General features: G+C 40.5%; 1 protein-coding gene and 1 long non-coding RNA gene across 2 annotated transcripts; both read left to right on the forward strand.

Moving 5' to 3' along the window:
* Positions 1 to 8,047: 8,047 nt before the first annotated feature.
* LOC120488644 (uncharacterized) lies at positions 8,048 to 10,816 on the forward strand. The gene is made up of 2 exons (XR_016146369.1): positions 8,048 to 8,548; positions 10,356 to 10,816. It is a non-coding gene; the product is annotated as an uncharacterized LOC120488644 (long non-coding RNA).
* An 18,397-nt stretch (positions 10,817 to 29,213) lies between these two features.
* On the forward strand, positions 29,214 to 32,530 carry LOC148997680 (uncharacterized). The gene has a single exon (XM_089119066.1). The coding sequence runs from the start codon at positions 29,343 to 29,345 to the stop codon at positions 30,714 to 30,716; it is 1,374 nt and encodes a 457-aa protein (XP_088975192.1). The 5' UTR covers positions 29,214 to 29,342; the 3' UTR covers positions 30,717 to 32,530.
* Positions 32,531 to 72,089: the final 39,559 nt, after the last annotated feature.

Below are 72,089 nucleotides of genomic sequence, written 5' to 3' on the forward strand. Positions count from 1 at the left end.
TTCAAATGTTTCATGCATAATCATTACTTTAGCCGTTCTTTATGGCAAGCTTTATTTCAGGTGTTGTGTGATATCTCTACGCCTATGAAGCAGTGCTTCACCTGTGCTTTACCCCAATATAGTCCCAAATCAATCTCTGCCCAGGAAATTGCCTAGTGTTAACCTGCATTGCTATTTCTACTCGTTGTGAAGAAGCAGGCCAAAAGAAGTATTTTTAATCACTTTTACTCACAACATGCTACCTGAAAACATAGGATTCCATTCATTTTGCTAAGCTAAGCTAGCAGCGGCGCTGCCAAACTAAGACAATGCATGCACTGAGACAAAAATGCATTTGCCCACCTATCTAAATGGAGGGGAGACGGTGAATAACCCCAGAAAGAAAGAAAACGGTAGAGTGTTCCTTTAAAAGGATGGAGTAATGTTTAGATGCCAGCACAGGCCTTGGTTGGGAGCTGAAGTATGGAATCAATAGGCTATGGAATAGCAATAGTATGGAGTACATAATAGCAGTAATATATGGGAGAAGTGCTTTTCTTGTAATTGAGGTAAATGTTTATATAATTAAAGAGGAATACATGAAAGTAATCAGTCCCCTGTCTAACTTTGATGTCAAGGATTTTCACTGTTAATACACTGTATTTTCAGCATCAGTATGTCACTCAGACTTAATGGTTACAATTTTTTTAGATGGCAGTTTTTGTTTTACTTATTTTTGTTTACTTTTGTTTTACTTGTTTTACTAAATTACTTAATATTTTAGCTCCTTTTTCTTTCCATGTGAAAAAATGGACAAGCAAGTTAAGAAAAATAGAAATAATTTTTAGAGTTTAGAGAGAATTTAGAGTTGTAGCTTCTGCTAAGAAATGAGTTTTCACTTATCTCTTAGATTTAAGATAGCCAAAATGTCTCAAATCAAAATTACAGATTGACAGCTTGGTAATTGGAGAAATAGATGATGCCACTATGTCTGCTTACATTCCAGCATATGGTGATAGGATTGCTGCAAGACGTTTCTGTATGGAAAAACAGAGAAAAGGTGGTGATGATCTAAGAAGACTGTCCTTATTTGAAAAACTTAGAAAAAAGATGGGCACATTGACAAGCAGTAAAGACAAAGAACATGATCATGATTTTGAGCAGGAGCATTCTATGCAGTCAACAAAGATGCATCTGAGAAATAACAAAAGGGCCGTGAAGATGACAAGGAGAATAGAACTAGGATGGATACACGACAAGAAACAAGTGAGAAAACGCAATGGTGGAGGAACCAGAGTTCTTGATATTTCCAAGAAAGCCACAAAAAAAGACATTTTATCACAAGCTAAAAAGCTATTTTTCCCCAATGAGAAGTCGAGAAAGGGAAAGTGGGAAAAAGTACACTCACAACATTGTTGGATTTTAAGATTTTACTTGTTCACAGAGCACCTTACAAATGGAGATGAAGTGTTCACAGATGAAGAGATGACAGAAGGAACTGATGAACAGACAGATGCAGCGAGGCTAAAAACACAACAGAAGATAATGAGCAGCTGACACAAAAATCACATGACGGTGAACAGCAGACACACACTGTGGAAGCTTTTGTCTCTACTGCTGTAGAGACTGTCGATCTCACATCTTTGTGTGATACATCAGAGATCATTTTTGGCCCTTTGCAAGGTGGACCATTTTTAGAAGATCTTGATGACACAATCTTCCATGAGCCTATAGAAGAGGCACAGGTAAACGTCAATTCCCACAGCTCAACTCCTGTCCATTTTGACACAGTGCCTGCAGGCCCATTAAGTCCTACTAATGAACTTTTGCATGTGACAGTGAAACTGCACAGAGTCAATCTCTTGGAGGAACTGATTACCCAATTCAAGGATGAAGCGATGATGTCCTACACTGTGAAATACAGCTTCATTCATGAAATGGGGGCAGATGCGGCTGGCGTGTCCAGGGATGTATATGCTGCCTTCTGGACAGTGTTTTTAGACTGTGCAGCAGAGGGTGCAGATGTGAGGGTGCCATCCCTATCCCCAAAATGGCAAGAGGAAGAATGGAAATCTGTTGGTAGGATAATGGTCAAGGGATTAAAGGACCATGGATATTTTCCTTCTCGGCTGGCTCAAGCTTTTACAGCTGCAATCACATTTGGTGAACACACTGTCTCTCCCGATTTACTGTTTGACTCTCTAATGTTGTATCTTAGTAAGTCTGAGCGTGATCTCTTGTCCACTGCTTTGCAAGACGCCCTTGATGGTGATGATGAAGATGAGCTTCTTGATCTTATGGTTCGCATGGGAGTAAGAACAGTACCAACACAAGAGAACTTGAAAGCTGTGCTTCTCCAAGTGGCCCACAAGCAAATAATCCAGCAGCCGAAATATGCACTGGATAACATTGCAGCAGTCGCACAATCAACTCTCAGGGAGTTCTTCCCCAGTGTGCTGGATATACAGAAGTTGTATGAGGATCTTAAACCATCAACACGAAAAGTAATAAAATTAATCACAGCCTCTCCAGCTACTTCAGCAGAGAACCAAAGTTTGAGATTTTTACATCAGTACATCAGGGGATTGGATGAGATAGGCCTCCGGAAGATGTTGAGATTTGTGACAGGGTCTGATGTCATCTGCGTTAAAGACATTCAAGTCATATTCACCCCTTTGGAAGGGTTATCAAGGCGGCCTATTGCACATACGTGTGGCCCAACTTTAGAGCTGCCATCAACTTACAACAGCTATCCTGACCTCCGAGCTGAAATGGAGGCTATACTGTCCAGCAACTTCTATGCAATGGACATTGCATAGAAGTGTCTCACTCACTCACATGTACTCTTCCCTCTTGCCCAGTTATATCCTTATCAGTGCCAGCTGTTTACCTTTAGATAGTGTGTGAATGTGAGACAGAGCACATAGGGGAAGTAATTCACTTAGTTGCTGCATTATGAGCGCAGGTTGATTAATTTTATTTTATTTTATGTTTTTCATTTTCAGTTTTATCCAGAATGTCATTACCGTACTGTGGAAACATGTTTACTGGCTGATGAACATTTTGTTGATGCACTCTGATTATATCCAGCCCATAGAAACATTTACACATGATAACAAGATACAATAATCCGTTTATTTTTTTGCTAATGATACGGCACCATTCAAATGCCATTTAGTTTGCCCTGTTTGTTGTGGGCCCAAAGTGTGTCAAAGCACATTTGGACGTGCTGAATAGTTCCACCAAAAAGTTCCATTTTGACAATGGCCAAATGTTTTGCAAAGTTCCATATGCAGTTGCTGTTATTACCAGACTTAAACTGCCTGTAGAAACATATTGAGTGGCTGAACATTTTGTTAATATACTTTAAGGTGCACTTAACCACAAAACAATTGTAAGTCTTTTACACAAAGTTATAAGTGCATGTGAATACATTTAAATTTTTAAGTGATTTATTAGAAACATGTACCAATGTTTTAAATGTACTTTTATGTAAGCCATCATTTCTGTTAGCAGTTTAGGAGCATACTTTTTCTGACAATTTAAAAGAAATGTTCTTGTAAAGTTGCATTTTCATTGAGAAATTATAATTAACTTGGACCCTGAGGTAATGTCAGGTCATGTTAAATCTTAATATTATTGGCAGTGACTGGAAATCTGTTCTAACATGCAGTACTGTACATTAGAAGGTGTTCTGCTTTTTACAAATAAAAAGCACAGGTTTCTCTCTGGTTTTGTACAGATTTTTTCAAACAAATCAGTCTTTACTGCTGTTAAAGGGTTAGTTCGCCCAAAAATGAAAATTCTGTCAGTATTTACTCACCCTCAAGTTGTTCCAAACCTCTATGTGTTTATTTGTTCTGCTGAACACAAAGGAAGATATTTGGAAGAATGTTTCAAAACAACTTGAGGGTGAGTAAATACTGACAGAATTTTCATTTTTGGGTGAACTAAACCTTTAACACACATGGATCTTGTCTCACACAGTAGAATTACTGAGTTTTGACAAATGCACTGCAGTTCCTGCATTCACCGGCACTCTTTAGTCAACATATTTAAACCGTCATACATTACCAAGTTAACCAAATAGGCCTATTTCCTACATACACAGTAAATCACACTGGGGAGAAAAAATGTTGTACTGCACTGATTTACCATTTATTTATATGATGCCAAATAATTGTGTAAAAGCACATACACACGATAACAACATACAATAATAAGTTTGATTTAAAGGCCATTCAAACATCATGGTTGCCCTGATTACAATGAGCCCAAAGTGTGTCTGACCACTTCTGGTGATACAAAATAGTTCCTTCATAAGGACATATGTGCCAATTTTGACAACATTTGATACCTTTCATTTGCAGTTACAGGATTGTTCCCAGTTGTGTGGATTAGATGTATTTTTTACATAATGATGAATAAAAAGAGATGAAATGGAGCTCATTTGGAAAATGTCAATTATGAAAGAGTTGTCTATTATTGATTGCTTAAACACAGTCTTTCTGTCCAAACTGAAATTCTGTTGTTGTTTTTGGCTATGAGTGGGTGCTCACATTCAGTCATTTGATCCAGTATAACAACTTATGATTATTAAATTTGGGTACGTATGTAAGCACGTAAGAACAAAAAAAGATCAATGGCTTCCTCTGGAGAGGTTGGTGGGTGAAGACTGTTTTCTGCCATTGCAAGACAACAAATGTCAAACACTGTATTATCACAGGGATATGGTCCTCTCTCACGACATTCCTCCCTACAAGCCTGTATCTTCTGTTGGGATGCCTCTTTAAGGTACTCCCTAGCACCAAAAAGTTGGGGTAGAGTGTACATCATCAATGGACGTCCATGTGGAGACACAGCATTTCTGGATGGGCGAATTCTGTGAGTGTTCCAGAGGTGAACAACATCCTGTAGTTCTCTCTAAATGTAAAGAAAAAGAGTGGAAAAGTAAAAAATAATTAGTCCACACTGTTGCAATACCACCTGCAGGCAAAAATAAATGTAGTTTTTCAAACAGTTTCATGCATGTTAAATTCTATATTTGAAATCAATACATCTCTGCATGTTAAGATTTGTGTTATATAATCAGGGTCAGATAGTAAGTCATCCCTCTCTCACATACTGTATCCCACTAATGCAGAGAAACTATTTTCTTTCACCAAAATGTACATAAAAGTACTAGAATGTAATGAATAAAAGTAGGGTACCGGTACTCATAGTGTGGTAAATTTTCCTAGTCAGTGTTTTACTATTATGATGTTTTGGGTTAATATTAATAGCAGTTTCATCAATATAACAGGATTAATTTTACAGCTGTATTAATGTTTGTGTTGCATTTTATTGTTAAAGATGTAGGCTGCTGCTAATTGACTTTATGCACAGCTGCACTACTTCCTGAACTTAAGCCAGCTCCTTGTTTCCTGTCTGCCATTATCAAACTTGACTAATTCAGGTGTGACTGACCTCAGTACTCACGGCAACAATAATCAGACACACCTGAATTAATCAAGTTTGGCCAATAATAGCAGACAGGAAACAAGTAACTTCTTGTGTTTTAAATATTATAATATATTTTAAGCTCTAATAAAACTTTCAAATTTGTGATATTTAATTCATAGTAAAATCTAATTAATTATTAGTAGGCTGTCAGTTTTCATGTCAATTCGATAAATAAATTAAGTTGTAATCACCAACTATAAGCTTTCATAAAACCAATTATTAAATATCTTGCACTGAGAAATTAAAACGATGTTAAATAATGAAATGAGAGTTTTTATATTTAATATTTAGCCTAACCAAGGAATTTGCACATTGCAAAGACATTTTTTTATATTAAACCTAACCGTGAGTAGATGAGGTCAAGTCGAGTAAGTATTAGTTGATCCTCTTGATTTGTAACTTTTTGTTGGTGAAAAACAACAAAAACAGTCAATAGTGTGTCATGTAGCAGCTAAGTAGCTAAGTGACCTATTATATATTAACACGTATTTGAAAAATTGCGTCCCCCGCATGAATATGTATTTTGCCTGATTATGCATTGAATTATGCAATCGCATAATCGTGTTTTTCTCGAGGGACTGATTTATATGATTTTATGTGTGGTATTCAGCTTTTTTACATTTAATCAAGTCGTTATCAGCTGTCACCAACTTGTAACTTTCAATAGAATGTTCTGTCTTTATTAATAATGAATAATTACTTTAATAATAGCGTGGAAGTTACAGTAATGGTTCATTAAATATGTTTTACCATTTAAACAAAATACAAATTATATATGAAGAACACAAACTAGTGTTTGTTCTGCCCTGACTTTGTATAACATGCGACTTTATTTTTTCTTGTAGAGCTTCCAGGGATATTAGAATCTCTCAAAGAGGCCCTGGAGTCCATGAAACGAGGTTCATTCAGCTCAAGCCCAAGATCATCTGAGCTGTGTCTTCCTGAAACCTCAGAAATGGTTAGAAAATTCTTTATGATAAAGAAAAATCCTATTTGTTATAATAATTATATCTGACTTTTTGTGCATTAATACTTCAGTAAGTGTTCTGAATTAAGTAACAAAGTGACAGCTTTTTAGAATTATAAATGAACAAGTTTATACTAATGCTTGTTTTTTTTTATTCTTTCCAGATTTCCCTCGGTGGTTCTGATGTCCCCAAAAGAGTCTATGGCAGACTGAACAAGTCACGAACTTCTCTTTTTACTCACGACTTGGCCACTTTACTTTTTGCTATTGTATTTCACTTTGTTTGACTTAAAGGATTAGTTCACTTAAAAAAAAAAAAAAACTTTTGCTGATAACTTACCCACCCCCATGCCAAGATATCCATGTCATCCTTTCTTCAGTTGAAAAGAAATTAAGGTTTTTGATGAAAACATTTCAGGATTTTCTCCACATGGACTTCATTGGGAACCAAACGGTTCAAGGTCCAAAAGACAGTTTCTGTGCAAACTGTTCAAAGGGCTTTAAACGATTCCAGACGATGAATAAGGGTCTTATCAAGCGAAACGATCGGTCATTTAAAAAAAAAAAAACAACGTTTAAGTTTTATAAGCTCAAATGGTCGCCTTGCTCTGTTCTGTTATGCATGTTCATAGCTCTCCTATTCAAACTCGTTCATCAAAATTAACAAATCTTTTTCCGAGTCATTAGGTTCATTCAACGAACGAAATGAATGAATTGACTTGAAAAAAGATTTGTCAGGGCTGCCAACTCTCAAGCATTCAGCACAAGACTCTCGCAATTGAGCAATTCTCATGCTTTCACGACAAATTGACTGTTAGCCATTGGACCTTGAACCGTTTTGTTCCCATTGAAGTCCATTATAGGGAGAAAAATCCTGGAATGTTTTCATCAAACCTTAATTCCTTTTTGACTGAAGAAAGAAAGACATGGACATCTTGGAAGACATGGGGGTGAGTAAATTATCAGCAAAAGTTTTTTTTTAAAAGTGAACTACTCCTTTCAGTTAGTTTATTTATTTATTTATTGTTCTGTTTAATACCTCTGCAAATCAATGCATTTTATGTTAATGTATTTTGTTTAGTTTTCATAATGCTTTACTGATGTAGAGCATTAAAGTTTATCTTTCAAGGAGTGTTTGTGTGTTTTGTAGAAATTTTTTTTTTAAATGGGTTTTGTTGAATTAAAATGTTTAACTGTATTTTTAATACATTAAAATATATTATTTTTATATTAAATGGTTTTTGGAAAAAATATATTTTTAATATGTTAATAGTGGGTCCTATAGTGTTCTACAAATACATTATTAATAAGCTGAAATTATATTTAAAATATACTTAGAACGCATTAATGTGAAGCTAAAATATACTAATGCTGTATTTCTAAAGTCGATTTAAAGTGTATTAAAATACACTTTAAATAAGTGCTATTATATTACATTAAATGTACTTAAAATGGTTCCATTTTAGCACAATTTAGTATAATAAAATATATTACTATTACCTTAAAATTGAACTTAAATACATATTAAAGTACACTTAATATACTTGAAGTTGTTTCAATTTAGCACATTTAATACATATTTAATACGGTGCACTTAAAATACATTAAGTATATAAAAATAAGTACAATTTAAATACATTTCCTTTTCACCTGGGTACCCAAAGGATGTGCAGTTGTAATGTGTGTGTGTGTGTGATGGGTGGCACTAACACTGATATTGCAAACCCCTCAACAAATGTGCAGCTGTGCCCATGACACACTCATACATATACTTCTCTCTCTCTCTCTCTCTCTCTCTCTCTCACACACACACACACACATGAATATGAAATGTATATTTCATATTGACAGCATTATGTTATTTATAGTTTAAGTGTTGTGTTTATCTCTGGATATAGGCTTAATGTGTGTCATTGTTCTCTACAGGTTGTATAAGTGTGGAGTCACAGATGAAGGTTGTGTTGCTCTGGCTTCAGCTCTGAGATCAAACCCCTCACACCTGAGAGATCTGCATCTGTCATTTAATAAACTAGGAGACTCAGGAGTGAAGCAGCTGGAGGATCTGAGGGATGATCCACATTATAAGCTGGAGAAACTGTGGTAAGAATAGTTCTTAATGATTTTCATCATCATATTTTCATTTAAAGTTCAAATGGCTGTTTTACTTGTTTTACTCGCTAGAAATAATAATAAAGGTTCAAGTTCAGTAACAAACTAGTGTGTGTGTGTGTGTGTGTGTGTGCGTGTGGAGATTGTGTCTGAGATCATCAGATAATGAGTCTTAAATTCAGCTTGAGTTTCTGTCGGTCTCTGAACTTTAAACTGTTTAATATGAGTGTAATTCTGCTCATACTGTTGTTACTGATTGTGAGAATAATATGAATGTTATTTTCCTCTTTTCCCCTTGAACTGTCTCTATAGGCATCTTTACACAGCCGAGTTAAGGCTGCTCTAAAGCGGCTCTGTGTCTGCTCAAAGTTCTGTGTAAAGACACAATGCCGCATAAAAGCAAACTGAGAATATGCCGGCCTGACCCGCCTCAGCCGCTAGTGTCAAAGATGACTCTGATATTGTTTTGCTTCAGTGTAAATGAGCGCCAACTTGTGCCGCTCTAAACTACGCCATTGTCATGACAACCAAACGCGCGGCGCGAGAGTCAAGAAGCGGAAGACAACACATATAGGCCGAGCTCCATATTGTTTTAGCCAAATTAAAACATGTCAGCCAACAAGAGACAATACAGTAAAAGCATCCTGGGTAACACTTTATTTGAAGGGGTGTGCATAAGACTGACATGACACTGTCATAAACATGACATAACACCTGTCGTGAACATGAAGGAGTCTTTATGAATGTTTATGACTGTTGTCATTAAGTGTCATTCGGTAAATTATGACACTTTAAATGCAAAGTTGACATTGTTTAAAATGTCTTTGTTATGACAACTTGACATAGCCAAGAAATCATAACCTGTTAACCTGTAATGTGTTAACATTACATTACCCTGTCATATGTTATGGTTGGTTTTAACTTTGGTTGTCATGACACCATTATAACTGTGACATGAATATTTTACTTGTCCTCAAGTAAAGTGGAACACATTGTACTAGTTATAAACATGTCATTAAGGGTTATTACACTGTCAAATGCTTTAACAACAGTGTCATTAATATTTCCCCTTACCTCAAGTAAAGTGGAACACGTTGGACTAGTTATGATTTCTTGGCTATGTCAAGTTGTCGTAATCAAGACATTTTAAACAATGTCAACTTTGCATTAAAAGTGTCATAATTTACAGAATAACACTTAATGATAACAGTCATAAACATTCATAAAGACTCCTTCATGTTCATGACAGGTGTTATGTCATGTTTATGACAGTGTCATGTCAGTCTTATGCATACCCCTTCAAATAAAGTGTTACCCACACGCACACACACACACACGCGACCTGCCTGACACGTTAATAAAACTGACGCCTGTGGTTTCTGTGTCGCGTTTTCTGTGTAAATGCATTTATGCCGCGCCAGAGAAGCAATAAACATTCTGTGTAAATGCACATTTAGTGATTTTATGGCGCTTCAGATTTGGTTTCTGTGCCGCTTTTTCTGTGTAAAGACGCCTTATGTGTGTGATAATCTGATATTTGGGTTGTTATTAACTGATATTAAATCTGTAGTGAGTGTAATGATGATTTCTTCTGGTTCTGGATCAGCTGTCCGTTGTGTGAAAGTGACCTTTCATGTGCTTTTGATTTTGTAAAGTGACTTTGAGCATCAGATAGAAGCTATATTATCATGTTGGAGAAGGAATTAATATATATTATCTAGTTAGTTTTCTGATGTAAAGATGTGACAGATGTAAAATCTCATACTGCATATGTGACTGTGTGTGTGTTTTATTTTAGGTTATAGATGACAGTGTGATGTTCTGCTGATCATCTGATGGTGAATAAGGATCCACTACAGAGACTCACAGTCAACAGAATCAACAGAGACTGAAGATACAGTGACTTCACTGTTAGAAATTAAGACTTCATTTAGATTTCAACCATCCTCTGACAGACCTGATGAGGCGGCAGTGAAACACCTTTTATTTCACAGCAAATTACACTTTCTCATTCATAGATTAACCTTTTCATTTGTATAAACACAGTATAAACTCAAAAATGTAAATCTAGATCCTGAATGTGTTTGTGTTGAACCAGCAGAGGGAGACAAACACTAATAAAAGATTCATTTTCATGATTATCAGAAGAAAACACAGTTCAAGCTCATTTTTGGAAAACAATGGAAGCTTGAGTGTATAATCATGTTTTTAATAATAGCTGCATTACACTTGTATTAATGTATTAAAGGGGTCATATGATGTGTTTTCATGTTTTCTTTTTCTTTAGTGTGTTATGAAGCTGTTCATCTCCCCATTCTGGCCGCTTGCACTGGTCCCAGTTGTTTTTAGGATTCAGTTCAGAGTTGTATTGTCTGTTTTTAAGGCACTTAATGGGCCGGCCCGACCTGTATCACGGCCTTGTACAGTTGAAAGGTCACTGAGATCCTCAAACATAGGGCTCCTGCTTGTGCCGCTCACGGCTCAGAGGGGTGATGGAGTAAATGTGTAAATGTGCTTTATAATATATGCTCAATAAAAACGTTACAAAATAAATGAAATGTTCTTCTTGCATGTCTAAGATCTGCAAACTTCCAAAGCTCAAAGTCTCTGAAAGACTGTCACTCGCGCCTCATAGATCATCTCTAGTCAGGGATGAAAAGCTGGAATAATGGAGGGATCTTGAATGCTTTTGTCCTGTGAAGTATTTAGTCTTTTAAAACACACACTGCATCTCCACGTAGTTGTGTGTTTGGTGGCCGCGTGTTAGCAAGTCTCTCCTATAGCTGAGAGCCAAACTCTCACGTGGATCGTAGAGAACCCGTAGATCGCTCAGGAACTTCTTGTATCTGTAGCGAGTTCAGACAAATAATGAATTCACAACAATAAATCCCTCAAAACAGGCTTCAGAAGTGCTAATAAAGTGTGTGTGCGACCTCTAGCGGTCTACTATTGTCTCCAGCTGTTGGTCAAAGGGTTGTCCAGGGCTTCTGGTTCAGCAACTCAACTGTACTGGTCTCGCTGGCGTAAAGCATGTCTTCTACTGGGCTGAACAGTGTCCGCCGCTCCTTCATCTCAGTGTTGTGCTCTCTCCACAAGCGCCTCCACACAGCTCCATCTAGGAACGTTTTCTCTTTTTAAACGGTTCTTTTTTTAAACGTTTTGTACTAACCCTTCCACAAGTTTTAAAGAGCGTTAGTGAATGTTCTGGGAACGTTCCCTGTTAGCTGGGAGGAAGGAGACGGACACATTTGAGCTCCGCTGTTGGACTATGATCACCAGAAAACTGTGGGATTCTCTGAAATATATGACAAATATGACTCCAGCCAGAAGATCTATCAATGTGAGAGATGAGGGGGCAAAGGCGAATGAGTTGAGCGATGTTTATTGTAGGTTTGCCGTCAGAGACTTCTCACAGGAGCAGAAACTGCACTGGATGCCTCGTCTGAACTGGATTCTCCTAAAACACTCATTGACCCGCATATGGTGGAGAGACTGTGTCCACATGTGTGTCCTAACAAGGCCAGACGCGTCTCTGGGCGGACACTGAAATCTTGCAGTAGAAGAGCTTTACCATTGATCAGACATCTATAGACACACACACACACAGTTCCTCAATGTGGAAGAGCTCCACTATTATCCCGGTCCCAAACAAGCTTTGCTGTGAGGAGAACAATGATGATCCTCCAGTAGCGCTCACTCAACAGTAATGAAGTGTTTGGAGAAAATGATGATTCATTTAGTAAAAACAGAGGTCAGTGCTCTATCAGACCCATTTCAGTGTGCACACAGGAGCAATAGAAGCACAGATGATGCGGTTATAGCTAGAACACACTGTAGAAATAGGCATTTAGAGGATCCGAGCTCGTACGCACGTCTTATATTTCAGACTGATCTCATGAAGTAGCGTGTGTATGACACGCCAATTCGTATTTCCATTTTTGGCGTGCTATCAACACGCATAATCGCTTTTCAGCGTGTTTATGAACACCGTTGACTTAACGTTATTACTGTATATATAAATATATGACTTACCTCAACCCCGTCCCTAAACCTACCCGTCACTGGGGTTAATGGCATTTAGGACTGTTCCCTCACCATCCTAGGAAAGAAAAAGATCGCTCCCCAAATGTAGATCTACATTTAGCTTTTGTTGGGGAAACTTTAATCTCACATGTATTACATATGATTATTGGGCCTATTGTGCAGATCCGGTTTTCACATCTGGGCCGGCACTGGCCCAGCTCCAGAACGGATGAGAATTATTTTAGTTATTTGGCTCAAAGGTGGGCCAGATCTGGACCAGTTCCATACTGGTTTCGGGCCAGATCTGGACAGGCACTGGGCCAGCTCCATTTATTAGTTCTGGCCCGGATTCACTCCACCTCTGGCATCTGTCATAACCTTGATCTATATAATAACAGAGGAATGGCTTATGGTTTTGCTATCCGTGAAGGAGGTAATTTGTCTTTCCTTTATAATAAACTTCTCTTTCTTTATTAATTTGACTCTGAGTGTCTCTTACACGGTGATGTCTTTTCATTGAATTTTTGCCTTAACAGTTACTTTTGATATGAAATATAGTCTGGTGTTTCAAATTCTGTAAACTTTCTGACAAAATTAAAACAATAAACCGATCACCTCCTTCTCTTTTCTACTAGTTCTAGCACCAAATAAACATGAATGGACATCTGAAGTTATGTTGAAAGAGACAGAACAACTTAGTAAAATGAGTATCTCTCACTAAACTAGTTTCATGTTTCATGGAATCGCACAATCTGTGTTTTAACTGCGGAAAGATGTCAATAAAACAGCTTGTGAACGTGTCATGTCACATTTTATTTACCTCAGAAAAATGATTCAATGTCCACCATTTTTTAGTTGGCTAGAAAAAAATAACAAGCGAGCAGAGGAGCATTTTATATGCACTATTGCATATATTTTTACTTCACCTGTTGTCTTTTTTTAAAGTATGTCTGGAAAAATATGTCAATTTTCTTTTCTTATTGCAATGGTTTAATGTTTACATTTCAACTATGTATCGGAGTACAAGTTAAAGGGACTCTGTGTAGGAAATACCCCCATCTAGTAGTTAAATAGTATTTTGCATTCAAACGAATTTTGCTCTCCAGCGCCTCGCTTTTTCAAGTGCGTATTGCATCTACGGTCGCCGTTATGTACCAAAAATGCTATGACAGGATGTCTTGTAGTAACACTTCATCGAGTTTTTCTCCGGGTGAACAAGTTTGTAACTTAAAAAAACCCAGCAACTTATGTGTTAACTTATGTGTACAATTTATGTGTCTAGCTGTATAAATTAATTTTAATTCTCTGTACAATCTTATCCACATAGCAAAATCACAATTTTAGCTAATTGATCATTTATATATAAAAAGAAAGCTATAGAAAATCTTACAGAGAGCAATATTTTCTTCAATATTTTCTTACAATCATTATCTCTATATTCTTACTGAATTTATAGGTTATAAAGAATTAACTTACAAACCTTGTTTTTAGCACCTTCCTTCACAATAGCTGCGAGTAAAGTAGTCAATAGCTGCTATTCATCAAAGACCTTGTTTAACTTTTTTACCTATAAATGTTATACTGTCTATATAATAAAGTAGGCTACACAACCAAGCAATGACAAAAAAATTAAGTCAGACTGTAACATTGACTAACCTGTCGAGGAGAAAGCAGGCAACTTCAGCGTCTCTTCTGAAATCTTTCTGCTGCATTAGCTATTTCCACGGTTGAAAACGCTATCAAGATATTTAAGGCCATTGCACACTGAGTACGAAATTTTCGTATGCGTATTTTCCTGTACGTCAGCCTAAAAATTCGTCTTGCATAGAAACCTTGCACACCGAGTCCGTTGCGTGTTTATTAAACCTTTGCGGGGAAAAAACGCAAAAATACCAAATGGATTCGTCAAGCAGTGAGGATGATTTTTGCCCTCTCTCTGTCACGGTTCATGAATCCACTGTCTCATTCTGATGTTTGTGTGTGTGTGTATGTGTGGGCGTGGTTACTAATTCCATTGATTGTCAGCACCAGCTGCGATTCATCACCGCTTCCTATATAATGTCAGTAATTTCAGTCTCATGTTGTCAGATCGTTGTGGCTTCCCCGGTGTTGTGTCCTGTTCCTGTGTGGCTTCAGTCTTCTCCTCGTGTGGATTTCCTGCCTCCGTGATCGTCGTCGTCTTTACGTCTTCACGGTTGGATTGTTTATTGTTCCTGGTTCCTGTCACTGAGCACGCCGATCATCATCACATCTCTCCGGGTTGCCCATCAACGTCCCTGTGTCTTACCTCCACCTGAGTGTTTGTTCCCCGATCTGTGTGTCACCTGACCAACTTTAATAAACAGTTTTACTTGCTATTGTTTCCTACTGTTTCATAACAGAACGATCTGACCAATCATGGAAGCAGCAGGTTCGAAGCTGAATGATTTCATCGCACACAGCATCTCTAGAATGGATCATCAAGGAGAAGAGATTGCGAACACAGGTCGTGCGGTTCAGGCACTCGTGACACAGGTGTCCGAGCTCACCCAGCAGCTTCAACTTCTACGCGGTCCCACTGCGCCGCCCACACCGCCCGTTCAACCCCCACCGGTACCGCATGAGAGTCAACCGGAGCCCCGTCTTCCCACGCCTGAGGGCTATTCTGGTGAGCCTGAATATTGCAGAGCTTTTCTCACGAGATGTTCCATGCACTTTGCTTTGCAGCCACGGACATTTCATAATGAACAGTCTAAAGTAGCGTTTGTGTTGACTCTCCTATCGGGGAAGGCGGCACTCTGGGGAACGGCGGTGTGGGAGAACCAGGACAGTTGTTGCAACTCGTTCCAGGCACTCTCCGAGGAGATAAAGAGAGTATTCGATCGTGCGGTGGCGGGTAAGGAGGCAGCCAGATTACTCGCGGATCTACGCCAAGGGGATGGCTCGGTGTCGGATTACTCTATTCGTTTTCGCACCCTGGCTGCAGAGTGCAAATGGAACGAGGAGGCGCAGTGGGACATGTTCCTGCATGGGCTGGCTGACCGCGTTCAAAGAGAAATATATATCTTGGACCTTCCTAAGACTTTTAATGGTCTGGTGGAATTGGCGATGAAGGTCGACTCACGCTTAAATCGCGTGAATTCTCGTGCACGCTCTAATCGACCACAACAGTACTTTGAAGAACCACGAGGTGGCGACGGGAGCGCGGTCAGCCCAGTTTTCGACCACGAGCCCATGCAGATTGGAAGAGCTCGGCTTTCCCGGGAGGAGAGAGAAAGGCGGAGGTCCCAGGGACTCTGCCTGTACTGTGGTAAGGCTGGCCATTTCCTCCACTCTTGTCCAGTAAAAGAGCAAGCCCGATAGTAAGTATGAGGCTACTATCGGGTGGGATCTCCGTCGAGAAGACCTCATCTACATCATCAACCCTCCTCCCGGTAAGACTGAGATGGGCAACATCCACGCACCACACTCAAGCACTTCTGGATTCGGGAGCAGAGGGTAATTTCATGGACTACAGTCTTGCAGTTAAACTTCAGATTCCCATCACTGCCCTTAAACATGCTATTTCTGTCAACGCACTCAACGGACAGGAACTTCCCAGGATTTCTCACTCTACTGAACACATCACACTCGTCACATCTGGCAATCATACTGAAAGGATTTCGTTTCTACTCATGGACTCACCTCTGACACCGGTGGTTTTAGGGCACCCATGGCTCTCTAAACACAACCCCCGTATCGACTGGCACAACAATTCCATTTCCTCCTGGAGTAACCACTGTCATGAGTCATGTTTGTTGTCTGCCTGTTCGTCTGTGTCCGATTCTTTGTTTCAGAACGAGGCAATGGATTTATCTAACGTGCCCGCAGAGTACCTAGACCTGAAGGAGGTGTTCAGTAAGTCACGAGCTGCTTCTCTTCCTCCGCATCGTCCCTATGACTGTGCTATAGATTTACTGCCAGGTAAGTCTCCGTCTAAGGGCAAACTTTACTCTCTTTCCATTCCTGAGAGGGAGGCTATGGAGAAATATATTTCTGATTCTCTCGCCTCTGGGTTCATTCAACCTTCCTCTTCTCCTGCGGGGGCGGGGTTCTTTTTTGTTGGAAAGAAGGATGGATCTTTGCGACCTTGCATTGATTACCGAGAGCTGAACAACATCACGGTAAAGAATAGGTATCCTTTGCCGTTGATGTCTTCAGCTTTTGAGAGGTTACAGGGAGCATCCATTTTCACAAAATTGGACTTGCGTAACGCTTATCATTTGGTTCGCATTAGGAAGGGGGATGAATGGAAAACTGCTTTTAATACCCCTAGGGGGCACTTTGAATATTTGGTTATGCCATTCGGTCTGTCCAACTCCCCAGCGGTTTTCCAAGCACTCGTTAATGACGTGTTGAGAGACATGGTCGATCAGTTCATATATGTCTACCTGGATGACATATTGATTTTTTCTTCGTCTCTCCAGGAACATGTTCAACATGTCAGACGAGTGCTTCAGAGGTTGTTAGAGAATGGGCTTTTTGTCAAGGCGGAGAAATGCGATTTTCATGCACAGTCTGTTTCCTTCCTAGGGTATATCGTCTCTTCTGAGGGAATGCGCATGGATCCTGACAAGGTTAAGGCAGTGATGGATTGGCCAAGCCCGGATTCCCGTAAGGCCCTACAGCGGTTTCTGGGGTTCGCCAATTTCTATCGGCGTTTCATTCGCAATTACAGCCAACTAGCCGCGCCTCTGACCGCTTTGACCTCCCCCAGAACTGCGTTCAGGTGGTCAGATACTGCCGAGGCGGTATTTGCCAACCTCAAGAGTCGTTTTATTTCGGCTCCGATTCTTGTCACCCCTGATCCTACACGTCAGTTCGTGGTGGAGGTCGATGCGTCAGAGGTGGGGGTAGGTGCAGTTCTTTCCCAACGCACTTCCTCAGACGACAGGATGCACCCATGCGCGTTTTTTTCCCATCGTTTATCACCTGCCGAACGTAACTATGACATTGGTAACAGAGAGTTGTTGGCAGTCAAGTTGGCGCTGGAGGAGTGGCGACATTGGTTAGAGGGTTCAGGGGTTCCCTTTATCGTTTGGACCGATCACAAGAACCTTGAATATATTAGATCTGCCAAAAGACTTAACTCCAGGCAGGCTCGGTGGGCACTTTTTTTCGGACGTTTTGATTTTGTTCTCTCGTACCGCCCGGGTTCTAAAAACATCAAACCCGATGCCTTATCTCGTATTTTTGATCCATCCGAACGCCCGGTGACTCCCGAGTGTATTTTACCGGGGAAGGTAGTTATCTCCGCACTCACATGGGAGGTCGAGTCGAAGGTCAAGACGGCCTTAGAAGGGGTAACGCCTCCGCCCGGTTGCCCACCGAGCCGTTTATTTGTTCCGGAGGGGTTACGGTCCGACGTCATTCAATGGGGTCACTGCTCTAGCGTGGCTTGTCATCCAGGAGTAAGTCGCACCAACGGCTTGGTAAAGCAACGATTCTGGTGGCCATTAATGGCTCGTGATGTTCACGATTTTGTTTTGGCTTGCTCAGTTTGTGCCACTAACAAGACGTCTAACCGACCTCCGGATGGGTTACTTCGACCGCTGTCTGTCCCTTCGAGACCCTGGTCCCACATCGCGCTAGATTTTGTCACCGCCCTCCCGCCGTCTAATGGCATGACGGTTGTTTTAACCGTGGTGGACCGGTTTTCGAAGGCGGCACATTTCATTCCCTTGCCCAAATTACCCTCAGCCAAGGAGACAGCGGTCGCAGTCATTGATCACGTCTTTCGGTTACATGGCCTCCCGAAGGACGTGGTGTCTGACAGGGGTTCCCAATTTGTGTCCAAATTTTGGCGAGAGTTTTGTAAGTTATTGGGGGCTACGGTCAGCCTGTCATCGGGTTATCATCCCCAGAGTAATGGTCAATCTGAGCGAGCCAACCAAGACTTGGAGAGAACGTTACGATGTTTGGTAGCTAAGAATCCTTCATCCTGGAGCCAGCAGCTCTCTATGGTTGAGTACGCTCACAACTCGTTACCAATGTCATCTACGGGCCTCTCGCCATTTGAGTGTAGTGTAGGTTACCAGCCACCTATTTTTCCCAGTCTGGAATCCGAGGTCGCGGTCCCCTCCGCCCACGCATTCGTCCAGAGGTGTCACCGTACTTGGACCAGAGCCCGGGAGACTCTGCTCCAAGCGGGGAGGCGCATGAAGGCCAAGGCCGATCGCCACCGGTCTAAGCCTCCCGTATACGTCGTGGGTCAAAAGGTGTGGCTTTCTACTAAAAACATTCCGCTCCGCTCCGTTTCTAATAAGTTAGCTCCCAAATTCATTGGCCCGTTCCCTGTCACCAAGATTATTAGTCCGGTGACAGTCCGACTCAAACTTCCTCCGGCGTACAGGAGAATTTGTCCCGCCTTTTATGTATCCAAAATCAAACCCGTATTTTATTCTCCCATTAATCCGCCTGTCCCAGTTCCCCCCCCGCCGCGACTCGTAGATGGGGAGCCTACATATTCGGTACATCGTATTCTGGACTCGAGACGGAGGGGACGAGGATTTCAGTACTTGGTGGACTGGGAGGGTTACGGTCCGGAGGAGAGAAGTTGGGTTCCTGCTAGAGACATTCTGGATCACTCCCTTATCGATGATTACAATCAACAGGTAAATGTGGCTGGGAACGCCAGGAGGCGTTCCTAGGGGAGGAGGTACTGTCACGGTTCATGAATCCACTGTCTCATTCTGATGTTTGTGTGTGTGTGTATGTGTGGGCGTGGTTACTAATTCCATTGATTGTCAGCACCAGCTGCGATTCATCACCGCTTCCTATATAATGTCAGTAATTTCAGTCTCATGTTGTCAGATCGTTGTGGCTTCCCCGGTGTTGTGTCCTGTTCCTGTGTGGCTTCAGTCTTCTCCTCGTGTGGATTTCCTGCCTCCGTGATCGTCGTCGTCTTTACGTCTTCACGGTTGGATTGTTTATTGTTCCTGGTTCCTGTCACTGAGCACGCCGATCATCATCACATCTCTCCGGGTTGCCCATCAACGTCCCTGTGTCTTACCTCCACCTGAGTGTTTGTTCCCCGATCTGTGTGTCACCTGACCAACTTTAATAAACAGTTTTACTTGCTATTGTTTCCTACTGTTTCATAACACTCTCATATTGAAAAGAGAAGAAATAGAAAATATCCATCCAATCCTGAAATTGCGCCGAGAGGAAGGAGTTCATTATCAAGAAGTTGCGAATTTATCCTGGGCGATTCAACATTTACCTCAGAATGTCAGCGGGACAGTTTGATGCTTTGCTAGCGATTCTGGAGCCACATATTAAAAACAAGACCACCAATTTCCGTGAACCAATCGATTCTGAACGGAGACTGGCAGTGTGTCTGGTATGGACCAGGTATGGACGCGCGGCCCGGTGGAAGCGCTGGGCAGACAGAACAGCTAGGCTGTTATTGTGTATGTATTGTGTATATTGTGCCCAAATAATACATTAGTTATCGAATAGGCTACTCAATCACGCTTTATTCGATCCTAAATTTCAATCTGATTGAAAGGGGAGGTTTATTATTTCATAATCCAATATAGAGAAGAGAACATAAACACTTGATCGAATTGAAAACCGAAACTGAAAGCACGGCGCATAATGTTCAATGATTTGAGGACGAGCTCCCCCGGCCCTGAATTGTCAAAAGACCTCTCAAAATGCTGGCTCTGGATGCGAAAAACGCAGAAAATCGAACCATATCCGATTAATTTTAAAACGGAAAAATGAATGGCCTTGTTTTTTGCAATCTCCGGTCACGTTTCCTTTTTCGTTCAAGTCTGGCCTTTTTTGCGAGGAGGATGCATTCTCCTGTGACTCGGCATATGGTCCGCAATTACAAATAATAGAGCAAAAGAGCAATCAGCAATCATAGGAGTGCAATGCAGCCGTTTAAACTTGCAGGGAATGCGCCTCTCAATGTGACGTGACGATGGCTCTGAGTCTGAACGAAAACGCGTTGTGGAAACGCGTTTGGCTGGTACTTTTTGACCCTCTCTGCTATTATAGTTTTCAAGATGGCGGAACGGACATGGAAGCCTCCGTGAACCTACCCGTCCCATGTACATAAAGATAATAAATTCTTCATTTACGAGGATAAGTCAGATAATTTGCAGAGGTATTTGTACACCATTGAGGACATATTTATGAATAAAAATATTGATTTCAGATAATAAAATACCTAAAAATCTACACAGAGTCCCTTTAAATTATATAATTAAAATCTTTAAGTGCTATTTAAATAACGCAACTGCTGTTGATTATTAAATAAATGTGATTAATTTCAGGTTTCGGTTTGCGTCTAAATGAAAATGTTAATCACTGCTTTGGTAGAAAATAACTTTGGATGCATCACTAAATATAATGCATAGGAAAGTGTGTTTTATTTCTTTAAATTCCATCATTAATGTTTATAAATTGCAGGTGTGTTGAAGTGTGTGCTGTGTGTGTTTAGGGAATCTTCAAGATTGCAATATGTAATTTTCAAGTGTGTGTGCCTAAACTACTTTTGTAACAAAAGAGATCGAGTTTAATTTATCCAGTGTATCTGTTAGGGATGGAACAATTTTGTATAAAGTATCTACATGCAAATATTTCTTAAATGTATACATGCACGTGTGTATTTATATATACAAAATAACTATACACATGTATTATGTGAACACAAACTTTTATTTTGGATGCGATTAATCGTTTCACAGCCCTAATATTATCTCACGCAATTTACATGTTTACACGCCACCGGAGACGATGGAAAAACATATCGAGAGCATCAGCTTTAGTTTCTGCTCTGATAGACGCAAGATTTCGCCAAACGCCTTTGTGTGTTTGTGGGGAGAGAACATTGTGCTCGATACGGTTTTTGTGTCTCCAGCCGACGAAGGTTAAACCCCGTCTGGCTTGCACTCTTCCTGTAATGTTTACGAGTCAGGTCAGTAGACGGCCTTTTGTGGCTGTTTGAACACCTTCCACCACATGAGCGTTTACACTACGAAAGCAATCCACTGCAAAACGAAGGTGTTTTCAACCATCTCTGAAGTGCTGGAAAGGGGACGAGCTCAAAACATTTCAGACCCCGTTTACACCTGTATTTATCATCGTCCATTTGTGCTCCGATCGTCAAAAACGCTTCGGGGTGGCCGACAGGACCGAAATCGTAGATCGTGATGAGTCATTTTATTTCACCATCACAATCATGCACTATATAATTATTTTTGCTTTAAATAAGGTTTTTATTACTTTAAATTTCATAATTCTTGTCACCATTTTCCATATCATTTAAACTAATACTTTCCTATAAATAAAAAAAACTTTCATGTTTACTAAAAAGTAAACGGTAATAATTACAAGCATACTGGAAAACGATCTACGATAGAACAAATGCACAAGTGAAAAGGGCCTACCTGAAAACCTTCAAGCACTAGAAATAAGAAATACTAAATAAATCGAAAAGTAACCAAATGTATGAAAACACTGCAAGTCACTGTGTAAATTAAATAAGCATTAAAATTTGATATTTAAATTAAAAAAATAAATTACATTTTGTTCAAAAGTGTGTTAAACTGTTTAGAAGCAGATCTCCTAGAAGTGGTAAATGCCTCACTTCGCTCTGGGAGTTTTCCGAACTCCCTGAAAACTGCAGTTGTCAAGCCCCTCCTGAAAAAGAGCAATCTGGATAAGACCATCTTGAGCAATTATAGACCGATCTCAAATCTTCCTTTCATAGGCAAGATCATTGAAAAGGTTGTCTTCAATCAGCTGAACAAATTTTTGAACTCAAATGGATACTTTGACAATTTTCAATCTGGTTTCCGATCGCATCACAGCACAGAGACAGCGCTCATAAAGATAATAAACGATATTCGCTTAAATATTGATACAGGCAAATTATCCGTGTTGGTACTACTCGACCTCAGTGCTGCATTTGACACTGTTGATCATGACATACTTCTTGACAGGCTGGAAAACTGGGTGGGGCTTTCTGGGATAGTCCTAAAATGGTTCAGGTCATACTTAGAAGGGAGAGGTTATTTTGTGAGTATGGGAGAACATAAGTCTGAGTGGACATCCATGACTTGCGGAGTCCCTCAGGGCTCGATTCTTGCGCCACTCCTGTTCAACCTGTATATGCTCCCAATGAGCCAAATAATGAAAAAGACCCAAATCGCTTACCACAGCTATGCAGACGACACACAGCTCTACTTAGCCTTATCACCTAACGACTACAGCCCCATTGACTCCCTGTGCCAATGCATTGATGAAGTAAACGGTTGGATGTGTCAACTTTCTGCAGTTAAACAAAGACAAAACTGAAGTTATTGCGTTTGGAAACAAAGATGAAGTTCTCAAGGTGAATGCATACCTTGACGCTAGGGGTCTAACAACTAAAAATCAAGTCAGGAATCTTGGCGTGTCTCTAGAGTCAGACCTTAGTTTCAGTAGTCATGTCAAAGCAATAACTAAATCAGCATACTATCATCTGAAAAATATTTCAAGAATTAGATGCTTTGTTTCCAGTCAAGACTTAGAGAAACTTGTGCATGCTTTCATCACCAGCAGGGTGGATTACTGTAATGGCCTCCTCACTGGCCTTCCCAAAAAGACCATAAGACAGTTGCAGCTCATACAGAACGCTGCTGCCAGGATTCTGAGCAGGACCAGAAAATATGAACACATCACACCAGTCCTCAGGTCTTTACACTGGCTGCCAGTTACATTTAGGATTGATTTTAAAGTATTATTACTGGTATATAAATCATTTAATGGGTTAGGACCTCAATATATTGCAGATATGCTCACTGAATATAAACCCAACAGATCACTCAGATCATTAGGATCACATCAGCTAGAAATACTAAGGGTTTACTCTAAGCATGGAGAGTCTGCTTTTAGTTATTATGCCAGCCGCAGCTGGAACCAGCTTCCAGAAGAGATCAGGTGTGCTCCTACAGTAGTCACATTCAAATCCAGACTCAAAACACATCTGTTTAGCTGTGCATTTACTGAATGAGCACTGTGCCACTGTTCGTCCGACTGTTACTGCACTTCATTTTATTCTAAATGGTTTTAATTTACTGTATTTTATTTTTATTTTCATTATTTCTTATTTTTTATTCTAAACTGTTTTAATTATTCTGATTTCTTTTGATTATTTTAATTTCTTCCATGTAAAGGACTTTGAATTGCCATTGTGTATGAAATGTGCTATATAAACAAACTTGCCTTGCCTTGCCATAGTATATACTGTACATGATAGTCATAATAACAGTTTCAAAAGACATTATACAAGACAGTAACTGATCACATACAATGTCCGGAGATACATGTTATTTTATAGAGAAGTTTATCCATAAATGAGTGCAGCAAAGCCTGTCTCTGTCTTCCCATTGTCTCTCTCTTGTGCATGTGGTTACATTCCTATTAGGTCATAAAAGTCTCTTATCAGTCTTAAGGTGCTCTGTAACAGGACACCCGACTGACATAGTAAGTAAGGAGTTTCATAGACCTTTATATTCAGTAAACATAATGAATATGAATAATTAGTCCGTGTCTGATTGGTCCAGACCCTACTGTTACGACCCCAGTCTGGGTCATATTATGTTGTTTTGGTTGTTTTTGTCATTTGATTTGTAGGTCGGAGTTGGAGTGAGTGACGTCATGATGGACTGATGGTGTTCACCTGTGTTAAGAGCTGATGCCGGCAAATAAAAGCAGCTCCCTTCAGTTGTGACGAGCGCGCTCTCCCCTCGTGCCATTATTTTGTTGCTTTTGTTATTGTCTTGTTCTCGTTTTGATGTATTTTCTTATTTTTACTTTAATAAATGTTATTCCTTTTTCATTAAATCTTACGTGTCATTCCCTTCTTTGTCGCGGCTTGTGAGCCGGCCGTGACACTACACTTTTTACCTACCACAAATAGTGTACAACTCCATTTTTTGTTTTTCCTGAAAAAAAGAAAATAGGATTGGAATGACATGATTATCAATATAAAATAGCAGCTTTAGAGCAGAGTCTGCAATCCCTTTAGTCCCATCTGAGCTAGATCGTCAGAGATGACCCTAATTTATGCAAACATGAATGGCTGGTGAGAGTTAAATGGACAGAACTGGATGAGAGTTAAATGTACTGAGTTCCTATGCCAGGGACCTGTCATTGAATTTTCTGGTAAGAAAAAGTATCTGCGCAAGTCCAGGTTTTTAGTAATGCTTACTGAGTGCTCTGTAGGCACGAGTAACAACCCAAGCCCAGCCTTCTTTAAAAGCCTGATAAAATAAAAATGTTTTTGTGCTTTCCTCACAGTGGTAACAGTGTTTGTAGTCCAGCTCAAGTTAGATGCAGGCCAAGGAATTTGTGGCTGTCGGCCCTCTCCACCACAGTGCCCTTGATGGTGAGAGGCTCAGAGGAGGGTTTTCTTCCTGAAGTCTATGCCGAGCTCTCTAATTTTGTCTACATGGAGGAACAGGTCATTTTCCTCTCCATAGACCACGGTGTCATTGTCCAGCTCCCTGTACCCTGTCTCATCCCCACCCTTGATAAGGCCCAAGATTGTCGTGTCATCTGCATAACTGATTTATTGTATTCTATGGAGAGGTTTGCATTTGCAATAAAGATGTTGTCTTATTTAAATTTTACAACATGGAAATATGTATTCGCCACGCTGGACTACTGTGTCTTGAGCCTGCTGCAGAACTGTAGGAGGCTGGTGTGCACACAGCCTTTTTTCCGCGCCCTTGTTCACCGCCGGTTTCAAAATATGTTTGTAAAAGTAATCATTTTCTGCTCCGGCACTTTGAACTGGCATCGACTTTCAGCATGTTTCCTATATAATAACGTCTGACGTTTACATTTTACGCGTGAGAGAGAGTCACATAAACCACGCAAAATCCAATCAGAGCATTCAGACTGATGTGGATTTCCTGATATGGATGTAGCTTGAAACAGATTTCATGTGCTGTTCACGTTAGCTATTTCTTATCAGATTTCAATCAGATAAGAACAAAAATCGAACTTGGACTGACAGTCTGAACGTAGCCTATGTCGGGATAAGAAATTAATACTGATCATAAATCCATTCAATAACTGAGAGACAGGTGTAGCGCAGCTGAAATCCTCGTTTGTTTTTATCAATCTCGAGATTATAATATTTTCATTTTTAGCATCATGTCAGTGAACTTCTCATCGACACATTACATCTGGTGTTTGAACTGAGTTTGTGTCTGTGTGCAGAGTGCGAATTACCCCACCATATTTTTGGGGTACTGATCCTTCACTTCTTCTATGACCATCATGGTCCACTACCATATCAATCCCCACTGTGATCGCCAAGTGCAACAAACAAGGTCTAAACGTGCAACAAACTGATAATCAGTAGGCTATAGGATATCTCATTGTTATTATATATCCAACAGAGAACTGTTTTGATCAACTCCCAAAAGTTAGAAGTTAAGCCTATTGCCTATTTCATGAAATATTGATTTGGTTTGTAACGGCACTCCTTCTATGCTATGTACTATTCTTTTCAAAGCAAACAGTTTGACACGACGAACTCATCCAATTTGTTGTATTCCTTTTTCCTTCTTGTATATTTTGTACTTCAAAGCAATAACAACCTTTAAACTTTATATAACAACAAAATATGGAACGATGGTCAAAAAACTGTATTGCTCCGTTACTTGCAAATATCCACTCCCACTCACCGGCCTGAAAATTATTACCCGACCCGAGCTGGAACCGATGTAACCCGACACATCAACATGAATTATCTGCCTGAACCCAGCTCGCGGCCCGACTCAATGAAAATAAAATGCACACAAACTTAGAAAGATTGACTTACTAATCCATCAACAAGATCGCCAGGTCAGCATCACCCTTGCAACCAGTGCTGCTTTTTAGCTCGCGCCCACGAAAGCCCGACCGAGTGCGTGTATGCGTGTATGTGCGTGTATGCGTGTATGTCTACGCCATTAACGTCCACGTCATTCCGCGTGTCCGTACACGCAGTCAAATCTCCAGTCATAAATGCCATTAACCCCAGTGACGGTTAGGTTTAGGGACGGGGTTGAGGTAAGTCATATATTTATATAACGTTAAGTCAACGGCGTTCATAAACACACTGAAAGGCAATTATGCGTGTTGATAGCACGCCAAAAATGGAAATACGAATTGGCGTGTCATACACACGCTACTTCATGAGATCAGTCTGGACTGACAGAAACGTAAAAATAAACATGAATTTAGGCTACTTTAGTTTTGTACACATTGTACTCATGTTAATTATAATCAAATGCATTTTGATTTATTGAAAACAATATTATCATTATTTGTTTGAGAGGGGCACTTTTGATTAATTTTGAAAAAAGGCAGGGGCTCAAGCACCCAAAGTCCTTCCTCCCTGTGCACGTGCCTACGTGCATGTACTGTACCTACATGCACGTCAGCAGAAAACCGTTCTCTATCTCCGTTGCTTCTAGCCAAGGTGGTTAAAAATGGTACGGTCCACAATAGGGGTGTCTGAAATCGCTTTACAATAAATCGATGTTTTATTAACAAGTTTCGGGAGGATCACGTTCTAATGATCAAACAATCAAGTCAGCCAGCTGTCAGCAATCAGTAATCAACTGGTTCACTCAATCAGCACAAGTAAAGCCTATAAAAACACACAGTTGACTCACCCTTATTCCTCGACTGTTCTCAGCATTTGGTGTACTGCTTTGCAAAAAGATGTCCCAAATGCAACTTTCAACATCCGATGACGACCTCAACCATGCTCCGCCGCCATCAGCTGGCCCCAGGACAACTTCTCCACCTGATACCGCCTCAGAGCCCCACGTTTCATCTCGTGGGCGCCGGTCGGTACAAACAACTCCTTGCATGCCAAGACGCCGGGGCTTACCCTCACCTCCACCGGCGAGGACTCCAGCTTCCTCCCCAGCGTCCTCCTATCGTTCGGCCGTGCCAACGATTCCGCCTATTGAAAAGTGGACAGTCTTGAGTCTAAGACAAGCGCTGATAAACTCAGATTTTCAGCCCTCGCGCAGGATGACTAAAGTGCAACTTTACAACATGTACGTTACCTTGCAATCATCAAACATCTCTCCTAGATCCACCCCAGGTTCCAAGGCGGCCAGCAGGCCGGGAAATTCTCGCGAGGCCCTGAACTCGCCTCGCCCGACTCTGCAACCTTCCCGTACAAGGTCTGGTTTTCCGCGCGCTTCGGCCCGGAGCGCCAGGATTTCTGCGAGCCTGGGTCGCGCTCCAGATTCCACCGCCACGAGACATCACTCGCCTCTCGCTTCACCTCAGCTTTTCAGCACGGCGCTTCCCGCCGCAGCGCCATTCACAGCTGGGCCCGCCGGCTCACATTCCGCTTCCCAGTTTTTTCCTCCTGCTGTTTCTAACCCCTTTCCTCTGCAGTGGCCTCCGGCTCCCGTAGCAAACGCTAGCGTGAGGTTGCCTCCGCTAGCGGCAGAGGCTCAAACTTTCCACCAGTTTCCTGCGACTAACCCCTCCCCTTTTCAGTGGCCTGCAGCCCAAGCAAGCGCAAGACCACCTCCGCTTGCAACACAGGCTCAGGCATCTCATCCATTTTCTCCTTTTCCCTCTGGTGCTTATTTCAATCTTCCTTCTCAAGCCCCACAGGCCGACCTAAGCGTGAGGCTGCCTCCGCCGACAGTCGCAGCCCAGGCTTCTCTCCCTTACAGCTCTCTTCTAAATGCCAAATCACAATATTCTCTTTTCACAGCTTCCCCGATGCCAGTTCCACCAAACGCCGTCGCTCTGGAGCCTCCCCCGGTGACTCAAAACATCCGAGCACAGATTATGGCAGGTGCGGATGTAGATCTCTCACATTTACTTTCTCTTTTTCCCGTATCCGATTCCAACTGTCAGTTAGACTGCGGGGATTTTTCAGTCACTTTAAAAAATCAAAATACACATTCGTCACGTTTACTTTCTTTTCCAGAGTTTTCAATTGCTTTCAGCCACTACACAGACATCATTTGCTCAGCCTTCCCCCATAGACGACGCGAACTGAACGACTATTTAGCACTGATAGCCGAGCTCGCGTTGTCCTACGGGGGAGGGCACTTTTACACTTACCACAAACTCTTTTCAGCAAAATGCGCCGTTAGGGTTTCTCAGTGGAACCAATGCCCTTACTGGGGAGCACTAGACACTGACTTACACAGTAGAGTCTTCCTCGGCTGCAGGAATATTTCCTGCGCGGTCTGTAGGTCAGTGTCGCATCCCACGACATCGTGTCCCCAAGTTAACCCCTTCGTTTCTTCTGAAACAGCTCCAGTCAAATCCACTAGCTACACACCAAGACCGGCGACTAGCAACCTTCACGAGGCTAAATTCAGCTCCAGAGCACTCACAGACAACAAACAGCCTTGCAACAATTTTAACATTGGCAAATGCACCAGGCAGCGTTGTCGGTACTTGCACATATGCAGCTTTTGCGGCGGTGCTCATGCCCGTCCTGTATGCCCTGTATATAAAGATGTCAATAAAAAATCTAGAAATTATTTATCGACTCCTGTGAATATTTCTCGCCTTTCCATCGAACTAGCTCACCACCCGGACTCCGAATTCACCGAATATCTGCTGTCTGGCCTACTACACGGCTTTAAACCTGGAGTGGTTTGTCCGCTCTCCCAAAACATCATCTGCGATAATCTCCAATCGGCTCTCGCCGAGCCCGACGTGGTAGACAACCTGATTAAAAAAAGAAGTCGAGTCAGGCTTTATGATCGGCCCTTTTGACGAGCCTCCTTTCAAAAATTTTCGCATTAGCCCCATTGGAGTGGCTACGAGAAAGTTTTCAGGTAAGAAACGCCTCATAGTCGATCTGTCAGCTCCACATAAGTCCATGTTCCCAAGCATTAACAGCCTGATCCCACTCAACGAATTTTCTCTCAAATACCACGACGTAGATCACGCAATCGACCTGATTAAAATCGTGGGTCGGGGTGCCTGGCTCGCTAAAATTGACATCACTTCAGCTTTTAAAGTGATGCCCATCCACCCGGATTCATGGCACTTATTCGGCGTGCGCTGGCATGAGAAATTTTATTTCGCCGTATGCTTAACTTTTGGATGCAAAAGCAGCCCCAAAATTTTCGACATGCTATCTGAAGCCGTTTGCTGGATCTTGTCAAACAATTACGCAATTCCTCACCTCATTCACCTGCTGGACGATTTTCTAATAATTTCGCCTCCTGGCGCCATTCCAGCAGCCCAGATCCTCACAGTTCAAAAAGTCTTTTCCGAGCTCGGAATCCCCATCGCCCAGGAAAAAACCATGGGTCCCGCTACATCCATCGAGTTCCTTGGCATTAATCTAGATTCAGTTCGATTCCAGGCCTCCCTGCCCAAGGAGAAAATTGATAGGATAATCCTCATCTCATCTACCCTCGCGGACAGTCCAGAGTGTTCCAAACGCGAACTCCTATCCATGCTCGGCCACTTAAACTTCGCCATGCGCATTATTCCACAAGGCCGCCCTTTTATTTCTCATCTCCTCTTTCTCGCGTCTTCAGTCCACGCACTAGAGGATCTAATTTCCATAACTCCGGCATGCCGCGACGAACTCGGGCTATGGATAACTTTCCTTAAACAGTGGAACGGCCTATCCTTTTTCTATAAGGATCTAATTTCCTCCCCCCTCGACATCCAGCTGTTCACAGATGCAGCCCCCTCAGTTGGCTTTGGAGGGTTCTACCAAGGTCGCTGGTTCGCGTCTACGTGGCCCCCCCAAATACAGGACACGCTTCAGTCCTCTGCATTATTCGAGCTCTACCCTCTCGTAGTAGCAGCCTTCCTGTGGGGGAAAGAATGGACTGCTAGCAGCATTGTAGTGCATTGTGACAACGAAGCTACAGTCCAGTGCATTAATAAAGGCCGTTCCCATGCACCCGCTCTAATGCCACTTTTAAGACGTCTAACCTGGATTTCCGCATGTGACCAATTTATCTTAATCGCAAAACACATCCTCGGGTCAAAAAACCAAATTGCTGACTCTCTGTCTCGCTTTATGTTTCAGAAATTCAGGATGCTGGCTCCAGAGGCGGACGAGCTCCCAACTCCAGCACCTCATTATTCGGAATTAATATTCCCATAACTCACCCGCAAAAATCCCTCCTCAACAGATCGCTCGACACCATTCTCCAAGCTGTTTCCCCCAGAACTCTCCAATCCTATGTGACCGCATGGAGATGTTTTAAAGCCTTCCACCTTTCTTATAACACGCCATTCCCTGATTTTTCCCTCCTTACAATAACCTCCTTTATCTCTTACCTCGACAGTGTCAAAAACCTCCAAGTCGGGTCCATCAAAAGTTATTTAAGCGGCATCCAATTTTTTCACAAATTGATCCACGGCGCCCCCTCTCCGGAAATAAATAATTCACAAACCTCCCTCTTGATTAAAGGCATCCAACGATCCCAGCCCACCCGCCCGGATACCAGACAACCCATAACTTTAGATATTCTCACTAAATGCATTCAGACCCTCCGCACAGGCTACCGATCCCTCAATACCTCCCGCACACTCGACGCCATGTTCATTCTAGCCTTTTTTGGTTTCCTAAGATGCTCTGAACTGGCTATCACTTCCAGATTTGACCCAAAAATCCACCCAAACATCTCAGATCTCTCAGTGCTCGACAACGAAACAATCTCGTTTCTGATTAAACAGAGCAAAACAGACCAAACCAAAAAAGGCCACTTCATATATATTTTCAACCTCTCGTCACCAATTCAACCGTTCCAAACTATATTAGCCTACCTCCAACTGAGAAACTCTCATGCAAAATCCCCTCTCGAACCCTTGTTCATCGACGATTCTAACAAACCCGTGACACGCTTTTGGTTCCAAAAACACCTAAAATCTGTTCTCCAACTTTCAGGCATCCCAGCAGAGAATTTCTCCAGTCATTCCTTCCGCATTGGAGCAGCAACCTCAGCAGCCCAAAAAGGCCTCTCTCAGCAACAGATCCAAGCGCTCGGAAGATGGTCCTCAGACGCGTTCCAAACTTATATCAGAACTAATCGTTTCCATGTCAAAAAAGCCCACCAAATCCTCATTGGTTAAAAAAAAAAAAAAAAAAAAAAAAAAAAACTTTTCGAGTATCCATTCCATGCCTTCTCGTTCTTCATCCGGCAAATATTGATCTCCCAGCGGACATAGCGAGAGCCTTCCTGGTCGAGCTTCTATGTCTTCTCTGTCTCCGTCCAGCAAGTATTAATCTCCCAGCGGACCCAGAGACAGCCTTCCCAGTCGAGTAATTATATCTCCTCTTTCTCCGTCCAGCGAGTATTGATCTAGCGGACACAGCAAGAGCTTTCCTGGTCGATTATTTATGTCTATTATTTCTCCGTCCAGCGAGTATTGATCTCCCAGCGGACCCAGTGATAGCCTTCCCGTTCGAGTATTTATACCTCCTCTTTCTCCGTCCAGCGAGTATTGATCTCCCAGCGGACACAGCGAGAGCTTTCCCGGTCAATTATTTATATCTATTCTTTCTCCGTCCAGCGAGTATTGATCTCCCAGCGGACCCAGAGATAGCCTTCCTGGTCAGGTACGCATATCTCCCCTTTCTCCGTCCAGCGAGTATTGATCTCCCAGCGGACTCAGCGAGAGCTCCCTTGGTCGAGCATCTTCATCTCCTCCTCCATCCAGCGAGTATTGATCTCCCAGCGGACTCAGCGAGAGCTCCCTTGGTCGAGCATCTTCATCTCCTCCTCCATCCAGCGAGTATTGATCTCCCAGCGGACTCAGCGAGAGCTCCCTTGGTCGAGCATCTTCATCTCCTCCTCCATCCAGCGAGTATTGACCTCCCAGTGGACATAGCCTAACCCTCCCAGTAAAGCATCTATGTTTTTCTTTCAGGACTGGTGAGGCTTACCGATGCCGGGACCTTTGCCACAAGAACCCTCCCGTTTGGACACCGCGAGCTCTCCCAGCCAAAACTACCAGGCTCTCCTTGAAATGCCAGCCCGCCAATCTCTACGCTCTTTTCGGGGGGTCTTTAAGCAGGCGGCTGTCCTTTACTTACTTTGCTTTTTGGGGAGTACTCTGGGTTCGGGCCTAATTTCCGAGCTCGGAGCCCTCCCCCCGGACAGCACGGCAAATACGCATAACTATTTTTATTCTCTGATCATTAGTGAGTGTGAACTCGTGAATCGATGTTTTATTAACAAGTTTCGGGAGGATCACGTTCTAATGATCAAACAATCAAGTCAGCCAGCTGTCAGCAATCAGTAATCAACTGGTTCACTCAATCAGCACAAGTAAAGCCTATAAAAACACACAGTTGACTCACCCTTATTCCTCGACTGTTCTCAGCATCCCTCCACCACCCCATCTCCTCACACTTGCCTAATTATCTTCCTAAACAGAGATACGGGGGGAGTACTCTGGGTTCGGGCCCAATTTCCGAGCTCGGAGCCCTCCCCCCGGACAGCACGCCAAATACGCATAACTATTTTTATTCTCTGATCATTAGTGAGTGTGAACTCGTGAAATGTTCCTAAAGTGAAAATAGGAGTTGACTTGTATTGTAATTAGGGGCCAAGCACCGCAGGTGCTTAGGCACCTATTGTATCTGTTCCCGTTCTTTATTCTTCTTTTTCTTTTTTCTTCCGACTGGGTGTCTATGGCAGCCCATAGAATTGTTTGCGGGAAAGTTGTTTTGGTTTGACATTCTGATAGAGTACAGTCCCAACATAAAATACACCAATTTTGGTGTCTCTAACTCGTTCCCTCTAGTGCCACCAACTGTCCAAAGTTTCACTTTTATTATGCTAATAGCTTTTGAACCGTAAGGCCTATCAACAAAATTCCTGAGCTCATGACGATTCGATCGCACCCTATGACATCATTTTCCGTCATAAAAAAATGGCCGCCATTTTGAATTGTCCAAAAAAACTACTTTTGCGAAAGTAGGCAGCTTCAACATCCGGCTGATGGATTACCCCCTTGGTCATCACAAGCATGACCTGAGGCTACATGCAGCGTTTCAACGCAGCGCCACCTAGTGGTCAGCAGATATGAAAAATGGCTATTTTTGCTCATAACTTCTGAAAGGTTTGTCCAAAAATCATAAACTTGGTCTTGTTAGATTCAGGGCGTCATGCCGAGTCGACTGATATCCAATTTTCCCAGATCGACCATTTTAGCTGTCGGCCATTTTGAATTATGTGCTAAAATGCTGTATTTTTTGAACGCATGAACAAATTGTTACGAAACTCAGTATGGGTCATCAGTACGATGCCCTGAAGGAGCCTGAGAAGTTTTGAAACAGCGCCACCTAGTGGTAAAATTAATTTTCCAAATGCTTATAACTCTGGCTGTGGTTGATTTATTTTCATGGGAGTCATCTCATTGCGTTCCTCAATCGTTGCCGAGTCCAACGATACCAAACATGCTGGGTTTCGTCTTACGGTTGGTGTAGCGTAGCGATTTAGTGCGAAAAAAACATTTGGCGATATCTTTGAAACCGCTGTTCCGATCGAGACTGAACCACCGTCAGAAAATTGGAAACATAGGTTGATAGCTATACACTAAAACGCCCAAAGCGAAAATATTGATTCTAAGGGGTAGTAAAACTCAATCAAAGTCATGTGTCAGTCATTTTTTACGTGTTTTTTCATATAAATGTGTATAAATGTGTCTAAAATTGAGACACATATGTATGGGCTCACTCTGAGGACACATAATAAAAAATTGTGGGACTGAGCTTCTTGTTTGCACTATAAGAGAACAAAACATGAAATTTCCATTGACTTCAATACATTTTTGTGAAATAAAATGCTATACTAAACAAATGCTTTGGTCTAACATTACGAAACTCAGTGTGTGCCATAAGCAGCATGCCCTGAAGGTACTCAAAAGATTTTGAGACAGCGCCACCTCTTGGTCCAAAGTTATAATTCATTTCCGAAAATGCTAATAACTTTTGAAGACATATTGCAATGAAACTGATCTTAATAGATTCCTTGGATAATGCCGAAAACATAGATACCAGAGGGTTGTTCCATAAAACAAGATTAGAAAATAAGGCAGGCTTATTTTGGTTAGTCAAACTTATTGTCGCTGATTTCTGTTTCATAAAGCAAACTTAAAATAGTTCAAACTCAGTTACCCTGGAAACTTATGCTGGGAAACTAGCCTGGTCCGGGGCAGGCTAACTGACAGGCTAATGATGCTTAACCAGACTACCGTTTTAATACTGACCCACTGGGAATGTGACATTTGGCTCTCTGGCATGCTGCCACTTATATTTAATGTAACTATCAGTCCAACAATAAAAACAAATGCACTTTAAAAAGTTTGAATGTAATACATTCGAACATACAAAAAGTAAAACTAATGTAAGTAAAGGAATAGGCCTATTTGTTTAATTGGTGTGATTTTTGTAATGAATCAATTAAATGTCTATAAATAGGGACCTCCACCCATATGTGTAGGAGGACTCGTAGTCATGGCGTGTCCTTTCATTGATGAGGTGGTGGATGAGGGAGCGATAATCATACGCAGAGCATTTCGAAGAGAACGTACTTTCGGGGACAGGGCAGACCCGTTGGCTTTTTCTGACTACTACCTGCATGAGCGGTATAGATTCTCGAGGGAAGGGATAACATATATTTGTAGATTACTGAGCCCACACATCGCAAATAGCACACGGCGCAATAAAGCGCTTTTTTGCCAGCGGAACATTTTTGTACACAGTTGGAGATGCAGAGAATATCAGCAAAGCATCGTTTTGCCGCTCTGTACGGATTGTGTAGCCTACCTGTCTTTAAAAAAACTACTTAATGTGTTCATCACCTTCCCTGGCCACAGAGCGATTCACAGTATTAAACAGGCCTTTTATGGAATCGCTGGTAAGTTCAAATAAGAACTATATAGAAAATGAAAATATTTATTGTCTGTTAATGCACTTAAAAAAACACTCAACTTTTGTGGCTTTCCCAAATGTTATCAGAGCTCTGGACTGCACCCACGTGCGCATAAAGCGCCCGTCTGGTCCGCATGAAGCAGATTTCGTTATTAGGAAATCATTACACAGTATCAATGTACAGGTACAGTCTCACTGAGGTTATATTGTAGACTAGAAGCGATTGTTCTCTACAATAAGCTGGGCACCAGTGTTCTATTCATAGCAAATGCATTATCAACTCTCTCTCTCTCTCTCTCTCATATATATATATATATATGTGTGTGTGTGTGTGTGTGTGTGCGCACAATGTAGTGACCTACATTTTTAATTATTTAGATGATTTGTGATGCTGATTGCATCAACACAAATGTAGAGGTAAAATGGCCTGGCTCAGTGCATGATTCCAGAATCTTTCGGGCCTCTTCTCTTTCCCACCAACTGGCACAAGGTATGTTAGTCACTTAACATAGCAAAAACTACAGCTTTAAAATACCTTCACCAAATTCAGTGCTTAATTATTATTTTTATTTATTGAGTGAGTTCACCCTCAGTGAAATGGCAGTTGTGTAAATGACAAGGGGGATCCCTCCGCGCTCCCTTCCTGGACCCACTAGGACACCCGTGTGCATGCTCAGGGAAGAGACTGGTCTCCTGTCCAGCATTTAACAGGCGGCAGTGATGAGGCTTCATTCTCGTCAGGTATGCCTCATCACACGCCGCCAATTCTCCTCATCAGCGACCCTCCTCTTCAATTACACCCTTTCCAGTCGGGAACCTGGTGGAGGGTGGCGAATTAAGGGACGGGGCAGCGCTGATTACAAGGGAGAGGCAGACGATCCGTCACAATAGTATGGGAACTTTCTGTTAATCAATTAACAGTTTGTCACCGTAGCATTGTACTACACTCTGTTGCCATTAAAATCACGATAATCTTTTACAGTAAGGCCAGGATTTCTGGAAAGTTCTCATCCGGCAGAGCTTTTCAGCTGTTTGCTGTTTAGCCTCGGAATCTTTTCTAGAAAGATTTTGCTCCCAACTGCAGAAAAAAGTCCAACTGTGTTTATTAAGGGGTTTTATGCAGGAAATTAATAAAAACGCCAAATGCATTTTTATTTATTTGCTCAAAGATGATGCATGTTGGGGCAGCAATGACAGTGGGTCAGAGAGAGAAAGATTTGTGTACGCAGTGTTTCGTCCACCGGGAAATCAACACCCTTCCTGCTAAACGCAGATAGAGATGCTTTCATACGAGTGTGTTTACACTCCCGCTGGAGGTTTCGCTCAGGCCAGCAAGTGTGGGCTTGTTCTGTGGGGAACATTGGGCTCTTTCAGTTCTACGGACCTGGAGCCAAACTAAATGAGGTGATATGCACTAAAAACATCATCCTTGCCATCCTCTGCTGCTTTAATCATAAGCTGTTTTATTGTTTGTACAAACCTCTCACTCTATCCATTAGACTGAGGATATGTAGGACCAGACGTCACCAGGTTAAAGTTCCAATCTGCGGCAAACTGGCGAAAAGCCTGACTGGCATATGGCATATTGTCACTCACCAGCATGTCCGGCACTCCATGCCTGGCAAAAAGAGACTTCAGCTTGTTGATGATCTCTTGTGCTGTCTTGGTTCTCTGACTCACCACTTCAGGGTACTTAGAGAAATAATCAACAACGAGTATGTGATCTGTTCAATTATAAGTAAATATGTCAGGACCCAGCTTAGCCCATGGACGGTCTGGCACTTCATGTGGCAATTGGCTGATACTCTTAAGACCAGACGCATCGACATCGCGTGTATCCAAGAGACCAAGTGGAAGGGGAGAAAGGCAAGAGACATTGGAGAACATTGGTACAAACTCATCTATCATGGTGTCACATCAAGCCGAAATGGAGTAGACATGGCCGTCTGCCAACAACTACGAGACAGCATAGCCGAAGTCGACAACATCCAGTGTTGTGCCAGTTCATACTTAAAAAGAACTAGCTCAAAGTTCAGTTCACACAGATGATAATGAACTAGTTCACGTTCATAGTTAATTTTTTTAAGATAGGCCACTATCTTACTCAATAGAACCTCTTTACCATCCTTTACCAGCTGCAAATCACTGCCACTCCAAAACTAATCAAAACTATTGTACCAATAAACAAGAGACAATTATTATAGCCAGGAGAAAAAGAATGTTGAGAATATATTTACCCCTTAAATAATGTGTAATCATGATATATGGAAATTGGAAAATATAAGGTGCAATCAAGGTATACTGTATGTTCAATGAAACTTTTATTTAGCCAGCATGAACCAAATTACCCAGGACTTTAAAAAGGTATATTCAGGTTCATGGGGAAAAGATAAGTCTACTGACAAAAATCCAGCATATTCCGAATGGCAGTAACTATGTAAACCAGACCAAAGTAGTCATGTACTGTAATGTCAAATTAGCTTGGGCTTACCCTGCTCAATGTGCAATACTCAACCAACACATTTTCACACCTTCAAAAGGAAGTAAACAGTGAGTAAACGATGAAAATGCTATTTACATTCATTTATAATAAAACAATCTTCCTGATTATATTTGTCTAAAGAAAATGACCAGCTAGCAGCTGAACAACTTAACTTACTACATACAGTAGGCACTCTGATTCCATGTATGGGGCATTTATTATTCATATGACACACAAAAACAAGTAGATAAGACCTGTTTAGTTCAAAAGATCACTCGTTATGGAAAAGCGCAGATCATAATGATACGTGCAGCGCGAGCGCGGCCAGATCTGCCTCGCGCGCGCACTCCAAGTATGCACACTATTGCGACTCCCCACCCTCCCTTCAAGTTACCCCCTATCCGTACTATGAATACTTCGACCTCGTCTAACATACCCAGTGATAATAGACAAAGTCTCCACCTCTATACTGTCGGGGGGTGGATTTGGCGACTCAAAACGGGGGTTGGAGGTAAAACCTGACTTTTCAAATGAGCGTGAACGTGAACTGTGCGTGCTGCTCGTTTATTCCTGACAGAGTGAGCGCCGCTCTTGTTCACGTTCATTGTATGAAAAGTGATTCGTTCAGTTCAGCGTTCTGCGAAAATATGAACGAGTTCAGTGAACGTCGTTCATTGAACGCTTTCATGCACAACACTGATAACATCTCTGACCGCCTAATCTCGATCAAGATTGTTTCCGGCCCAAACCACCCTCTGAGTCATCTCATGCTATGCCCCTCAAGTAGGCTGTACCGATCAGGAGAAGGACCAGTTTTGGGAAACCCTCGGCGCCCACCTACAGATAATCGCCACAGACGGATACATCCTGGTCGGAGGAGACCTAAACGGCCGTGTTGGCGAAGATCGTGGAGGATGCGATCAAGTCCATGGAGGACAGGGGCTAGGTACACGCAACGACGAGGGAGCCCGCATCTTGGATTGCGCTGAAGCTCATGACCTCGTCGTCGTCAACACCTTCTTCAAAAAGAGATCAAGGCACCTGGCCACCTACACCAGTGGCAGCCACAGAGCCCAGATCGACTACTGGATGATCCGACGAGGTGACCTGAAACTGGCACTTGATGCCAAGGTGATCCCCTCAGAGAATATCGGCCCCCAACACCGGCCACTCGTCCTCAACTTCCAACTTAATTTGCAGCGGAAACCTAAACCGAGAATCACTGGGCCTGAGCCGGTCAAGTGGTGGAAATTGAAGGAACAAAAGCAGCAGCTTGCGATGGCCCTCCAAGCACTAGACATCAATTTCGACCAATCAGTTGAAAAAATCTGGGACGATATCCTCTCCAGCATTCTTGATGCTGCCACCGGTGCCCTTGGCTCAACGAAGCCAGGGTGGCGATTTATAGACAAACAAGTATGGTGGTGGAGTAAGTACGTCCAAGAGGCAATCAAGGCCAAGAAAATGGCGTTCATAACCTGGCACCGCACACAGCTGGACGATGATTTCCAACACTATCAGACACTCAAATCAACCGCAAAACTGGCACATTTATGAAGACAGTTCACTTCGTGTATACAGACAGGAGCCATCTTAGGAAATAGTCTCGATAAGTCGATCCCCGAACGCCGTTGAATATGAATACAGTTCAGAAGTTCGCTGAACTTCATACAGTTCAGATCACTTAGCACGACGTTCGTGGTTTGACTTATCGAGACTATTTTTTAAGATGGCTTTTGTCTGTATAGACAAAGTGAACTGTCTTCATAAAGTATCTTCTTATTAAACGGTCTGTACACTTACAAAGTTCTCAATGCTTCGTTTTGCATGTATGGAGCCTCATTATGTTGCTGTGTTAGTGTGGGGCTATTTTGAGCTTTGTTAGTGGTATAAACTAGCGATTTCATTTTACTTACTCAATGCCCCCATTACTAGCATTATACGCTAAACAGTTTTTAGAGATAAAACTCTTTACATTCGATTATCATGAAAACAAATCTCAGAGAACGGTTGACTATGTACTGATGTTTTATTAGACCAAAGGTTAATTGTTCACCAGAGTTCTCCTTTAAGTGACCTGCTCTGGTAAATTGAATGTGATGTTATTCCTACATGCACCCAAATGAGCTAGCAGTGGCTAAACCCAGATAGCAAACTGACATTGAATCAACGTGGAAACAACGTCTCTCATGACATCGAAACAACGTTGATTTTGCTCATCGAATTAACGTTGAACCAACGTCAGACGCGGCATTCTTCAAAGCTAAATGAAAATCGAAAATTGGTTTGCTTTCATAACGTTAAAACAACGCGTTGATTTCAAGTTGATTTTCCGTTAGTTTTGAAAGAATGACGCGTCTGACGTTGGTTCAACGTTAATTCGATGAGCAAAACAATGTCAGATCAACGTTGTTTCGATGTCATATTTCCACGTTGATTTAATGTCAGTTTGCTATCTGGGAAGTTAGCTGTAACTTTTACTCAAGTTAAGGTTATGGAAATAAGTTAACGAAATGTACTCTGCTAGTTTTCATTAAACCTTTACAAACGTCTTTTCATTACAGGTTGAATCGTAAGAAGTGCAGAGAAGTGCATTCCCCAAAGTCAAGGTGACTCATTTAGGCTGTAACCTATTTTTCACCATTTCTTTTATTTGGAGCCTAATTTATTAACATATAAAGCTGGCCGTACACTATCTCTTGAGCTAATATTTGTGAAGAACAAGTTATCTTGCTGTCTGTTTTTGTGTGCATGTGCAGACCTACATTCATTGTCACCAGAGCTCAACTTTATTGGTAAGTTACATTAACACTTTTGTTTTGTATACAACAAATCTTGTATCATATTTTGTATCATTAACTTGTAAAGAGGTTGATTGCATAATTTGATTGGTTATATATTGATTGTTTTATCTGTGCCCACATAACCAACTTACTTTGCACCTGCATGGTCATCATGGCTGTTAATGCAGTTTTAAGAAATCAGCATTTCTTTCCATACTTTTTATATTAAGTGATTTAAGATGCTCAGTTCCTTATTATCTTTATCCAGTTTAATATGTAGACATGTGTACACACACACACAACCATACACTAATTGAGTTTAAAAGATGTTAGTTATAATTGTAGCTAGAGCAGAGGTGTTTAATTGTGCTGTGTCAATGCAGGTTTTCATTCCAACTGAATACTTCACCAGGTAATTTCACTGGTTAACACACTTACAGTTATTGGGTGGTGAAACTAGTAGCGGATCATGGCACATGGTTAGACACCTCTGAACTAGAACAGAGTTTTAAAAAATGACTGCTGTTGAAGTGTTCTGACATGTTTGTATAAACATTTTAAGACTGAATAAAAGAAAAAAAAAAGAAAATGTACAGCTGAAGTTGATTTTTGTATATTTTGTATAAAATATATATTTTTGAGTTAATAGATTTTTATTTAAGAACCATTGGATCAAAATATTATTTTGTAATAATATATAATTAAGTATGTAGAAACTTAATATTTTTAAGCATGGTTCACTTAAAACAATTAAAAATAATATTTAAATGTTTAAGTTTGATTAGATTGTAACTTTTAAGAAAATCTTACTTAAAAAAATTAAGTGCTTACCTTAAAAGTTATTATGTAATCGGTTTCTACAAAAGTTTTGAGTAATATGAACTTATTGGGGTTTACAGTGCTGTAAAGTCAGTTTGCACATGAGATGGTGTGAACTGTACATTTTTGCTTATCATAATAGCAATACTCCTAGCCTTTGAGCAGAAATTTAATTGATACACCTGGCGAGGCCATCCCCTAACTAGGAGAGAACTATCACAAGAACATATATGTGTCTCTTGTAAGAATACAATATCTGCACTGAGCTGTTTTAGGTGTGAGAATACTTTTTTTAAATTTCACTGGATGATTAGGTGATTTAACATTCCAACTTATGAAGTTAGCAGGGCAACCATTATAACCTCTTGTATTTATATTGGCCGCCATATTGTGTATACAGAGAGGTAAGCGGCGCGCCATAAAATGAAATCCCAAAACAAACATAAAATATAGCTGCGAGCAGCGATGGCGGGCCCAAGCCGGAGGCACCGCAACCCCGGTTCCTTTAGTTACCTAAAGGCACCCGGGTGGCGGTGCCGAAGGCTTTGGCCCTTTCATGATTAAATGTTAAAACGGCTTGCCATACTCTGTCATTTCGACTAGTCACAATTATGTTACAGATATCTTAAATGATAATACAAACTATCCAAAGTGTAACGACTAGACAGAAAGACGTTGTTGATATCTACAATGTTAATTCCGGATAGGCAAACTTAGCTTTTAAATGTTAAAAGGGCTTGCCATACAGGGACGTAGGCTCAGAGAGAGGCTCACCATATTCAGACCAAAATATCTGACTTCCTCTTGGTCCGAGCTAATGACTATGTATTAGAAAGTTGTACGGCTTGAGGAGTACAATGTATATACCGATTTTTGTAACTGTAGATAAAACTAACAACCCCACTTTTAAGTATATATATGGTGCCTTTAGTGTTATTCTGCACGACGTGCAAAAACTTAACCCCCGCTTTTTTAAGTATATATATATATATATATATATATGTATATATATATATATATATATATATATATATGTATATATATATATATATATAAAGAGGGTTATTCTGCACGACGTGCAAAAACTTAACCTCCGCATTGACTGTCGAAGAGAAGTGTGCAGAAGAGCTTGCATCAGTGAGGGCTTTGCAAAATATATATACATACAAACACACACACACACACACACACATATAAATGAGGTTAGTGTTTTACAATATTAAGGAAAGCAAATGTATTGAAATATAGCACATTAATTTTAAATTCATTCAGCTTCAATTACCAATTTGTAGTTTACCAATTTATCTTACTTTTATTTAAAGCAAACTATACATTTAAAAGATTAGGGTTATATGCATATTTTGTCATTTAAAAAAATACAAAATTGTTATGCAAAAAGATAAGGACTTGCAGAAAAAATCTACAGTCAGCCACACACACACACACACACACACACACACACACACACACACACACATAAACGCAGACACCAGCAACCCCCCCCCCCCTCCCTCTTCCCCACACAGACACTGATAGAGACAAGATACACATCCAAACTGCAATATCTGACTTTCTTTTGGTTAGGGATGCACCGAAATGAAAATTCTTGGCCGAAACCGAAAACCGAAAAAAAGGAAACCAAGGCCGAAAACCGAAACACCGAAAGAAATTATGCCAATTATTAGTATCATTGCATTTATGGCTATGACTGTGCAAACTTTACTAAAATCAAGGCATTGCAATTGCATAAATTAATATAACATTTTCAAAGAATAAATCAATTACAAATTATGCAAATATATATTTAGCACAATGCACAGTATAAAATAAAATTCAAACTAAAATGTTTAACTTGACCCCACTCATGTGTGCACTAAATAATAATCTACTGGCCTGCAGAAAGGTTTTAAAATGAAATGTTCTCTCAAAAACAAAGCCAACCGCAAACTTCTCATCACTAGCACACAGTTTGCAGGTCTAAATTAGTTACATTTTAAAAAATGTAGCATACAATAGCATAAAAAGCCTTTTTAAATGAACAATGGTCCATGTTTAATACAAATGTACATGAAAGTTAATGAAACATTTTTAGTGAATGTAGAGCATTAATTTAGTTCTATACATGTTCCCATATACATATTTTTTTTTGTAACGTCACAAGTAATAATCTCAGGGTTTACTGGGTTTTACTTTACATGATTATTTTTGTATTGGTGGTGGAATACTAAAAAATAAACATTGTCATGTATTTATCTGTCTTCTTCTCGCCGATTCCTGATGGTTAGAGGACAGTTGCTTGAGTCGTCCCCTGTCGTTTCAAGGAATAGTAACAGTTACAACGGAGAGCGCGTCAAGTATAAACGCCTCGACCGTTTGGAGCGGTGCACGCGCTGTTTGTGGAGACTCGCGCTGCCTTGTTTACTTTCGCCTGCCTCCTCAGCGCGAGTCTAATTTATAATTTTTAATTGTTTCCTGCTCCAAACAATGCGTGCCGCCATGACGACGACTCCGGTTCCGAGCGGGTCAAGAGCGGTGCGCGCGCTGTCGCGGGTTCAGATACACTGAAATACGTCCACACCACAGACATGTTGCTTCAGACAAGCACGTGCAGGTCGCGGTTTCTGTTTGCGTCATCACAACATTTCGGCCGTATTATTTCGGTGATAAAAGTCTTTCGGCCGAAAACCGAAAATGCACTTTTGGGCCATTTTCGGCCGAAAATTTTCGGCGGCCGAATATTTGGTGCATCCCTACTTTTGGTCTGAGCTTCTTACTGTTAATTAGAAAGTTGATCGGCTTGACAAGAACAATATACGTGGCATGTTTTGTAACTGTAGGTAAAACGAGCAAAGTTAACACATTTTATGTGTCCTTTTTTAGTCATAAAATTATTTTCCTCGCCACGGCCAAACCGTTCGAGATATCAAAAATCCGTCCGGAATTGAGCATCCTCAATGTCTTGACTTCATGCACACTGAGTATGGTGGTGATTGGTAAACACATTCGTTGTAATTTGATGTATTTCTCCTAGGAGATTTATTCAAACAACACATAATTCCCAACTTCCATTTGAACTGTCTTAAAACTTAGAGCAGAGATGGGCGCAGGTCACGCAAGTCTCAAGTAAGTCTCAAGTCTTAACCGTCAAGTCTCAAGTAAGTCCCAAGTATTTTTTTTGGGGGGGGGGGGGGCAAGTCAAGTCAAGTCACAGGCTATGTCAAGTCAAGTCAAGTCTTGTAGTAGGTTAAGTCAAGTGCAAGTCAAGTCACCTTATTATTTTAATTTTACATGCATAATCTGATCTTAATAAAATGAAAAGACAAGATAAGTATTTGCCAGTAAATTACAATAATTTGCATTGTAAATACTCATGTTCAGTAAAATACACCATGGAATCAAACAAAATTGTAACTTCATAAAATTATTTATTTTTCACTTCTGCCAACAGTGTGTTTGAAATGTTTTAAATTTTCAACATTGAGTCCATAAAACAAATAACAGCTTAACATCCTACAGACTCTCTGAACACCTTCCTCTCTCTCAAACACAGTTTACAAACAATATTAAACTTTGTTACATTTCTCCTCTCTCTCTCTCTCTCTCTCTCTCTCTCTCTCTCTCTCTCTCTCTCTCTCTCTCTCTCTCTCTCACACACACACACAGTGGCGGTTCTAGACCATTTCAACTGGGGGGGCCAAGCTGGGGCCAGTTGTACTGTTAGAGGGGCCAGTTACATTTAGACCTTATCATTTTCTGCACTGCACTGAAGGCATAAATAAGCAAAATACCATGTTTATAATTATCCAACAATTTGCATTTCCATTATATTTTTACATTTGCATTACATATATCAGTCTGTATTTGAATTTCCATTTTATTTTTTTACATTGAATATACAGTATGTATATATATATATATATATATATATATATAATTTTTACAAATTAATCTACGATTTTTGTGGGTTTTTTTTTTTTTTTTTTTTTTTGCAAAAAGATCAGCAAATTATCCTCTAAACTGGCCTTTTTAGGGGGCTTTCCTCTCAGGGTGAATGAGCTTTTTTATAATTGTTTTTTTCCTGACATCTTTGAAAGACAGAAGCAATAATTAATGCATCCTTGGCCAGGATATAATTATAAAATATGACATGATTTTAAAAGTGACCTATAAAATCGACTATGCAATACACTTTAATTTATCTAGTGCTAATAAAATTATTAAGCCTATTTGGAGAGAGAGATGTTTTAAAATCGACTATGCATTACACTTTAATTTATCTAGTGCTAATAAAATTATTAAGCCTATTTGGAGAGAGAGATGTTTATAATGTGACAATATGTCAGTCATCGTGATTCGTGTAATAAGATGACTAGGCCTAGACTACTTGTTCTGAGCAGGTGTTGTCAGTGAACAGGCTGTAAAACTGTTGTCTAAGTTACAGACTGATACTAATTAAATGGGAAACGAATCGATTACCTAACGTAACCTCGGTTCTCTCTAGATGAGGGAACGAGCATTGCGTAAGCTAGCTTACGCTACGGGAAAGATTCATCTTACATCAGTCAAGTTGTCATAGTTTTTGTCAAACAAGTTGTGAATTTGTTGTAACATTAAAACAGGAGATCATGACTTACTCCGTGCTCCAAGTGATGTTCGGAGCTCCAGTGATTAGTTTCATCTGTGGGACGGGTGAAGAAACTTTCGGAAGATGTTGTAACAGAATCATATGAACAATTCCAGGATATGCTTTTTTTCATTGGTTGTTGCGTTAAATTTTACCCAGATACAATAGTGCCCTTTTCTGATTGGCTATTAAGTAGCACTTCTCTTTTTTTGATTGGCTGATGCGTAGCAGGGTCGACTGCTGAACTCCAGGCGAGACGCGCTTGATTCTCACGTGAGAGCGGCGCGGCCAGAGAAATTGCGTATATTAAATATATTATTAATAGTTTTTCCGCATGAGAAATACAATGTGTGACGGGAGTGTGAGACAAAAGACTGAAACGAGTGACTGTCATGCTCAATGCGTGACACACTATAAAAAAAATATTTCACACTGACTCCACATTTAGGGGGGCCACAAGGGGGTCCAAGCTTGTTTTCGCAGGGGCACTGGCCCCCCCAGGCCCCCGCCTAGAACCGCCACTGCTCACACACACACACACACACACACACACACTTTCTCTCTCTCTCAAGAAGCAAAAACATGACTGCTAAAGGTTGTATCAGCGATGGCGGGGTAACATCACTTAACATCACGAGTGATATTCCCTTAGGCCACGCCCCCTTGTCTCCCCAAAGTATTATAAGCAATCATGCGCATCCCGTGTGCAGAATGATGCACTTGAAGCAACACCAAGTCACAGCACGCAACGCTTCACATTGAAAAGAACATAGCGAAGGGATGGTATCTATAATCTATGCTTAGTAGGGCTGCACGATTTGGGAAAATGTCATATTGCCATTATTGAGCCAATATTGCAATTGCGATTTGCGACTCCGATATAATAAAATGGTTTCATGAGTCCAACTTGCTTGGTTCTAAAGTAAAATGCACACACAGATTAATGTTTATTTCTCAACTCAAACTAAAAACAACAACAACAATAAATGATTGATAACACCTATAATGATCAAATATAGCTGCGAGCAGCGATGGCGGGCCCAAGCCGGTGGCACCGCCACCCCGGTTCCTTTAGTTACCTAAATGCACCCGGGTGGCGGTGCCGAATGCTTTGGCCCTTTTATGATTAAATGTTAAAACGGCTTGCCATACTCTGTCATTTCGACTAGTCACAATTATGTTACAGATATCTTAAATGATAATACAAACTATCCAAAATGTAATTACGAATAGACAGAAAGACGTTGTTGATATCTACAATGTTAATTCCGGACAGGCAAACTTAGCTTTTAAATGTTAAAAGGGCTTGCCATACAGGGACGTAGGCTCAGAGAGAGGCTCACCATATTCAAACCAAAATATCTGACTTCCTCTTGGTCCGAGCTAATGATTATGTATTAGAAAGTTGTCCGGCTTGAGGAGTACAATGTATATAGCGATTTTTGTAACTGTAGATAAAACTAACAACCCCACTTTTGTCAAAAGGTGGCGCTATTTAGTCCTTGCACTATGCCCGTTTCTGAAACTTTGCACATGTCTACTGGCTAATAAATGTGATGTATCTGTTGAGTTTCAAGCAATTTCAATTTCAATTTGACTGTTGAAAAGAAGTGCGCCGATTAGATACTCAGGATCGGTATCGGCTCTGACACTGCCATCTTTGACGAGGCTGATTTAAATTCTATATTGTGCATATATACTATTCTATGTTAGGCACAAAGGCACAAAAACTTTCTAAAGTACCATAAAGTTTTTGTGTACTGTATTATTAGTGTTCTGAAGCTATTATGTGATACAGAAATTAATATTTAAGTCATTAAATTCAAGAACACGTAAACTTTTCCCTCTCTGCGCCTGTCAGTCATTCTCCATTCAGCATTCAAACAGCACGTCACATTCGGTTACAGTCAATGATGAAACGATCTTCAAGATGATTGAATGTTAATCCTATTATACTGGATCTTTAAGATAAAGGTCTAAAGGTCTATATTTTCGAATGAAGAAACTTTTTCTTGCTGGACTTTATTGCTGTAACTTAACCGTGTTACTTTCTACCGGGTGTCGGACGCTGTCGGTTAGATCACAACACTAGAGTCAGAGCACTATAATTGTTCTTCACGCACACAGTAACTGAAATTTAAAACCTTTAAAAGAAAAGGCTCAATAAACTATTGCATAGATAGATAATGTATAATACACTGTTCATAAATATGTATTTCCTTTGTGCTTTGAACTTTTCAATACGGACTCACTGCGCTGTAACTTCATGTGGCTTCAAGCACATCATTCTCCGCTCGGGATGCACATAAGTGCTTTGTGCTGCACCGTATTGGAGCCGTAATATCATAATGCAGTGACGTAATGACAGATTATTAATTGCCTTTCAATTATATGTTGCTGCGTCATTAAACATCTGTCCTATGCATTTCAAACATTTATAGCAGCCATGGCTATATTTTTTTTATGATTTTTGTTATCTTGTTTTTCATGAATGTATTTTTCAAAAATAAGAGCAATGTGTATTATCTATTATTAATATGGTTTATAATAGCATTTTTGTCATAGATTATGACAAAGTAATCATATGATCCACCAGCGAGGAACCAGCAGAACAGAGTGAACATTCTTTCTGTTTAGTTCAATCCTACTTAATAGGAATTTATTTAAAATGCTCGCTCTACTCCACAACATTAATGTCTTGTGCGGACATCCGTATTTCGACTTTCGGTTTTAAGTAAGCGATTTAAAAGCTCCCAAGTCCCAGCGGAGTCACACGTTGATTAACCGGTGGGAATATACACAATAGGCCTACCTGATATTGAACACAAGAGGGCAGTATAGCACTACGTATGACTCAGATTATTATTTTTTTATGAATTTTACAACAATTCTGGCTGTTTTTGAACGTAAACATAATTCTTAAATGAAAAAAAGGAAAAATTGGGGAAGTTATAATATTTGTATAATTTAATTTAGAAACAAATGATGTATAATTAAATTTTTAGAAGATATGAGGCTTTTAGTGTTTACTTTTTTGACATTACTTTAATCTTTTGCCATAGTTGCACATGTCTACTGGCTAATAAATGTGATGTATCTGTTGAGTTTCAAGCAATTTCAAGCATGCTAAGAGTCCCAAAAGCATCAAAAAAGAATGTTAAAGTTTGATTCGTTGCCACGGCAACAGTATCAAAGATATCAAAAATTCATTCACAGGTCTACATCTGCCGTGTATTTACATTATACAGATGAAGTTTGAAGCAAATCGGTTAAAAATAAGAGAGTGGTTTCACGGCCACGGACAAACCGTTCGAGATATAAAAAATCCCTTGGCACCTTTTCATCCTTAATGTCTTGACTTCACGCTGATCGAGTTTTGTCGAATTTGGTTCAGTGCTCTAGGAGCAATACTTTAAATTCCATTGCATGTGTTTTAAACACAACCCTAAATAGCCGTCTTCCTGTTGGGCTGGGGTAAAAAGTAAGAGTGTGAAGTAGGCTATATATGAAACGATGAGATCTATATGTGTACCAAGTTTCATATTATTACATGCAAGTGTGTTTGATTTATGGACCAAATTTTCAGACCAAGTTTATTGACCAAGTTAATCTGATTTTATTATTAGACTTTATTGTCCACCTTAGTGGAAATTTGTCTTCGACTTCTCAGAACAAAAATACATCAGTGACACCACATTTAGATTTGCATTACAACACACAATTTAGAGTACAGTACTACCACCATCAACATGCAACAACAGAAAAATGGAAAGCAGCGCAGCAGATTATAAAAAAGGTAGTTTCCAACCTACTATAACACATTCTCAAAAACGATTTCAGTTTGAATTAAGTTCATGTATGGCATGGGGAATAAAAGATCTCTTATAGATGTTCCGGCTCGCCCTTGGGACCCTAAATCTACGGCCAGATGGTAGCAATTCAAACTCTGAGTTTAGTGGGTGTAGGGTGTCTGTTGATATCCGTCGGGCCTTTCTAAGTACCGCCTTATCAAATACATCCCCAAGCTGCCTTTGTGACTTGCCAATCACCTTCCCAGCCGTATTAACAATTTTAGAAAGTTTGTTTTTATCTTTAACATTCAGGTTACCATACCAGGCTGTTATATTGTACTGTAAAATACTTTCTACAAGGCCCCTATATGCCATCTCAAGAATATGTTGACTGACCCTGAAACTCCTCAATCTCCTAATTAAAAACAGTCGCTGGTTAGCTCTCTTACAGATACTTTCTGAGTTCGCATTAAAACTTAAGGTGCGATCAATGATTGTACCCAAGTACTTAAAATTTTCAACTACTTCCACTGGCCGGCTATTAAGTACAACAGGATTGATGTTACTGGCCCCTCTAGTTTTCGTTTGTATTATAAGTTCCTTTGTTTTAGCCACGTTAACTTCCAATTTAACAGTCTGACACCAGTCCTGTAGTAAAGTGACTTGGCTAAAGTAAGCCTCCTCCTGTGCTACATTATTTTCTGTAAGAAGTCCTACCAAGGCCATGTCATCAGCATATTTAAATAAACTAACATTAGTGCTGTGCACAGTCATATCATTTATATATATTGAAAATAACAAAGGTGACAGTACACAGCCTTGTGGTGCTCCAGTATTTATAACAAGCTCATCTGAGTAAACCCCATTCATTAGGACTCTCTGAGGGCGGTCAGTTAAAAAACTTCTGATCCAGTGAATGAGCCCGCCATTCACATTCATCCTATGAAGTTTTTCTAAAAGAATGTCAATTTGCATAGTATTAAAAGCAGAAGTAAAATCAATAAAAAGAACCCGAGCAAATGATTTTGGTTGTTGCAAATGCTTGGCTATTTGATTTACAAAAGTAAGAGTTGCATCCTCTGTGCCCCTGTGTGACCTATAGGCAAACTGAAGGGGGTCTAGTTGATTCTCAACAAAAGACATAAGATGGGTGCTGACCACTCTCTCCATACACTTAGCTAAGAGTGGAGTGAGTGCCACTGGTCTAAAATCACCAAGGACTATAGCCTTAGAGACCTTAGGCACAGGTATTATTGTGGACTTCTTCCATGAATTTGGACAAACACCACAATTCAGCAAACCTTGAAACTTGAATTAATAAACTAATTATATAAAACTATTGTCAATGCACTACAATTAAACTAGTTATATGTCTTTACTTATAAAAAACAAAAATAAAAACTTATTTAAAAAATACCAGGCTTGAGAAATGTATTTTCTTTATGCAGGTCATACACACAGCAGTGAAATGGTTAAGCCCCCTCCCCCTGCACACACACACACACAGGCACACACACACACACAGACAGCCAAAGACAGCCAAAGACACAGAGACATGTAGGCTCAGAGTGACCTTATTCAAACAAAAATATCTGAGTTTCTGTGGGTCCTAGCTAATAAGTGTAAATTAGAAAGTTGTCCGGCTCGAGGAGTACAATATACATACCAATTTTTGTAACTCTACTTAAAACTAACAACCCCACTTTTGTCAAAAGGTGGCGCTACTGAGCCCTCACCACGCCCGTTTCTGAAACTTTGCACATGTCTACTGGCTAATAAATGTGATGTGTCTGTCGAGTTTCATGCATTTTGAAGCATGCTAAGGGTCTCAAAAGCATCCTAAAAGCATCCTAAAAGAAGGGTAAAGTTTGATGCGTCGCCACGACAACAGTTTCAAAGATATCAAGAATCCATTCACAGGTCTACATCTGCCGTATGTTTACATTATACATATGAAGTTTGAAGCAAATCGGGTAAAAATAAAAGGGTGATATCAAAGCATTTTGAAAGTGACACACTTCCTGCTGCCAGTTGGTGGCGCTATAACTTTGACTCACAATAGTCACATCCATGTGATCGTCCTCTTACAGCGAACACACTGCTGAAGTTTCATCAAGATCGGTTGATGTGTGCTGAAGTTATGATACACTTCCTGTTTCACGTTTCTCGCCATTATTTTGTTTCCTCGCCACGGCCAAACCGTTCGAGATATCAAAAATCCCCTCGCAAACTTTCATCCTCAATGTCTTGACTTCACGCTGACCGAGTTTCGTCGAATTTGGATCAAAGCTTTAGGAGGAGTATTAAAAATTCCATTGCGAGTGTTTTACGAACAACCCTAAATAGCCGACTTCCTGTTGGGCTGGGGTAAAAAGTAAAAGCACGAGGTATAGATGAAACGATGAGATCAACGTGTGTACCGAGTTTCATATTATTACATGCAAGCGTGTTTGATTTATGGACCAAGTGTTCGGACCCCGTTCCAGGGGGCGCTGTCGAGCCCCCCTGCCACGCCCGGGTACCATCTTCAGCCCGGCCCTGATGGCCGCGGGTTCTGACCCGTGTGCAAAGTTTCAAGAGTTTTTGAGCATGTTAAGGGCCCCAAAAGTGCCCGAATAGTCGTATAAATAATAATAATAAATATAGCTGCGAGCAGCGATTGCGGGCCCAAGCCGGTGGCACCGCAACCCCGATGCCTTTAGTTACCTAAAGGCACCGGGATGGTGGTACCACCGGCTTTGGCCCTTTATCGCTGCTCACAGCTATATTTATATTTAATATAAAGCCGGTGGCACCGCCACCTTGGTGCCTTTAGGGTTATTCTGTATGACGTGCAAAAACGTAACCCCCACTTTGACTGTCGAAAAGAAGTGTATTGTAGAGCTTGCATCAATGCGGACTCGATGCGCTGTGCGCTGTAACTCCATGTGGCTTTAAGCGCATCATTCTCCACTCGGGATGCGCATAAGCGTTTTGTGCCACACTGTACTGAGCCTTTCATATCATAATGCAGTGACGCAATGACAGATTATTAATTGCCTTTCTTGTTCTGTTCCATCTATTATATGTAGATAATAGATAGGACAGAGCACTAAAAACCTCAAACAAAGCACTAAAAACTTAAGCTGTTTGCTGTGTAGTCTGAGAATGAGCTGTTTGATTTGCACCCTCTTCCTATTCACTGTCCTCCATAAAAACCAGCTATTCAGGTCCATGTTGTTCTAGAAAGTTTGTATGTTGCTGCCTCATTTAACATCTCTGCTATACATTTAAAATAATTATCTAAAATAATTTATCTTTTTGATTTTTGTTATCTTGTTTTTCATGAATGTATTTTACAACAATACAAAGAGCAATGTGTATTTACCACTAATATAGTTTGTAATGGCTTTTTTTGTCATAGATTATAATCATATATTTTTTTGGATTTGTTATTTATCTTTATAATGAAGTTGTCTGTATTAAGTAGATTGTGTTTAACACACACAAGAGTGATTTATCAGTTCAACACATAGTTATAGAAATTCTACTTTATCTAAAAAAACCTGCACTTTATACATACACACACACACACACACACACACACACACACACACACACACACACACACACACACATACATAAATACATGTAAATAAAAATACAAAAAGAAACATCAAATGTGTTTTTAGTCAGAGTATTATTTTATACAGAAAAAAATATTTGTAATTCAGAAAAGAATGAAGTTAGTGTTTTAAAATCTTAAGGAAAACAAATATATTGAAATATAGCACAAGAATTTTAAATTCATTCAGCTTCAATTACAAATACAATCTTACTTTTATTTAAAGCAAACTATACATTTAAAAGATGGGGGTTATATGCCTATTTTGTCATTTAAAAAAAATACAAAATTGTTATGCAAAAAGACAAGGACTTAGAGACAAGGACTTATAGGAAAAATCGCAGCCAGCCACACTGTGTGGTTCAAACATACATAAACACAGACAACAGCCCTCCCCTCCCCCCCACACATACACACAAACACAGACAACAGCCCTCCCCTCCCCACACAGACACACACACCCACACAGAGAGAGAGAGAGAGAGAGAGTGAGTGAATCGCAGGGGAAATAAATCCATTCAAACTACAATATCTGACTTTCTGTTGCTCAGAGCGAATGACTTTAAATTGGAAAGTTGATCGGCTTGACGAGAACAATATACGTGGAAAGTTTTGTAACTGTAGGTAAAATGAGCAAAGTTATAACACATTTTATGTGTCCTTTTTTAGTCATAAAATTCATTTCCTCGTCACGGCCAGACCGTTCGAGATATCAAAAATCCGTCCGGAATTGAGCATCCTCAATGTCTTGACTTCATGCACACCGAGTTTGGTTGTGATTGGTAAACAAATGCGTTGTAATTTGATGTATTTCTCCTAGGAGAATTATTCAAACAACCCATAATTCCCAACTTCCTTCTTAAAACTTAGAGCACGAAAGTTGTTTTGCCTGATGTGATCTTTAATTGTACCAAGTTTCATATTAATTCATGCAAGTGTGTTTGATTTATGGACAAATTTTCGAATCCCAGTCCAGGGGGCGCTGTCGAGCCGCCCTGCCACGCCCGGTTACCAGCTTCTGCCTGGCCCTGATGGCCATGGGTTCTGACCCGTGTGCAAAGTTTCAAGAGTTTTAGAGGATGTTAAGGCCCCCGAAAATGCCAGAGAACTCGCACACAGCAAATAAAGGGTTAAAATTAACCTGACAGGCGCCCCTCCTCTCACTCACACAGAGAGACACTGAGAGACTGGCAAAATTCTGAGATTTTCTCTACATTCAAACAAACATATCTGACTTTCTGTGGGTCCTAGCTAATGAGTGTCAATTAGAAAGTTGTCCGGCTCGAGGAGTACAATATACATACCGATTTTTGTAACTGTAGATAAAACTAACAACCCCACTTTTGTCAAAAGGTGGCGCTACTGAGCCCTCACCACGCCCGTTTCTGAAATGTTGCACATGTCTACTGGCTAATAAATGTGATGTGTCTGTCGAGTTTCATGCAATTTGAAGCATGCTAAGAGTCTCAAAAGCATCCTAAAAGAATGGTAAAGTTTGATGCGTTGCCACGGCAACAGTTTCAAAGATATCAAGAATCCATTTACAGGTCTTCATCTGCCATGTATTTGCATTATACAGATGAAGTTTGAAGCAAATCGAGTTAAAATTAGAGGGTGATTTCAAAGCATTTTGAAAATGACACACTTCCTGCTGCCAGTTGGTGGCGCTATAACTTTGACTCACAATAGTCACATCCATGTGATCGTCCTCTTACAGCGAACACACTGCTGAAGTTTCATCAAGATCGGTTGATGTATGCTGAAGTTATGATACACTTCCTGTTTCACGTTTCTCGCCATAATTTTGTTTCCTCGCCACGGCCAAACCGTTCGAGATATCAAAAATCCCCTCGCAAACTTTCATCCTCAATGTCTTGACTTCACGCTGACCGAGTTTCGTCGAATTTGGATCAAAGCTCTAGGAGGAGTATTAAAAATTCCATTGCGAGTGTTTTACGAACAACCCTAAATAGCCGACTTCCTGTTGGGCTGGGGTAAAAAGTAAAAGCGCGAGGTATAGATGAAACGATGAGATCAACATGTGTACCGAGTTTCATATTATTACATGCAAGCGTGTTTGATTTATGGACCAAGTGTTCGGACCCCGTTCCAGGGGGCGCTGTCGAGCCCCCCTGCCACGCCCGGGTACCAGCTTCAGCCCGGCCCTGATGGCCGCGGGTTCTGACCCGTGTGCAAAGTTTCAAGAGTTTTCGAGCATGTTAAGGGCCCCAAAAGTGCCCGAATAGTCGTTAGAAAAAAAAAAAAAAAAAATAAATAAAAAAATATAGCTGCGAGCAGCGATTGCGGGCCCAAGCCGGTGGCACCGCAACCCCGATGCCTTTAGTTACCCAAAGGCACCGGGATGGTGGTACCGCCGGCTTTGGCCCTTTATCGCTGCTCACAGTTATATTTATATTTAATATAAAGCCGGTGGCACCGCCACCTTGGTGCCTTTAGGGTTATTCTGTACGACGTGTAAAAACGTAACCCCCGCTTTGACTATCAAAAAGAAGTGTATTGTAGAGCTTGCATCAATGCGGACTCGATGCGCTGTGCGCTGTAACTCCATGTGGCTTTAAGCGCATCATTCTCCACTCGGGATGCGCATAAGCGTTTTGTGCCACACTGTACTGAGCCTTTCATATCATAATGCAGTGACGCAATGACAGATTATTAATTGCCTTTCTTGTTCTGTTCCATCTATTATATGTTGATAATAGATAGGACAGAGCACTCAAAACCTCAAACAAAGCACTAAAAACTTAAGCTGTTTGCTGTGTAGTCTGAGAATGAGCTGTTTGATTTGCACCCTCTTCCTCTTCACTGTCCTCCATAAAAACCAGCTATCCAGGTCCATGTTGTTCTAGAAAGTTTGTATGTTGCTGCTCCATTTAACATCTCTGCTATACATTTAAAACATGGCTATATCTAAAATAATTTATCTTTTTGATTTTTGTTATCTTGTTTTTCATGAATATTTTACAACAATACAAAGAGCAATGTGTATTTTCCAATAATATAGTTTGTAATGGCTTTTTTGTCATAGATTATAATCATATATTTTTTGGATTTGTTATTTATCTTTATAATGAAGTTGTCTGTATTAAGTAGATTGTGTTTAACACACACAAGAGTGATTTATTAGTTCAACACATAGTTATAGAAATTCTACTTTATCTAAAAAAAACCCTGCACTTTATACACACACACACACACACACACACACACACACACACACACACACACACACACACACACACACACACACACACACACACACACACACACACACACATAAATACATGTAAATAAAAATACCAAAAAAAACCCATCAAATGTGTTTTTAGTCAGAGTATTATTTTATACAGAAACAAATATTTGTAATTCAGATAAGAATGAAGTTAGTGTTTTAAAATCTTAAGGAAAACAAATATATTGAAATATAGCACATGAATTATAAATTCGTTCAACTTCAATTACAAATACAATCTTACTTTTATTTAAAGCAATCTATACATTTAAAAGATGGGGGTTATATGCCTATTTTGTCATTTAAAAATATTGTTATGCAAAATTGTTATGCAAAAAGACAAGGACTTAGAGACAAGGACTTGTAGGAAAAATCACAGCCAGCCACACACACACACATAAACACAGACAACAGCCCTCCCTTCCCCACACACACACACCCATACACACACACACACACACACACACACAGAGAGAGAGAGAGAGAGAGAGAGAGAGAGAGAGAATCGCAGGGGAAATAAATCCATTCAAACTACAATATCTGACTTTCTGTTGCTCAGAGCGAATGACTTTAAATTGGAAAGTTGATGGGCTTGACGAGAACAATATACGTGGTAAGTTTTGTTACTGTAGGTAAATTGAGCAAAGTTATAACACACTTTATGTGTCCTTTTTTAGTCATAAAATTAATTTCCTCGCCACGGCCAGACCGTTCGAGATATCAAAAATCCGTCCGGAATTGAGCATCCTCAATGTCTTGACTTCATGCACACCGAGTTTGGTTGTGATTGGTAAACACATGCATTGTGATTTGATGTATTTCTCCTAGGACAATTATTCAAACAACCCATAATTCATAATTCATAAATAACTTCCATTTGAACTGTCATAAAACTTAGAGCACGAAAGTTGTTTGGCCTGATGTGATCTATAATTGTACCGTGTTTCATATTAATTCACGCAAGTGTGTTTGATTTATGGACAAATGTTCGAATCCCAGTCCAGGGGGCGCTGTCGAGCCGCCCTGCCACGCCCGATGACCAGCTTCAGCCCGGCCCTGATGGCCATGGGTTCTGACCCGTGTGCAAAGTTTCAAGAGTTTTAGAGGATGTTAAGGCCCCCGAAAATGCCAGAGAAGTCGCACACAGCAAATAAAGGGTTAAAATTAACCTGACAGGCGCCCCTCCTCTCACTCACACAGAGAGACACTGAGAGACTGGCAAAATTCTAAGATTTTCTCTACATTCAAACAAAGATATCTGACTTTCTGTGGGTCCTAGCTAATGAGTGTCAATTAGAAAGTTGTCCGGCTCGAGGAGTACAATATACATACCGATTTTTGTAACTCTAGTTAAAACTAACAACCCCACTTTTGTCAAAAGGTGGTGCTACTGAGCCCTCACCACGCCCGTTTCTGAAACTTTGCACATGTCTACTGGCTAATAAATGTGATGTGTCTGTCAAGTTTCATGCGATTTCAAGCATGCTAAGGGTCTCAAAAGCATCCTAAAAGAATGGTAAAGTTTGATGCGTTGCCACGGCAACAGTTTAAAAGATATCAAGAATCCATTCACAGGTCTACATCTGCCGTATATTTACATTATACAGATTAAGTTTGAAGCAAATCGGGTAAAAATAAAAGGGTGATTTCAAAGCATTTTGAAAGTGACACACTTCCTGCTGCCAGTTGGTGGCGCTATAACTTTGACTCACAATAGTCACATCCATGTGATCGTCCTCTTACAGCGAACACACTGCTGAAGTTTCATCAAGATCAGTTAATGTATGCTGAAGTTATAACACACTTCCTGTTTCACGTTTCTCGCCATAATTTCGTTTCCTCGCCACGGCCAAACCGTTCGAGATATCAAAAATCCCCTCGCAAACTTTCATCCTCAATGCCTTGACTTCATGCTGACCGAGTTTCGTGCCGTGTGTTTGAATTCTCTAGGAGGAGTATTGCACATTCCATTGCGAGCGTTTTACAAACAAACCTCAATAGCCGACTTCCTGTTGGGCTGGGGTTAAAAGTAAGAGTGTGAGGTATAGATGAAACGATGAGATCAACATGTGTACCGAGTTTCATATTATTACATTCAAGCGTGTTTGATTTATGGACCAAGTGTTCGGACCCCCTTCCAGGGGGCGCTGTCTAGCCCCCCTGCCACACCCAGGTACCATCTTCAGCCCGGCTCTGATGGCTGTGGGATCTGACCTGTGTGCAAAGTTTCAAGAGTTTTCAAACCCGTTAAGGGCCCCAAAAGCCGGTAAGAGTCTCAAAATCATCAAAAAAAAGAATTTTAAAGTTTGATGCGTTGCCACGGCAACAGTATCAAAGATATCAAGAATCCATTCACAGGTCTTCATCTGCCGTGTATTTACATTATACAGATTAAGTTTGAAGCAAATCGGGTAAAAATAAGAGGGTGATTTCAAAGCATTTTGAAAGTGACACACTTCCTGCTGCCAGTTGGTGGCGCTATAACTTTGACTCACAATATTCACATCCATGTGATCGTCCTCTTACAGCGAACAATCTGCTGAAGTTTCATCAGGATCAGTTAATGTATGCTGAAGTTATAACACACTTCCTGTTTCACGATTCTCGCCATAATTTCGTTTCCTCGCCACGGCCAAACCGTTCGAGATATCAAAAATCCCCTCGCAAACTTTCATCCTCAATGCCTTGACTTCATGCTGACCGAGTTTCGTGCCGTGTGTTTGAATTCTCTAGGAGGAGTACTTCAAATTCCATTGCGAGTGTTTTATGAACAACCCTAAATAACCGACTTCCTGTTGGGCTGGGCTAAAAAGTAATAGTATGAGGTATATATGAACGATGAGATCAACATGTGTACCGAGATTCATATTATTACATACAAGCGTGTTTGAGTTATGGACCAAGTTTTCGGACCCCGTTCCAGGGGGCACTGTCTAGCCCCCCTGCCACGCCCGGGTACCATCTTCAGCCCGGCCCTGATGGCCGCGGGTTCTGACCCGTGTGCAAAGTTTCAAGAGTTTTTGAGCATGTTAAGGGCCCCAAAAGTGCCCGAATAGTCGTATAAATAATAATAATAATAATAATAATAATAATCCTAAGGAAAACAATAGGGCCTTCGCCCTTTCAGGGCTTGGGCCCTAATAATCCCAAGGAAAACAATAGGGCCTTCGCCCTTTCAGGGCTTGGGCCCTAATAATCGTTAGGAAAACAATAGGGCCTTCGCCCTTTCAGGGCTTGGGCCCTAATAATCGGAAGGAAAACAATAGGGCCTTCGCCCTTTCAGGGCTTGGGCCCTAATAATAATCGTTAGGAAAACAATAGGGCCTTCGCCCTTTCAGGGCTTGGGCCCTAATAATCGTTAGGAAAACAATAGGGCCTTCGCCCTTTCAGGGCTTGGGCCCTAATAATAATAGTAAAGAAAAATAATCCCAAGGAAAACAATAGGGCCTTCGCCCTTTCAGGGCTTGGGCCCTAATAATAATCCTAAGGAAAACAATAGGGCCTTCGCCCTTTCAGGGCTTGGGCCCTAATAATCGGAAGGAAAACAATAGGGCCTTCGCCCTTTCAGGGCTTGGGCCCTAATAATCCTAAGGAAAACAATAGGGCCTTCGCCCTTTCAGGGCTTGGGCCCTAATAATCCTAAGGAAAACAATAGGGCCTTCGCCCTTTCAGGGCTTGGGCCCTAATAATCGTTAGGAAAACAATAGGGCCTTCGCCCTTTCAGGTCTTGGGCCCTAATAATCCTAAGGAAAACAATAGGGCCTTCGCCCTTTCAGGGCTTGGGCCCTAATAATAATACTAAAGAAAAATAATCCTTAGGAAAACAATAGGGCCTTCGCCCTTTCAGGGCTTGGGCCCTAATAATAAATATAGCTGCGAGCAGCGATGGCGGGCCCAAGCCGGTGGCACCGCAACCCCGGTTCCTTTAGTTACCTAAAGGCACCCGGGTGGCGGTGCCGAAGGCTTTGGCCCTTTCATGATTAAATGTTAAAACGGCTTGCCATACTCTGTCATTTCGACTAGTCAAAATTATGTTACAGATATCTTAAATGATAATACAAACTATCCAAAATGTAATTACGAATAGACAGAAAGACGTTGTTGATATCTACAATGTTAATTCCGGATAGGCAAACTTAGCTTTTAAATGTTAAAAGGGCTTGCCATACAGGGATGTAGGCTCAGAGAGAGGCTCACCATATTCAAACCAAAATATCTGACTTCCTCTTGGTCCGAGCTAATGACTATGTAATAGAAAGTTGTCCGGCTTGAGGAGTAAAATGTATATACCGATTTTTGTAACTGTAGATAAAACTAACAACCCCACTTTTGTCAAAAGGTGGCGCTATTTAGTCCTTGCACCATGCCCGTTTCTGAAACTTTGCACGTCTACTGGCTAATAAATGTGATGTATCTGTTGAGTTTCAAGCAATTTCAATTTCAATTTGACTGTTGAAAAGAAGTGCGCCGATTAGATACTCAGGATCGGTATCGGCTCTGACACTGCCATCTTTGACGAGGCTGATTCAAATTCTATATTGTGCATATACTATTCTATGTAAGGCACAAAGGCACAAAAACTTTCTAAAGTACCATAAAGTTTTTGTGTACTGTATTATAAGTGTTCTGAAGCTATTATGTGATATAGAAATTAATATTTAAGTCATTAAATTCAAGAACACGTAAACTTTTCCCTCTCTGCGCCTGTCAGTCATTCTCCATTCAGCATTCAAACAGCACGTCGCATTCGGTTACAGTCAATGATGAAACGATCTTCAAGATGATTCAATGTTAATCCTATTATACTGGGTCTTTAAGATAAAGGTCTAAAGGTCTATATTTTCGAATGAAGAAACTTTTTCTTGCTGGACTTTATTGCTGTAACTTAATCGTGTTACTTTCTACCGGGTGTCAGACGCTGTCGGTTAGATCACAACACTAGAGTCAGAGCACTATAATTGTTCTTCACGCACACAGTAACTGAAATTTAAAACCTTTAAAAGAAAAGGCTCAATAAACTATTGCATAGATATATAATGTATAATACACTGTTCATAAATATGTATTTCCTTTGTGCTTTGTACTTTTCAATACGGACTCAATGCGCTGTAACTTCATGTGGCTTCAAGCACATCATTCTCCGCTCGGGATGCACATAAGTGCTTTGTGCTGCACCGTATTAGAGCCGTAATATCATAATGCAGTGACGTAATGACAGATTATTAATTGCCTTTCAATTATATGTTGCTGCGTCATTAAACATCTGTCCTATGCATTTCAAACATTTATAGCAGCCATGGCTATATCTTTTTATGATTTTTGTTATCTTGTTTTTCATGAATGTATTTTTTAAAAATAAGAGCAATGTGTATTATCTATTATTAATATAGTTTATAATAGCATTTTTGTCATAGATTATGACAAAGTAATCATATGATCCACCAGCGAGGAACCAGCAGAACAGAGTGAACATTCTTTCTGTTTAGTTCAATCCTACTTAATAGGAATTTATTTAAAATGCTCGCTCTACTCCACACCATTAATGTCTTGTGCGGACATCCGTATTTTGACTTTCGGTTTTAAGTAAGCGATTTAAAAGCTCCCAAGTCCCAGCGGAGTCACACGTTGATTAACCGGTGGGAATATACACAATAGGCTTACCTGATATTGAACACAAGAGGGCAGTATAGCACTACGTATGACTCAGATTATTATTTTTTTCTGAATTTTACAACAATTCTGGCTGTTTTTGAACGTAAACATAATTCTTAAATGAAAAAAGGGAAAAATTGGGGAAGTTATAATATTTGTATAATTTAATTTAGAAACAAATGATGTATAATTACATTTTTAGAAGATATGAGGCTTTTAGTGTTTACTTTTTTCACATTACTTTAATCTTTTGCCATAGTTGCACATGTCTACTGGCTAATAAATGTGATGTATCTGTTGAGTTTCAAGCAATTTCAAGCAAGCTAAGAGTCCCAAAAGCATCAAAAAAGAATGTTAAAGTTTGTTTCGTTGCCACGGCAACAGTATCAAAGATATCAAAAATTCATTCACAGGTCTACATCTGCCGTGTATTTACATTATACAGATGAAGTTTGAAGCAAATCGGTTAAAAATAAGAGAGTGATTTCAAAGCATTTTGAAAGTGACACACTTCCTGCTGCCAGTTGGTGGCGCTATAACTTTGACTCACAATAGTCACATCCATGTGATCGGTCTCTTACAGCGAAAACACTGCTGAAGTTTCATCAAGATCAGTTAATGTATGCTGAAGTTATAACACACATCCTGTTTCATGTTTCTCGCCATGATTTCGTTTCCTCGCCACGGCCAAACCGTTCGAGGTATCAAAAATCCTGTGGCACTTTTTCATCCTTAATGTCTTGACTTCACGCTGATCGAGTTTCGTCGAATTTGGTTCAGTGCTCTAGGAGCAATAATTTAAATTCCATTGCATGTGTTTTAAACACAACCCTAAATAGCCGACTTCCTGTTGGGCTGGGGTAAAAAGTAAGAGTGTGAAGTATATATGAAACGATGAGATCTATATGTGTACCAAGTTTCATATTATTACATGCAAGTGTGTTTGATTTATGGACCAAATTTTCAGACCAAGTTTATTGACCAAGTTAATCTGATTAATAAACTAATTATATAAAACTATTGTCAATTCACTACAATTAAACTAGTTATATGCCTTTACTTATAAAAAATAAAAATAAAAACTTATTTAAAAAATACCAGGCTTGAGAAATGTATTTTCTTTATGCAGGTCATACACACAGCAGTGAAATGGTTAAGCCCCCTCCCCCTGCACACACACACACACACACACAGACAGCCAGCCAGTCAGTCAGCCAGCCAGCCAAAGACACAGAGACACAGACACATGTAGGCTCAGAGTGGCCATATTCAAACAAAAATATCTGACTTTCTGTGGGTCCTAGCTAATAAGTGTCAATTAGAAAGTTGTCCGGCTCGAGGAGTACAATATACATACCAATTTTTGTAACTCTAGTTAAAACTAACAACCCCACTTTTGTCAAAAGGTGGCGCTACTGAGCCCTCACCACGCCCGTTTCTGAAACTTTGCACATGTCTACTGGCTAATAAATGTGATGTGTCTGTCGAGTTTCATGCATTTTGAAGCATGCTAAGGGTCTCAAAAGCATCCAAAAAGCATCCTAAAAGAAGGGTAAAGTTTGATGCGTCGCCACGGCAACAGTTTCAAAGATATTAAGAATCCATTCACAGGTCTACATCTGCCGTATGTTTACATTATACATATGAAGTTTGAAGCAAATCGGGTAAAAATAAAAGGGTGATATCAAAGCATTTTGAAAGTGACACACTTCCTGCTGCCAGTTGGTGGCGCTATAACTTTGACTCACAATAGTCACATCCATGTGATCGTCCTCTTACAGCGAACACACTGCTGAAGTTTCATCAAGATCAGTTAATGTATGCTGAAGTTATAACACACTTCCTGTTTCACGTTTCTCGCCATGATTTCGTTTCCTCGCCACGGACAAACCGTTCGAGATATAAAAAATCCCCTCGCAAACTTTCATCCTCAATGTCTTGACTTCACGCTGACAGAGTTTCGTCGAATTTGGATCAAAGCTCTAGGAGGAGTATATGACATTCCATTGCGAGCGTTTTACAAACAAACCTCAATAGCCGACTTCCTGTTGGGCTGGGGTAAAAAGTAAGAGTGTGAGGTATAGATGAAACGATGAGATCAACATGTGTACCGAGTTTCATATTATTACATACAAGCGTGTTTGAGTTATGGACCAAGTGTTCGGACCCCGTTCCAGGGGGCGCTGACGAGCCGCCCTACCACGCCCGGGTACCAGCTTCAGCCCGGCTCTGATGGCCGCGGGTTCTGACCCGTGTGCAAAGTTTCAAGAGTTTTCGAGCATGTTAAGGGCCCCAAAAGTGCCCAAAAGGTAGTAAAATAATAATTATTATAATAATAATAGTAAAGAAAAAATATAGCTGCGAGCAGCGATAGCGGGCCCAAGCCGGTGGCACCGCAACCCCGGCTCCTTTAGTTACCTAAAGGCACCGGGGTGGCGGTGCCGAAGGCTTTGGCCCTTTCATGATTAAATGTTAAAACGGCTTGCCATAGTCTGTCATTTTGACTAGTCACAATTATGTTACAGATATCTTAAATGATAATACAAACTATCCAAAATGTAATTACGACTAGACAGAAAGACATTGTTGATATCTACAATGTTAATTTCCGGATAGGCAAACTTAGCTTTTAAATGTTAAAAGGGCTTGCCATACACGGACGTAGGCTCAGAGAGAGTCTCACCATATTCAAACCAAAATATCTGACTTCCTCTTGGTCTGAGCTAATGACTATGAATTAGAAAGTTGTCTGGCTTGAGGAGTACAATGTATATAACGATTTTTGTAACTGTAGATAAAAATAACAACCCCACTTTTGTCAAAAGGTGGCGCTATTTAGTCCCTGCACCATGCCCGTTTCTGAAACTTTGCACATGTCTACTGGCTAATAAATGTGATGTGTCTGTTGAGTTTCATGCAATTTCAAGCATGCTAAGAGTCTCAAAAGCATCCTAAAATAATTTCAAAGTTTGAAGCTTTGCCACGGCAACAGTTTAAAAGATATCAAGAATCCATTCACAGGTCTACATCTACCGTATGTTTACATTATACAGATGAAGTTTTTCATCTGTTTTTCATCATTATACAGATGAAGTTTTTCATCTGTTTACATTATACAGATGAAGTTTTTCATTCATATTATTACATGCAAGCGTGTTTGATTTATGGACCAAGTTTTCGGACCCCGTTCCAGGGGGCGCTGTCTAGCCCCCCTGCCACGCCTAGGTACCATCTTCAGCCCGGGCCTGATGGCTGTGGGATATGACCTGTGTGCAAAGTTTCAAGAGTTTTCAAACCCGTTAAGGGCCTCAAAAGCCATTAAGAGTCTCAAAATCATCAAAAAAAAAAAGAATTTTAAAGTTTGATGCGTTGCCACGGCAACAGTATCAAAGATATCAAGAATCCATTCACAGGTCTTCATCTGCCATGTATTTACATTATACAGATGAAGTTTGAAGCAAATCGGGTAAAAATAAGAGGTTGATTTTAAAGCATTTTGAAAGTGACACACTTCCTGCTGCCAGTTGGTGGCGCTATAACTTTGACTCGAAATAGTCACATCCATGTGATCGTCCTCTTACAGCGAACACACTGATGAAGTTTCATCAACATCAGTTAATGTATGCTGAAGTTATATTACACTTCCTGTTTCACGTTTCTCGCAATAATTTCGTTTCCTCGCCACAGCCAAACCGTTTGAGATATCAAAAATCCCCTCACAAACTTTCATCCTCAATGTCTTGACTTCTTGCACACCGAGTTTGGTTGTGATTGGTAAACACATGCGTTGTAATTTGATGTATTTCTCCTAGGACAACTATTCAAACAACCCATAATTCTCAACTTCCATTTTAATTGTCGTAAAACTTAGAGCACGAAAGTTGTTTGGCCTGATGTGATCTATAATTGTACCGAGTTTCATATTAATTCATATTAACACACAGAGAGACACTGAGAGACTGGCAAAATTCTAAGATTTTCTCTACATTCAAACAAAGATATCTGACTTTCTGTGGGTCCTAGCTAATGAGTGTCAATTAGAAAGTTGTCCGGCTCGAGGAGTACAATATACATACCGATTTTTGTAACTCTAGTTAAAACTAACAACCCCACTTTTGTCAAAAGGTGGTGCTACTGAGCCCTCACCATGCCCGTTTCTGAAACTTTGCACGTGTCCACTGGCTAATAAATGTGATGTGTCTGTCGAGTTTCATGCGATTTGAAGCATGCTAAGGGTCTCAAAAGCATCCTAAAAGAATGGTAAAGTTTGATGCGTTGCCACGGCAACAGTTTAAAAGATATCAAGAATCCATTCACAGGTCTACATCTGCCGTATATTTACATTATACAGATGAAGTTTGAAGTAAATCGGGTAAAAATAAAAGGGTGATTTCAAAGCATTTTGAAAGTGACACACTTCCTGCTGCCAGTTGGTGGCGCTATAACTTTGACTCACAATAGTCACATCCATGTGATCGTCCTCTTACAGCGAACACACTGCTGAAGTTTCATCAAGATCAGTTAATGTATGCTGAAGTTATAACACACTTCCTGTTTCACGTTTCTCGCCATGATTTCGTTTCCTCGCCACGGACAAACCGTTCGAGATATCAAAAATCCCCACACAAACTTTCATCCTCAATGTCTTGACTTCACGCTGACCGAGTTTCGTCGAATTTGGATCAAAGCTCTAGGAGGAGTATTTCAAATACCATTGCGAGCGTTTTACAAACAAACCTCAATAGCCGACTTCCTGTTGGGCTGGGGTAAAAAGTAAGAGCGCGAGGTATAGATGAAACGATGAGATCAACATGTGTACCGAGTTTCATATTATTACATGCAAGCGTGTTTGAGTTATGGACCGAGTGTTCGGACCCCGTTCCAGGGGGCGCTGACGAGCCCCCCTGCCACGCCCAGGTACCATCTTCAGCCCGGCTCTGATGGCCGCGGGTTCTGACCCGTGTGCAAAGTTTCAAGAGTTTTCGAGCATGTTAAGGGCCCCAAAAGTGCCCAAAAGGTAGCAAAATAATAATAATACTAAAGAAGAATAATAATCCCAAGGAAAACAATAGGGCCTTCGCCCTTTTAGGGCTTGGGCCCTAATAATCCCAAGGAAAACAATAGGGCCTTCGCCCTTTCAGGGCTTGGGCCCTAATAATAATCCTAAGGAAAACAATAGGGCCTTCGCCCTTTCAGGGCTTGGGCCCTAATAATAATAATAATCCTAAGGAAAACAATAGGGCCTTCGCCCTTTCAGGGCTTGGGCCCTAATAATAATCCTAAGGAAAACAATAGGGCCTTCGCCCTTTCAGGGCTTGGGCCCTAATAATCGGAAGGAAAACAATAGGGCCTTCGCCCTTTCAGGGCTTGGGCCCTGATTATAATAATAATACTAAAGAAAAATAATCCCAAGGAAAACAATAGGGCCTTCGCCCTTTCAGGGCTTGGGCCCTAATAATAATAGAAAAGAATAATCCTAAGGAAAACAATAGGGCCTTCGCCCTTTCAGGGCTTGGGCCCTAATAATAAAAAAAACACTGCTGACAAAGTATTATGATGCTGTCTACATTACTCAAAGATACCAACTTAACTAAGTTAAAGATAAAAATGACTCTGCATAATTTTAAAAAAGGATAATTGCATAATGGCAACAACTTGAATGTAATATGATTTTATTCTGTCTTAAGTGCAATTAATCTTACCTCAACTAATATTCTATTGCATTTTAGGCTCATCAGTGTAAACTCTTCAGATGGGGGAGAAAGGTTAGCCAGGTGAAGGCTGGTCTCCAAAACACAGGGAAGCTTGTGCAGAAAAGGCAGCAACTAATCCTCATGTAGACACCCTTATCAAAACCTCATGGACTTTGAATGGAGATTTATTTAATCATCTGAAGTCATTGTTCTACTACAACCAGATGCTAATGTTAAGTCACAGCATTAATTCACATGTTCAGTCTCACTGGCGAAATAGCGGTAATGAATGTATTTGATACATTATTAGCTTTAATAAAAGCATAAGGTTTTAAGGCCATCTTTTGTTTGAGTCATTTGTTTGCAAGTAATTTTTAGTCATTTTCATTTAAAGGTGCAAAACGCAAGTCTCTGAGTTTCTGCAGAACTACGCCTCCTCTGGCGACAAGCGAAACTGCAACCAGAGGTGTGCACGCTCATCAGAGTATGTGAGCGGAGTGGAGTGGGAGCGGAGCGAGGAGTGGAGCGGCATGATTTTGAATGGAGCGCGGAGCGGATTTTTTAAAAGTCGGAGCGTCGTGGTTTTCACTCGCTCCGAGCGCGCTCCACTACCGCTCTATCACGAGGACAATTCATGCCAACGGCTCATTATAGAACTGCATTTTTAGTAAGGATTCACGTGTTACGCTAGCATGATACAGATGGATCACTCAAATCAGAAAAAAATGTGAGGGTTATGATGACGCCGATGGACATGAGTGGCTGCGGGAGGTTATAGTTATCAAGCCTGTACTGAATATGAGCGGGCACCACGATCTCATGAAAGTGCAAATCTATAGCACACATTTTATTTCTCGTGCCTATTATTATTTGCCAAAAAATTGTTTGTGCGTGCAAATGACGCACACTAAACCCCTTGGTTAGGATGGGTGTGAAGTGCGTTCTTGCCATTAAGTGCGTATCGTAGGCTATGCCCACGAGAAATAAAATATAGATAGCCTACGCACTTTCATGAGATGGGGCGCTGGATCGGGCGGGGTGAAAGCATATTTTAAACAGGTAACACTTATTCACCAACGCAATCGCTTTCTCCCTAATGCATTGCATTCAAACAAATGTAATCATACAGTCGGCTATCTGTCAGTATTTGATTTTAAATGAGCATGAATCTGTGAGAAATGTAGCGACCCGTAGATAAATAACTGATGAAAACGTAGTTATTTTCTTTTTTCCAAACAAAATGTGCTCTGCAAAAAGCAGCAATGATATTTAATTTATAATGCTGATAACCTGTAGTAAGCATAGCATGTCATAGGAAAAGTTTGCACACTATCCAAATCCAATAAACAACATTAAAGCTGCAAGCAGCATTTTGCGGGGTTCAAGCAGTTTAGGCCTTTAAGGCCTTTAAGCACAAAAGCATCAAAAGACATTAAGTTTTATGTAGCAAGCATTATTTACCATGATAAACCATATTTCAATGTTATTTTTCATGATTTACCATGTTCTAGTATGATTTACCATGAATCTAACATGATTTTCCATAGTTTACCTTGATATACCATGTTATAGGATGGTTTACCACAATATAGCAAGTGAAAAGACTATTAATAAGAAAAGTGGCCAGCAGAGGGCAGTAGAAGACCACTTATTGGCACACTTCCATTTTGAAATGCTTTGTTTCTCCACTATTCTGCACTAAAGCAAACCATTTTTTTCATGTTAACTTCATAAAGCATGCTTACACACAAACGCACGCACACGCACACACACACACACAAACACACACACATTTATAGTGTGTACAGTATATGTATAGTTTGACTGCAAAACATTAACAAAAAGAAATTTGTTAAATAAATTAACTATGCAAAATATAGTGTGTACTAGGGGTGGAGCCGAATACGGTATTCGGAAAGGCACAAATAATGTGTTTTTTACGAATACTTATTCCGAACAAATACTTAAAAAATATTTGTGTTCGGGAACAAGAAATACTGTATGTCAAAAAGCTGCGTTCCTCACGAGACAGCAGTGCGCGAGTTGAGTGAGCGACGTTCAGGAAGAGGTGACTGACACAGGCTGCTCCACACAGCAACAGAGAGGGCTCGGCTGAGCGAAAAAACACTTAACTGCATCACTATTTTTGTTGAATAGATGTTTGTACCTTAACTAGGTTCCAGAGGCAGTTTATAACTTTCGGGAAGCGGAGTTTGATCGGGAGTATATTCCATTATTGACGTCTGCAGACGAGTGCTCTCCTGTTCGCTCTGTTTACGTAGCTCTGTTAGCTTGGTAACGGTATTTATTTGTTTCTTATATGGCTTGGTTGAATTCTAATGTAGAGTGCGGTCTGTTGTTATAACAGGCCGCTGCTTATAAGTATAACACACCGTTGCCATGAAAAACAGAGCGTTGCCATGGATTCTAAACGTAGAGACAGAACGGACTATTTTTCTTTTTTATCGGCAATCGTTTTTTAAATCAATAAACTCCTGTTTATATCTATATTTTGAGTCAAATTATTGATTTACTTGGTAGGTAGCAATGTAATAAGCAGGGTAATGTAGAGCGAGGCGGTTGTTATAGCGAATATAAACCCGCAGGCTTTGCGTAATCCCTAACTTATTCTGTCTGTTAAGCGTCCTTCACCGTGGTGTTGGGGTTCATAATGTTCACAATTGTATTTTATTAGTTGTTGGTTTAACCATGGTTCATGAGGTAATGGCTGACTGTTATTTTCTTCTCAATGACTTTTCTTGTTACATGTTCATTGCTGGATTTATAGAAAAACACCAACCAATTTTGCATAATGGATATAATTAAATAATTCATAATAGTAATTGAAAAGATTTCCTTTCTAATCTCTTTCAACTCCATTTCGCTTTTTCAATGAGACTCTGCCACTTCACCATGCACGACTCACCTGTTGCCTATAAATTGATTGTGAACCCTTTGGCTCATTCTTTGCACTCTTTCCTGGCATTTTGATGCATAACTGTGTGTGTCTTCATGAATTACGTGAGTCCATCTATTAATTTGATTGTGTTTACATTGTTTATGCCTTTTTATGATTTAATGTCACTGTCAGCCTGTGCGCTGCTAATTGATTAATTTGTTTGCCAGACATGTGCCCTGAGCCATGTTGAAAGATTGTTTGTTTCAATGATTTTTTTACAGCCTGTTTTATTGTGATTAGTACTCATATCTTTGTTCATTTATATCATTGTTCCTTTTGTGTTGATTGATCACTGTCACCAATTGTATTATTTCTTTATCTCCTTATGCAACAACACACAAACAATGCATTGATCCAAAGTCAACAGGCACCTAAGACGAACTCTTATATTGCGCTGCATTACTGTGTTGTTGACTATTACTGACGGTAAGGTTGTACTGTTGACCCTCGCGCAGCCTCTCGAGCAGAAATCTACACAAATGAGCGCAGAACACACTCAGACCCCATTTACACCTGGTATTAAAATGCGATCTGTATCCAGATAAGTTATCCGGATAATAAAAAAACGCATGTTAATGCAAGGTGTTAATGCGTTGTGATCGCGATTGGATCTGCCTGACCACATCTGCAGGTAGTCTGGCTCGCATTGTGTCCGGATCTTTACTAGGTGTAAACGCAATCTGGTTGTTGAAGCCACATATGTATATTTTACTCCTCCCAAAAAGGCAAAAAAATAAACGAGTAAGCTTGTTATATAGGCTATAAGTCATGTTATAGTCAGATATGACGGCGCTACTGCGACACGGATCACCCATCACCGCTCATGAGCGTCTATTCATCGAGCCAACGTGCAAACATCGCAAATAAAAGTGAAAGTAAGTCACAGACGCTTAACACACAATCATCTTCAAGTAAAGAAACGAAATTATCTTACCAG

The sequence above is a fragment of the Pimephales promelas genome, chromosome 2 (genome assembly GCF_988280905.1).
Source record: "Pimephales promelas chromosome 2, fPimPro1.hap1.1, whole genome shotgun sequence".
Lineage (NCBI taxonomy): Eukaryota > Metazoa > Chordata > Actinopteri > Cypriniformes > Leuciscidae > Pimephales > Pimephales promelas.

Excerpts from the sequence above, each read along its gene's own strand:
- LOC148997680 (XM_089119066.1), top strand. The coding sequence starts at position 29,343 with ATGATCGGCCCTTTTGACGAGCCTCCTTTCAAAAATTTTCGCATTAGC.